The sequence below is a fragment of the Budorcas taxicolor genome, chromosome 10 (assembly GCF_023091745.1).
Source record: "Budorcas taxicolor isolate Tak-1 chromosome 10, Takin1.1, whole genome shotgun sequence".
Classification (NCBI taxonomy): domain Eukaryota; kingdom Metazoa; phylum Chordata; class Mammalia; order Artiodactyla; family Bovidae; genus Budorcas; species Budorcas taxicolor.
In genome coordinates this window covers 57,932,488-58,004,576 of record NC_068919.1, presented here as the reverse complement: position 1 = coordinate 58,004,576, position 72,089 = coordinate 57,932,488, and the positions used below count along the sequence as shown (strand labels likewise).

The 72,089-nt window shown below is 37.6% G+C and overlaps 1 protein-coding gene across 1 annotated transcript; it reads right to left on the bottom strand.

The window, feature by feature from the left end:
• Nucleotides 1–12,522: 12,522 nt before the first annotated feature.
• Nucleotides 12,523–65,847, bottom strand: SPPL2A (signal peptide peptidase like 2A). Its single transcript, XM_052646864.1, has 15 exons — nucleotides 65,681–65,847; nucleotides 46,297–46,416; nucleotides 45,807–45,989; nucleotides 44,794–44,883; nucleotides 44,159–44,292; nucleotides 39,815–39,966; nucleotides 35,777–35,873; nucleotides 35,241–35,342; nucleotides 33,274–33,355; nucleotides 32,664–32,738; nucleotides 28,916–28,972; nucleotides 28,119–28,221; nucleotides 24,099–24,173; nucleotides 22,512–22,672; nucleotides 12,523–12,799 (listed from the first exon to the last, which is right to left on the bottom strand). Exons 1-15 carry the CDS (start codon nucleotides 65,744–65,746, stop codon nucleotides 12,725–12,727), a joined length of 1,572 nt encoding a protein of 523 aa, XP_052502824.1. The 5' UTR covers nucleotides 65,747–65,847; the 3' UTR covers nucleotides 12,523–12,724.
• Nucleotides 65,848–72,089: the final 6,242 nt, after the last annotated feature.

The window sequence follows — 72,089 nt, the reverse complement described above, 5'->3', positions numbered from 1 at the left end:
TTCTGTGATAAATGAATTATCATGCCATGAAAAGACATAGAGGAAACATATTTTTTAAGAAAAAGAAGGAAGTCTGAAAGGCTACAAACTGTATGATTCCAATTCCGTGTCATTCTGGAAAAGGCAAAATTAGGGAAATGTTTAAAAGTTAGTGATTGCCAGAAGTTTGAAAGGAGAGAGGGAGGGATGTATAGATGGAGGACAGGGCATGTTGAAGCAATGAACTAGTCTGTATGATAGGGTAACGTGGATACATGTCATTATACATTTGTCAAAACCATAGAATATACAACACAGAGTGTATCCCAGTGTAAATAATGAGCTTTAATTAATAAGGTATCAATATTGGTTTATCAATTGTGACTAATGTACAACACTAATGCAAGATGTTAATAGTAGGGGAAACTCGGGAGAGGGGGAGGGTTTTGAAAGGGGTGTAAGAGAACTCTATACTTTCTCACTCAATTTTTCTATAAATGTAAAACTAAAGATAAAATGTATTAATTTAAAAAAAAATCATATCGGGAAAGTAGAATAGAAACACAAGTCAAGGACAGAAAAAGAACAACGTAAAATTTCCTATTTGGGAGACTTCACTGACAGTCTAGTGTTTAAGCTCCATACTTCCAATGCAAGAGGCATGGGTACAATTTCTGGTCGGGCAAATAAGATTCCACATGCTGCATGCAAGGCCAAAGAAAAATTTTTTTTTCTAATTTTGAAGAAGAGTTTACTTTTCTTAAGTGAATGGTGATGAGTATCAAATAATATTTAAAATCCAAGTGATAAAGTTTATATTTAAAAGTTTCTAAATTTTAAATATTTTGTTAATTACATTTATTGCAAATATCTTAAATTATGATAAAATATGTGAGTTACATAGTGCTTTTTTACACTGAAACATTTTATTGAGATATAATTGACATGTAATGTTTTATTAGTTTCAGGAGTACAACATAATGATTTAATATATGTATATGTTACAGAATGTTTACCACAATAAGTATAGTTAACCCATCCATCCCTAATAGCTTTTCAAATTTATTTTAAGTGATATGCAAACAAAAATATCTGAAGACCATTATTTCAAAGCTCTTTCATTGTTTTGGAAGGAAATAGAGACAGCCATTCTCTTTTAGACTTCCAGTTTCATAAGTACATTAAAAAAATTAAGAACCGAGAGAAAAGAAATAGATTATATAGCTCCCAAACTGTAAAGAGGAGAAATGGATTAAAACAAAAACAAAAGCTCAGTCAATCCAAATAATGTCAATGATTAGCCCACAATTTCTTCTTTGTTTTTATAATTTAAATTTGTTAACAAATATATACAATATTTGGTGTTCCATTTACATTTAGAAATTTTCAGAAGCACATTTTGTTGATTTAAACTCATCAACAGCTACTGTAGGGATGTGGCAACAGTAAAGCAACTATTTTAAACATTAGCAGATTCTTTGTGGCTTTTGGGTATTTAATAGTAAAGAGGGTTAATTTTAACCTAGAAAAATATATTTTTGGAATGCTGTAAGTTTATTGTAAGTTATATCTAAAGCGACCAATAAGTAGTACAGTTTATAAATGATGACTATCTCTGACACTAGCCAGGTTTTATGATTTCCTACAATTATTTTAAACATGTTTCACCTTGACATCAACACAAATAAGTATAGAGGTTTACATGCAGATAAGTAAAAGTAAGCTTCATAGTAAAACAATTGGAAAGCATCAGGAGTCCTTACTTCTGAACATTGAATAGTGAGCATTTGTTGGGTGGTTTCTCCCTCTCGGGTATTGCTCTATTCACTCAATGTGTATTAAATCCTCTGAACTCTATGAACTAGACACTATTATTTTCATCCTTATTGTACAGAGGAGGAAACTGAGGCACAAGGCAGAGTAAGGGTTTCAACCAAGGCAGTCTAATTCCAGAGTTTATGTCTTTAACCCTTATGCTACATTACCTCTTGTGGCAGTAAAACACAGCTGAGAAATCTGTCACTAATAATAGAGATCAGTTTATATATGATTCAGTCTTTCACAAAATCTCTTCCTCAAACTAATTAATGAGCTAATCAAGATTCTTTGTTTACTTCACTAGGTCCAAATATTTGGCTTACATAATTGTTTTCACATTAATCACACTCTGACTTCTCCCTGAATGGTTTTGCCACCAGCGTTAAGTCCCTGGGCAACTGAGAAAGGAACAGTGTGACTCAAAGTTGAAAAACATGGACAACATATGAATTAAAACAATTAACATTGATTAAAGTATTAAAACAATTAAAAAGAGAGCCAATACATGAAATGTTTACTTTATGTACAATTTCCCTGTCATGTAAATTAGACCCTCATAAATGTTTGGCGAATCCTTTGTTTGTATAAGCAGAGTGATTAAACCAGTTCCAAGAAATTTTGTTGTACTTTGAATTGAGGATTAATGGATTTTCTTTCTTAGACATTCTTTCAAAATAATTAACTTGTTTTGTAAGAGGAAAGCTTATAAAATGGCACCAAAAACACCGGGAATGTTTCAAATATTAATCTTTAACCCCAATAGCTTATTACAGTGCCTGGCATATCATAGGTATTTAATAAATAGTTCTTGAATAATTGAGATGGTGAAAATCAGGCTTCTTCAGTTAGAGCATATGCATATATGCTATGGACATGATGCCATTATCACATTGAAAAAAAATTATTTGATATCATTTTATATCTAGTTCATAACCAAATTTTCCCAGCTGACTCACAGATGTCTTATTTAGTTGGTTTATTGAATTGGGATCCAAATAAGTTGGATCCCAATTCAATAAATGTGAGATTTGGGTGTCACATTACAGAAGTTTCTTCTAATTTAGAGCAGCTCTTTGTTTCACAATTTTCTCCCCTGTACTATTGATTTATTACAAAAGCCAATTCAATCGTCCTTGAGAATGTTGCATATTCTGTTAAGTTTCCTCCCTCAAGCATCATTTAAGGCCTTCATCCTCCGTATTTCCCACTGTTAGAAGTTCATACTCTAGATTTGATGAGATTTCAGGTTATCTTTTTTTTCCAAGAACACTTCATGGTGCTTTGTGCTTCACACTGCACCACGTTGAAAGGCCTGTGATGCCTAGTCATCACATTTTTAGTAATGCTGCTGCTTACTGCTGCCATGCTGCACTCAGTTGTGTCCCACTCTTTGTGACCCCACGGACGGTAGCCCACCAGGCTCCTCTGTCCATGGGATTCTCCAGGTAAGAATACTGGAGTGGGTTACCATTTCCTTCTCCAGGGATTTTGGCAATCCAGGGATCAAACCTGCGTCTTCCGTATTGGCAGGCGAATTCTTTATCGTCAGGGAAGCCCTTTTAGTAATGCTAACATTTATCAGTGATGTCAGGTGCTGACACCTTAAGCCCTCCTCTCATCTAATGGTTTTATACATTGATAATTATTGCCTAAACCAATTATTTCATTTGGAATTAGAAAATTGTTATTTTCTAATCCTATCATTCATGAAGAGTCACACATCTCTACTTCATGTAGCTGGGCAATTTTTTTCCCCCTGGCTCTGGAAGAAGAACGAGGTTTGTTCTTTGGAGAGAGTAAAACAGATGTCTTTGACTTGGATGATACCCATTAAAATAAAGGATGTGTATCAGTAACACACTGAAAATGGTGTTTGAGTGAATGTTTGCAAGTAGAATGCTGGGACTCTCAACAGTTTCCCTACCACATGATTCCAGGAGACTGGAAGACACTTTTCTGAGCAATCTGATCAGCCCCAAGAGAAAACATTCAAATATACTGGGGTTGGGGTTTCCTGATAGCAGAGCCAGATCATCCTACAATGCAACTGTCATTTAATAAACCACTTATGTGCTCAGAGTGTCCAACTGTATTTTTAGTATCATACTATTAAACATGAGCAGAAAACTAATGATTATCTTCTCTTTGAAGAAAGATTCTAAGATATACCACACAAAAATGGAATTGGAAAAAATAAATGGTGGTTATATACAAGGGACAATTTCAAAAACAAACAAACAAAAACCCTATTAATATTTTCAGAGCATTAAGAGAATATACAGCATTAATGAAACAGCAGTAAGATATAATAAAAAATAAAATGTCAGAGAGCAAAAAGCAAATAATGATCTCTTGGAAATTTTAACACGATAGCAGAAATAAATTCAATAAAAGGATTAGATGTTAAGGAAATCTTCCAGATAACGAGGCAAAAAGACAAAAAGTAGAATATTTGAGAAGAAAAGTAAGACAGGAGGTAAAAAATCAATATAATTAGGGATTCCAGAAAGAAAAAAGCAGAGAAAATGAAGGGAATCAACTAATTTAAGAAAATATTCCCCAATTGAAAAACAGAGGTTACTAGGCTGAAGGGACCCATGGCAAGATCAGCATAATGGATGAAAATAAATCCATTCTAAGCATACTTTGGAACATATTTATACTAAAAAGCATCCACTTTAAATTTAAATTTAAATGGGCATCCTGTATTTTACCTGGGAAATCTACATTGACCTTATCATTACCAATATTGTCAATTCCTCATAATTTCCATTTCTATCAGTTTACCTGGACTACCACTGCCATCTGTTCAACTTTTTCTGCTATCCCAAACTCAACAATCATTCAACACTATAGGGACCTACGATTATTATAGGGACCTGCATTTATCCTAACACCTTTTCACTATCATTTACAACCACTACCACCACCCCACCACCCCCCATACTGTGCCTCAAATCCTCATGTTCTTTACCCAGTTAAAATTCATGGTTAATAAGTTATATTCACTCCTTCACACACATCCTAAATTCATTCCCTTGTTCCTCTTTTGCTTTCAGGAATTTTCTTGACTAAATCACAGCCCTGGTTCTATTCAATGTTACACCTTATCTTTAGTTACTGGGGACAAACCCTCCATAATCCTATTTAATGCAAACCTTTCTACTTGGACACTAGGTTCCATCACCTCTGGCCTACTTAAGTATATAAACTTAGTTAATTCTCCAATCTCTTTCCAACATCATCAAAATATCACCTTTTATTGAATCCCCATCAACATTCTCCCAAAGAAAAGGCAATGCCAAAGAATGCTCAAACTACCACACAATTGCACTCATCTCACATGCTAGCTAGTATAGTAATGCTTAAAATTCTCCAAGTCAGGCTTCAGCAATACGTGAACCATGAACTTCTAGATGTTCAAGCTGGTTTTAGAAAAGGCAGAGGAACCAGAGATCAAATTGCCAACATCATCGAAAAAGCAAGAGTTCCAGAAAAATTGTGAAGAAAGCTGAGTGCCGAAGAATTGATGCTTTTGACCTGTGGTGTTGGAGAAGAGTCTTGAAAGTCCCTTGGACTGCAAGGAGATCCAATCAGTCCATCCTAAAGGAGATCAGTCCTTCCATCAGTCGTTGGAAGGACTGATGTTGAAGGTGAAACTCCAATACTTTGGCCACCTGATGTGACGAGCTGACTCATCTGAAAAGACTCTGATGCTGGGAAAGATCGAAGGCAGGAGGAGAAGGTGATGATGGAGGATGAGATGGTTGGATGGCATCACCGACTCAATGGACACGGGTTTGGGTGAACTCCAGGAGTTGGTGATGGACAGGGAGGCCTGGAGTGCTGCGGTTCATGGGGTCGCAGAGTCGGTCACGACTGAACTAAACACCAACATTCAAAAATGCTGTTATTTCTCCCCTTGTCAATACCCGACTCCCATTCCAAACTTATTTCTTGACCCATTTCTCTCCTTCCTTTTACAATGGAACTCTGTAAAGGAATATATTTGTTCTTTCCACATTTATCTCTTTCCATTCCAGTGATACCTAAACTGACATTTGAAGGGTATGTAGGTGGTGGCTGAATGTGAAAGGTGGGCCTGTGCACAGAAGAGCTGCTTAGGAAAAGTGTAAGGGGCAGGAATGACGTAGAGGAAAATAATGGGAAATTAAGTTAGAAAGGAGGCTTCCAGATGGCTCAGAGGGTAAACAATCTGCCTACAATACAGAAGACACAGGAGAGACGGGTTTGATTCCTGGGTTGAAAAGATCCCCTGGAGGGAGAAATACTGAGAAATACTCCAGTATTCTTGCCTGGAAAATCCTGTGGACAGGAGTCTGGCAAGCTACAGTCTATGGGGTCACAAACAGTTGGACATGACTGGGCACATGGCATAGGGGAGTTAGGAACAGGGACCAGAAAACCACATTAAGGAAGCTAGACCGTTCTTAAACAAATTTGGTGTTATTAAAGGTTTTTTTTTTAACACTTGAATTTGCACGATCAGATTTTCATCTTAGAAAAATCACTGGCAAGTGATGTGGAAGGGGAACTGATAGTGACATTAACATCTGGAAGACCAACTAAAAGTCTATTACAGTAAAGGTGAATTAAATTGAGTCAAATTGAGTTGTTGGCAGTGGGGATGATGAGTACTAGAATTCTTTGAGAGATGTTTGGAAGAGTATGGAGAGGACTTGGCCCTTCTATTTGCCTGTTTTATTTCTCTGCACTGAAAGGGGCTGGAGTAGAGTTTACAGAGGAAATAATAAGTGAGGATTCAACTGAAGTTTCAAGTGAGGATTCATCTGTAAAAAAAAATTACTTGGTTTTCTAAAGCTAGCAGAATCTATTAGTAGGTAACTATTAATTAGAACCCAATTGATACCTTTCCCACTTAGCTAGAGAGGTGATCCTATGATCTAAATTGGAAAGTTGTTTTTAACATAATAACATGTCAAATAGTAATTTTCAGCCAGGGTAAGAACTATTTACCCCCAATCTCCTAAAGGAGCTGTTAAGAATTGCTGCCTTCCTCTCATTTACAGAGCTCTCTCCAGAATTCTGCTGAATCTGGCTATTGCTGCAAGTGCAAAGTGTCTACTCTAAGAGCTCATATGCAGGTTGTTGAAATTTCCAAATTTTTACCAAGAATACTTTGTTATCATCAGGGTTGCCTGGAATTGGACATTGTTTTCCATTGTTAATGCCCTTCAGTGATACATTATTTTTATTTTTGCTTTTTTTTTTTGGCCTTGCCACTCGGCTTACGGGATCTTCGTTCCCTGACCAGGGACTGAGCTGGGACCCACAGTGAAAGCACTCAGTTCCGTCCTAACTAGTGGAACACCAGGGAATTTCCACTTTTGCTTTAATTTTTTTGTGGGACTTTTGGTTAAGGGTGACAAGAAATATTGAAAACTTCTGACATCGATTCTAGGGTCTTCATGCAATTATAGAAATGGGAATGAGCTTAAAAAATTAAATTTTACTGCTATTTTCTAGCAAAGTAAAATGAATTTCAAGCTAATAAGCATAATTTGTAAGGAACATAAATTTGAAGATAAAAAACATGACAACTGGGGAACTTCCCTGGCTGTCCAGTGGTTAAGACTCTATGCTTCCACAGCAGGGGGGACACGTTCTATCCCGTCAGGGAACTAAGATCTGCATGCTGCATGGTGTGACCAAAAAATAAAAAAATAATAAAAAATAAATAAAAAACATGGCAATTGGTTAAATATTTCTCTCTTTAGTCCCACTATACATTATACTGTTTACAAAGCTTAGTGCCTAAAGAGTCGGACACGACTGAGAGACTTCACTTCAGTACCTGAAGAAAATGATATGAGTATTTTATTAACCATCTATTAGTATGAATACCTATTTAGAGAGGAGTAATTCAGTCTTTTTTATGATTTGTATTTTGAATCTTAATAGATGTATATTGTTGGGATCTGTGTGTGGGTTGGAAAAGAATTTCCAGTCATGAGGCAAAATGAGAGAAAAAACAAGTTTATGAGTGAAAGACCCTGTTAGAACAGCGGGCTGGCTCAAGGGAAAGCCAACCCCTTTCACAGGTCAGTAGTCAATTTTTATAGCCTCAAGACAGAAAATTCCTACTGGAAGGGAGACATTAGGTGATTGGCTAGGATGCTAGAGGGTGGGTATTTTACCTAGTATGGGGTTAGGGAACCGGCTGGTTTAGATACTAAGGCTCATGGCAACAGCTGCTATGGGGCTTGGTCACTTTCAGAGATTTTTCTTCTGTGATCCTGGCATGCTTCAGTCCATGGGGTCACAAAGAATTGGACGTGACTGAGCGACTGAACCGAACTGAACTGAACTGACCTTGGTATAGGGCTCCATATATCTATGACAGAAAATGTAAGTGGTACAAGAGTATACAGTGAAAAATAAGTCTCTCTCTCACTGCTGTGCTCAAGCCATCATAATCCCTCTCTTTCCAGTTTCTTATGCATCTTTTCCGTTTCAGGTATATGGACCTGTGGAATGAAACAAAATCCCTTCCCAGATGACGCTAGTGGTAAAGAAACCTGCCTGCCATGGGGGTGTAAAGAGACATGGGTTCTACCCTTAACTCAGGAAGATCCCCTGGAGGAGGGCATGGCAAACCACCCCAGTATTCTTGCCTGGAGAATCCCTCGGACAGTGGTGCTTTATGGTACAATCCATGGGGGTGGCAAAAAGTCAGACACGACTGAAGCGACTTTAATGCATAGAGGGGATAGGACTTCTTAACACGTGGTCAAGACATATATATCTGGGCCATCCACATGCGAGTTAAAAAAACAAAACAGTACAATGGCAGCAGGAATCTTAGTAACTTGTGAGAATCCTCACATCAGCAAAGCTGCAAATGCTAGGGATATTCATTACAAAGGGTTTGATAATTTCTTGGTTTTAAAAAAAGTCTATATATACATCAATTTAATAAATACTTATTAAGGGTCATTATGTATCAATATAAATTTCTCATAAATGATATTTGTGGAATCTAGGTTATGGATAATTTGTCAGAGTTAAAATAACTACACATTTTTGTGATTATTATTATCTTATGTGAACATGATCTAGTAGCTTTCAGTTCATTTTCAATTATTTTTCAAATGAAAACAAAATCAAATTTTATTTTAAAATAGAATTTATTGAATACATAGTGAATTCAATACATTAAAAAAACTTTCTCTTGTCAGTACTGGCACATAATGAAGAGATTCAAAGCACAGCCAAATTAACACTTCGAAATTTTTAAAATCATGTTCCATAAAAAAATAAAGCCTAGTAGTGTTATAAAAGTACTAATTTACACTAACATATCAAAGGGTTAAAAGAAAAGAATTCCACACTCAAAACTTCATTTAAGAAGTAAAAATTCAATCATGTATTTAAAATAGGTTCTCATGTGATAAAAAGACAACAGAAAGTATAAAAGGGGCAAAACCTACCTAATTTATACTGACCTGTCTCACTGGGAAATCCTATAGGCTGACCAGGTAAATTTTAGATATTGAAAAAAAAATCCATGTTCTGAAGGAAAAGCAGTTGTTTATGATACGTTTTATGCCTAATCAAAGAAATACATGATGACATTAAATATTCTACATTTTTTCTTTTAGTTGTCCATTAATTGCCAACAATGTAGGACTTTTCTAAAAAACCTAGTTTAAAATATTTTCCCCCATGAACATTTTCTTAGATACAAAAGCTGTCCTTAATTATGGAAACATTAAACAAGGAAATTTATAATCTTTACTGCTATATGGCCACTATAATACTCTTATGATCAAATCATAAGTACTACATAATTTCTCTCAAACTCTAAAATGTTCAGTGATTTGATTCAGATCTCCTGAATTTACAGAGTATCTTTCTTGCAGGAAGCAAAAAATGATTTTTGTTCAAGATTTTGATTTTATTTTCATTACCCTCCCTATCCCCTTTAGAGTTACCTCTGAGGTAAACAGAGCACTGAAAACATCAACAAATTTTTAAACTACAAAACTGGTTATCTGGCATCATTTTGAATAAATTCAGCATATTCCCTTGTTAATGGGAAAATACAAAGCCTTCAAACTAGTATAATCCACTAGATTGAAAAGCAGTTTCTATTTTTGAAGTCTCATTAACTGAGATTAGGTTGAAATTTTAGAGACAAATATTAAATAAATTAGTTCAAATATTAAAATAAATTTTGCTTATACCTAAGGCAGAAATTGGGCTTTCCAGGTGATGCTAGTGGTAAAGAACCTGCCTGCTGATGCAGGATACACAAGAAATGCAGGTTTGATCCCTGGGTCGGGAAGATCCCCTGGAGGAGGGCATTGCAACCCACTCCAGTATTCTTGCCTGGAGAATCCCATGGATATAGCCTGGTGGGCTAATGCCCATAGGGTCACAAAGAGTCGGACATGACTGAAGTGACTTAGCACATATGCACACAAGGCAGAAATTAAAAAAGCAAAAGAAACTGCAAAGCTCATTTGTATTTACTACAAATGTACCATTTCATCAAAATCTCTATGAACACGTAACTAAAATCAGTGAATGCCAACAGAAGGGCTAAAACTCTTCCTTCAAAAGAAAAATAAATTGCTGAGTCTACTAATAAGATATTGCTAATCTAAAAAAAATCTACAAGCTAGAAGAAAACAATGTAGCAGATTATCAAAGTCCTTTCCCACAAAACTCATATTTACCTTTGTTGAACTGAAGTAAAAATCATCTACTTTTACAGTTTGAGAAAGAAATGATACAGTCTTCTAAAGGCAAATTTTCATCTTTCCTATCCTCTGTTCATATTTTGATTCCCCAAATAAAATCTGCACTTCACTGTAATTTTTATAAATATTTTCATTCAGTTGCTTAAAAGGTTAAATAATATAAAGTTGATACTGAAGACAGAGAAACTCAAGGAATTTCACTTCTTGTTTTTTCTATTTAATCAGTAAGATTTTAATAGCAAACTAGAACAAGATTTTACCTTCTTACTAGTGGTTGGATAAAGTAGAATTTGTATCAAAGAACCAAAATTCCAGATTTCTAGGTATAAAATTTTCTGTAACATTCTTCATAAAATGTGGTTGAAGTTGTTGAATATCCTAAAGCTGGAATAACAGTGCAGATAACTTTACTTAAAAAAGCTGTATTTTGGCAAACTTTTTATTGATATTATAAATGCAAATATAGTTGGGAGCTTTCACCTGGCACTTAATCTGTTCTTCTCTCTATCCGAGTCTGCTAAATAAATTAGATTCTTTGGAAAAAATTCAAACTTGATATTATGCAGGCAAAATCAACATGAACTCTTACTTGTCAGATACTTATTTGTCATTTGCCATAAACCAAGTGACCCATAAGTCTATTAAGTAGAAAGAAGGGCTGTCAAGGGAGCTTCTATATCTGTAAAATACTCAGTAACTTAACAATCTGGGAAGATATCAATGAATCAAAAGCATCTAATTCCCTCAAATGCTAAATTTAGATCACACATCAAAGGTTTGATCTATTTTTGAAAGGTGTTAGCTTTATCTTTTAATCAGTTGAACTGGCCTTAGAATGAAAAATCGTAGATGTGTTCACATATCTTATACATTATTTACAGAGAAATACAAAATCTTGCTGTCTTTGCAATCACTTTTCGGAGATTTCTTAAGAGAAAAGAATAGAAAATAGACAATTTGACCTATGACTCACAGGATAACGTTCAAGTTCACATAAGAGACTGAACAAAGAATGAGAAAATTTTTTCAAGTTGGAAGGTACCAGAGTGATTACTTGGTCTAACATACTCATTTTGCAGATGAGAAAACTGAGATACAATTGCATTGAGCTAATAAAATTTACTCAAACTTTGTAATTAAATTGAGACTAACACCCGGTATCCTGTCTTCTGTCTCCAATTCTTTCCTCTGAAGCACAGTTTGTATATTAGTAAACCATGCTTCACCCAAATTTTAAAAAGCTAACAGTGGTCTCCTATGGGGAAACGAGTAGGAATTAGGGGAGGAAAGGTAGAGGAAGGGATTATTAGAGATGTTAATATTCAAACAATGAGTCATATGTATTAATATATAATTTGCTAAGAAAAATAGTTTTTATAAAATATTGTCTTAATCTGAACATTAGCAGATCCAAACTTCAGAGATCAGAAATACCATAGTGGAATTACAGGTTAGTTTAGAAATTTAAGCTACATCTTCAAGGAAACAGAAGACCACTGAAAAATGTGGATTTCAATTTTTGTTTCCTTTCAAATGACTAGTTTTATATGTCTCTCTATAAATGGAAAAATATTCTAATATAACACATATGCAATCTGAAGTAATTTAGGTTCTCAAGTTTAAAAAAGGATTGGGATTTTTTAAAACTCATGCTATAAAAATACACTTTTATCTATATTCCTAAATCATATATTTCTAACCTCTGCAGTGATAAAAGGTTCAAAATTCCACTGCTGAACTGCCTTCTTGAATGATCTTAAACAGTTAGTTCTATAGAGCATAAAGTCTGCATAATTCTTTACAGTAAAATCTGCTCAGAAACTCACTTTGACAAATACTTTTATCTATCATTAGAGTTGAAAGAAACAGACTTCAGTAAGACAGGTACAGGGGTAGGTGAAGAGTTGTTTTTTTTTTATAAAAATATACTATATATAATAGATCCTGAAAATTACACAGACCATATGCTTTTATTTAATGTGAAGGCACAACTTTAACATAGTTAAAAGCAATTGTATTTTAATCATTTATCATGTAATTGTCAGTACCAGCTCTTACAGATACATATTTGCAAGCATATCATTGAAGTTTCTTTCAGATTGTCAAATTCAAAAGTCAATTTAAAAAGCCAAACTCTATTTGTAGAAAATCAATCGACACATTATTGCATGTCCATGATATTATTGTTGGATGATCTGTTCACCAGCAGTCCCAGGGTTTTCTTCATTTGTTGCATAGTCCAGATGGTCCATCATCTAGGCATAAATAAAACATGTTAGGAAACGTAAATTTTCAACTTGCCCCCAGTCACTAACTTGGCAAAAGGATTAGGAGTTGTTTTTTTTTTTTAAAAGACACAGAGTGTTCCACTGAACCAAGCACTCCTTTTGGAGCAATGCACTGTTTCCACAGCCACATTCCTCAGGACATGCTCAGGGTGACAACTCCTTCAGGAAGCCTAATCATTGGACTCAGGGCCAATCTGATAGGTGCTTGGATCTTCCAAGTGCTTGGATCTGGATCTTCCACTACTTCCATCTCCCAATATGAATATCGTCCTGTTGTGGCAGTGGAGACTCCACCACAAGGAGTTTCCACTTAGGAAACTATTTCAAGCAGTGTCCACTCCTGGAGGTGGAAAACTAAAACTGGTTCCACAAATCACTATGCTGGATCAGGGACAGTGTAACCTGGTTGATGCCTTGAATATTGACCTTAGGATAATTTAAAAATAACATGTGAAATTTTTAAAACACTGTATGAAAAAAATTTCTACTAAGAATAAAGAAATTAAAAGTACTTAAAGGTCAAATGATATCTAAAAACAAAATCAATACATTTGCTATAGACTATTTTAGCAGAATTACCAGTTAAAACTTTTCTCAAATGATCACTTCAATTCTTCTCATATTCTCATTAAAATCTTATCATATTTGGGAATAAAGAAAGAAACTGCTTAAATATTTTCAGTGTTTTTACCCTGTTCTTCATATAAACCTACCTAAAAATAGAAAAAAAAAACCTTCATGTCTTTCTGAAGACTGTCAAAGATTTTTAGATTAGTGATTAAATTTAAATACTGGATTTACAAAAGGCAGAGAAACCAGACAGAGATCAAATTGCCAACATTTGCTGGATCATCGAAAAAGCAAGCAAGTTCCAGAAAAACATCCACTTCTGCTTTATTGACTACGCCAAGGCCTTTGATTGTGTGGATCATATTAAACTGTGGGAAATTCTTAAAGAGATGGAATACCAGACCACCTGACCTGCCTCTTGAGAAATCTGTATGCAGGTCAAGAAGCAACAGTTAGAACTGGACATGGAATAAAAGACTGGTTCCAAATTGGGAAAGGAGTATGTCAAGGCTGTATATCGTCACCCTGCTTACTTAACCTATAAGCAGAGTATCATGAGAAATGCCAGGCTGGATGAAACACAAGCTGGAATCAAGATTGCTGGGAGAAATATCAATAACCTCAGATATGCAGATGATACCACCCCTTATGGCAGAAAGCGAAGAAGAACTAAAGAGTCACTTGATGAAAGTGAAAGAGAAGAGTGAAAAAGTTGGCTTAAAACTCAACATTCAGAAAACTAAGATCATGACATCCAATCCCATCACTTCATAGCAAATAGATGGGGAAACAATGAAAACAGTGACAGATTTTATTTTCTTGGGCTCCAAAATCACTGCAGATGGTGACTGCAGTCATAAAATTAAAAGACACTTGCTCCTTGTAAGAAAAGCTATGACCAACCTAGACAGCATATTAAAAACCAGAGACATTACTTAGCCGACAAAGGTCTGTCTGGTCAAAGCTATGGTTTTTCCAGTAGTCATGAATGGATGTGAGAGTTGGACTATAAAGAAAGCTGAGCACTGAAGAACTGATGGTTTTGAACTGTGGTGGTGGAGAAGACGCTTGAGAGTCCCTTGGACTGCAAAGAGATCCAACCAGTCAATCCTAAGGGAAATCAGCCCTGAATAATCATCGAAAGGACTGATGCTGAAACTGAAACTCCAATACTCTGGCCACCTGATACAAAGAACTCACTCATTGGAAAAGACCCTGATGCTGGGAAAGATTGAAGGCGGGAGGAGAAGGGGACAACAATGGATGAGATGGCTGGATGGCATCACCGACTCAATGGACATGAGTTTGAGTAAGCTCTGGGAGTTGGTGATGGACAGGGAAGCCTGGTGTGCTGCAGTCTATGGGGTTGCAAAGAGCTGAACACGACTGAGCAACTGAACTGAACTGATGCACTTTTTCCCTTCTCCTTCATCACGAAGTAGAAGACAAGCAAGATAACTATTCCTAATTTTAAAAACCGAGTCTAAAATCTTTACTGTTTTTTGGAAGAGGAAGCAGAGAAAAGAATAATTCCAAATGGGGTCTCTGGAACTTGCCAGACAAAGAAGAATACAAACATGAGCTGAAGCATTCAGTTGACAACTGTCTCAAGTGATGGAGTCAGCTCATACAACCCAAACCTGCTTATATTCCATGAGTCATTTCAAGCCCCTAAACAATCAGTTTTGTGGTCCTCTATTTGCCAAAGATATCCCTAAAATTACAGTAGTTGCATATTCATAGCACTTCTGGAGTAAGGGATCAAATCCCAAACCAAGATAGGTAATAGAAAAGATGAAGTTGTTGAAGAGCTGATTTTAGTTACAATTTAAATGAGAGAGGGAAAGGAGAAGCATATAAGATATATTTAGGCCCCTTTTTTTCTAGCAATTTAGACACTCTGGGTGTAAGAGGCTGGAGCTGTGGGGACAGAGAACTGAAGAATAGATGGTGGTTGGGGAGGGAGGTGGGAGGGGGGTTCATGTTTGGGAACACATGTAAGAATTAAAGATTTTAAAATTAAAAAAAAAAAAAAAAAAAGAATGGATGGTGGGGAAACACTTTCTTTTCCAAGACCTGCTGATCCTGATAACTGTCACCTAATGAAATAACAGTCTATACATAAGTTATATGCTTCTTCTTTCCTAATCCTTTGATACCTCATTGGCACTGTAATCTAATTCCTAAATAAAGAGATATATTTAAAAAAAACTTGTAAAACCAACTTATTGAGAGGTAATATCTCTACTCTGCATTTATTTTTCATCACTGACTTTTCAATAAAAACAGTACAGAAACAGAGAAGTGCAAACTTGAAACAGGTTTTTAAAAACACAACAAAAATTAATATAGGTAATAAAATTAACTGGCAAAATTCATGTAAATTGTTTTGTCATAATAAATAATTATTTTTTCATAGCAAATAAGCAAGCTCAACTTAGAAAGATGTCTTCTGAAATTGGGTCAGCTAACCCAGCATTTACTGATAGCTCTGACCCAATCTCCTCAAACAGTCTAATAAAAGCGCTCATGTTGCCGCAGTAACTGGAGAGTGGCTGATATTACAGCAGAGCTGTTTTAAGTATCTCTGTATTTTGATTTGTCAGTTACAGCTTGTGACTTCTAAAAATAGTTAGAAGCACTAGTGACATTTAGCAGACACAAACCCACTGTTTACTGAATATTAACAAACTGAAAACTTACTTCCCACCCATTGGAGGTTGCTGCATAAATCTAACTCCACTGATTTCGGATTAGAAGCAAAAAAAAATTCTCCCCTAACAATTTTCTATTAATTGTTCTATGTGCCAGAATAATTATGCCATGGCTTCAAGTTTCGCTCTAGAGAAAAAACACCTTAACTTTCTCTACACTCACTAGAAAATAAATGAAACTGAATACTGTAGCTCTTGAAGCAATCCAGAAAAAAAAAGTTCATAAAAAATACAGGGTAAGTAGCTTTTAGCTATAGGAAAGAATATAAAATTAAGATACCCAAAGTAGTATTATATTAGTGAAGTCCTATAGAAAAACATTACTTCTCTTAATCAGATAAATTCAGGGAAGGGTTAAAAGACTTTAAGTAAAATACTAAAGTATTTCTATGAAGTCTCTAAGTTTCAGCAATGAAAGAGGTATAATCTGTCCTTTGAAAACAACATAAAAAGGTCATCAGGGCTACCCATGAATTAAAAATTTCCAGTGGAAGTCCTGCTTTCTGCTACTCTCACACTCAACTCTAATATCAGGGATTAGAATGTACCAAATGATAGCAGCATAAACAAATGTGCCATCACCTGAGATTCTGATTTTAATTTATATTACTTGCTTTACATTTGATTCTTTCAAACAGCAGCCAAAACTTTTGGCACTTGCAAAATGGTTATATATAAAGACTGTAGAGATATATGTGTCTCAGTTCAGTTCAATCGCTCAGTAGTGTCCGACTCTTTGTGACCCCATGAATTGCAGCACACCAGGCCTCCCTGTCCATCACCAACTCCCAGAGTTCACTCAAACTCATGTCCATCGAGTCGGTGATGCCATCCAGTCATCTCATCCTCTGTCGTCCCCTTCTCCTCCTGCCCCTAATCCCTCCCAGCATCAGAGTCTTTTCCAATGAGTCAACCCTTTGCATGAGGTGGCCAAAATACTGGAGTTTCAGCTTTAGCATCATTCCCTCCAAAGAAATCCCAGGGCTGACCTCCTTCAGAATGGACTGGTTGAATCTCCTTGCAGTCCAAGGGACCCTCAAGAGTCTTCTCCAACACCACAGTTCAAACGCATCAATTCTTCGGTGCTCAGCCTTCTTCACAGTCCAACTCTTACAACCATACATGACTACTGGAAAAACCATAGCCTTGACTAGATGGACCTTTGTTGGCAAAGTAATGTCTCTGCTTTTGAATATGCTATCTAGGTGGTTATAACTTTCCTTCCAAGGAGTAAGTGTCTTTTAATTTCATGGCTACAATCACCATCTGCAGTGATTTTGGAGCCCCCCAAAATAAAGTCTGACACTGTTTCCACAGTTTCCCCATCTATTTCCCATGAAGTGATGGGACCAGATGCCATGATCTTCATTTTCTGAATGTTGAGCTTTAAGCCAACTTTTTCACACTCCTCTTTCACTTTCATCAAGAGGCTTTTTAATTCCTCTTCACTTTCTGCCATAAGGGTACTGTCTAGTTTAGTATTTAAAAAGTGCCATACTTTTATAATACCTTATAACAATTCTGGTAATTTTTTGAAGGCTGCTAAAACACAATCCAGAAATTTATACACACACACAAGTGATTAAAAAGGTCAGTGGATTAAGGACTGAACAGTCTAACTGCTTTGCATGAATAATATCAATAAACACAGACTAAGAACTTACAGTGTATAAAACAGTGTTATGAGCACTGTGGGTTCCTAACACCTAGGAGCTAAATAGTGAGGGTGTGTGTGCTCAGTCATGTCTGACTCTTGTGACGCTATGGACTGTAGCCCACTAGGCTCCTCTGTCCATTGGATTTTCCAGGCAAGAATACTGGAATGGGTTGCCATTTCCTACTCCAGGAAATCTTCCCGACCCAGGGACTGAACTCACGTCTCATGTCGTCGTTAGCAGGCGGTTTCTTTACCACTAGTACTACCTGGGGAGGCATTCCTTCATAAGTATCTACACTACAAGGCAGATGTTAATAAGTATTTAACATCAAAGTCTAAAGAAAGTATGGGGAAAGGTGAACCTAATTTCAAATGGAGAACTCTTGGGTATCTGCTTAGAGATGGCAGATTTTGAGCTGGGAGTTATATAAGAGATATTCTGGAAACAGACAATGGAGGTAGGAGAGAAGAGTAAACTGTTAGCTCAAGAGATGAACCAGTAACTTCCTGAGAGTTGTCTTCAGGTCTGACCCTCGGGTCTCTCCTACACTAAGTTCAGACATAGCCTCCCTTTATTTTACCAGACTTGTTGAGGTTCCCAGTTCTACTTCCAAAGCCTCTGCCAGCCTTATCTGATTTCAACATCCACTTGCCTTTCAAAGCCTTGGGCTAATTTATCTCTTTAGATTAGATTCTCCTACCTGCCTGTAGATCCAAGTTTCACTTGATGAATGAGGAGTCTTCAGAGACTAACTTGCCAGAACTGATGCCAAAGTCTATAATAATACTGTCTCCCACAAATAACAACATTCAAGCTAAATTAACTTGGACCTTAAAAGTTAGACAAAAGGAATGAGAGATTTTCTTTTTCACATTAACAGAAGGCATTACATTCTATAACTTTTATAAATGCTCTGTGTGTGTGGTGTCTGACTCTTTGTGACTTTATAGACAGTGGCCCACCAGGTTCCTCTGTCCATGGAATTCTCCAGGCAAGAATACTGTAGTGGGCAGCCATTCCCTTCTTCACATGATCTTCCCGACTCGGGGATCGAACCCGGGTCCTCTGCATTGCAGGCAGATTCTTTACCACCTGAGCCATGAGGGAAGCCCTAGTTGTAGGGAAAAACAGACTGCCTCCTGGCAGCAGTTTATAATATTCTGCAACTAGCTCGCCTAAAAGTTCAGCAAATGTCCATTCTTAATATTTTAAAATTTAGTGCACTGTGGGAAAATGACCATTTTAACAAAATCTTTTCTCTGAGGCTTATGATAAGTTAAGAAAGCAGATTTAACAAAGATCCAAAGTTTTAATATTCAAAACAGGAAAATGGAAATCAGTTAATGAAGTGAAAGATGATCACCAAAGCAACAAGTTAAACCAAAACAAAAAAACTCAATTCATACAAATAATACTAGCAAATACATTTATAGTGCTAATGATGTGCCAGATACTGTGCTAAGCAGTTTGCATTTGTTACAACAACCCTGTGAGGTAGGCTGATTCCCATCCCATTGGAGGAAACTGAGGCACTGAGAAGTTAAGTAACTTGCCTAATGTCACATTACTAATAATTAACAAAACTTCAAACTTAGGTGGTCTGGGACCAGATTCCATGCTGTTACTATGTGGTATTTGTATTCTGAATGTCTTACCTAATGAAATTATGTGTGTGCGTGTGTGTGTGTGTGTGTTAGTCCACTCAGTCGTGTCCAACTCTTTGGGACCTCGTGGACTGTAGCCCACCAGGCTCCTCTGTCCATGGGATTCTCCAGGCAAGAATACTAGAGTGGGATGCTATTTCCTCCTCCAATGAAATTATGATACCACCCTACAAGTGAGAAGTGTATAACCGAAACTGTCCTAACTTTTCAGACTCTTTAAAATGGATTTTCCTACAATCAATTATCTTAGTTAGCTTCTACATCTTAGAGCAAAGGCCCTGGAGTCCACCCTTCTGGGGTGTTTACTATGGCTTTGGGTCTAGCTCCAATGATCTTAAACTTTATAGTGGCTGCTATGAAGAAGAATCATGATTTCAAAGTCACGATTTTTAAGAGTAAAATTCAGATGGTCCAGGGCAGAGCACTTATTCATAGGGAATATAAATGCATCCCTTGGTTGAAGTCCGTTCTTACCTAGCATCTCCTTTCTCCTCAGTAGACAGCATAGAAAGAGAAAGGAGGAAAGGTGCTTATAATAAAGCACCGTACCCTTAAAGCTGTACTAAAGGAGAAAGAAAAATTTACAAGTAAAAATGAAATACTGGTGATGAAAATAACAGCAAACATACTTAATTCCATAAGCAGCACCATGTGTTCTCACTAGCTGTCCCAAATTTCACTTCTAACTTAAAAAAGACTTAATGCCAACCCTAAACAAAGTTTCCCTGTGTTGCTCATCCTCCTTCTCCTGATTTACCTCATGATCAGTTAATAAGATAAGTGCTCCTAAAAGTAGAAATCTCTTGGTCACAGTTCCGTCCTGAGTCTTTTCTTCTCCCTCTACATTCTCACTCACTCACAGAGTTTGCTAGTAACACTCCCAAATTTCTGTCTCTAGTTAGGCCTATCTCCTGCACATCAGGAGATGTTTATTCAACCACTGATTTCTCTTTTCCTGGTAGTCCCCTAGGTATTTTGAAATTTCCAACACTGAATTCATCATCTTATCTCAAATCTGTTGCCCTTCTTAATCTCAGTGAATGGTATCACTATCCACCCACTCAGTTACACAAGCCAAAAACCTTGGATTCTACTTTCTTCTCTTCTCCCTAACTGAATCTATCACTAGGTCGCATTTATTGTGCTTCTAAATTTCTCTTGACTTTGTTCACTTCTCTCAGTCTCAGTACCATGCTAATTCTGACTACTACAGCTTTTCACTGTAATAGCTGCCTCAAGTTTTGCCTTCTTTCAATCCATTTTCTAGATTTCTTAAAACTCTTAAATGGTCTCCAAAGTTCTTAGGAGAGAGTCCAAGTTCTTTAATGTGGCTTATAAGTCCATACAGCCTCTTTCCCTTGCTTGCTTCTCCAGTTTTCATTTCCTGCACTCCCCTATTCTTATTCAATAGGAATGGCCACTCTGTCATGAGGTTCCTATATCTGTCAAAGCTCTTCCCTCTGAGCCTTTGAAGTCATGGTTCTTTCAACATGGAACACAAGGCTCAGTCTTAAAGTTTCAACATAAACGTAACATTCTTTTAAGAAGTCGTCCTTGCCCACATCACCTTTGACTGTCTCAAAACCATAAGCACTGGTGTCCCCCTTCTAGTCTTCAAGGCACCCTGCCATAACTAATTCATTCATCACACTTTATTGTTAGTGACTCTATCTGTATCCTCCAAGAGACTCTAACTTTCAAGAGGCCATGACAGTAGGCTTGTCTCTAACTTGTTCATCTTTTATCATCAGCACCTAAAATAGTATCTGGCTCATAGAACTGCTCAATAAACATTTGCTAAATGAAGGAACAGATAACTATTTTTAAAAAAAATGATGACAAAGAGCACCTCTTAGGATATGACTTTCAAAACCAGTATTAGAGTTTGTGCTGTAGGACGTACTTTTACTTTGAAAAAATTCTATAAAACATTCCATGTGAGTGTCATCTTCATGAAAGTTACAAGCTACCTTAGTAGATGAGTCAAGGACCTTGTGACCATAAACTAATTCTATGTGTATAAATACAAGTTGAGAAACTGGAATTGGGAGGTAGGAAGGGCAGGTATTCTATCCTAATCTCAAAGAGATTACAAGACTTACCCCAAAGAATTCTAGGCTGGTGCTTTTTTCAATTATGTTAATAGTAGTCTAACTTAATGTGCGAATCACCTCTTGTTCAATAAAGATGATACTAGAACCAACCACAAGATGGATATGAACTTTGAACTGTTTATCTACTAACGGAATTACAGCTATCTACCCAAAATACCTTTAGTTTTGTTCATGCGATCACTGAAACAAAAGCATGAGAGTGGATAGTGGAACACAGTTTGCTGTAATAGGGCAAAGCAGAGTTAACTGCCTCATGAAGGAATCAATGCCATGACCCTGACCTCAACAGGCTAGAGTTTCCCAACTCTCTTTAATTTCAATGCAAACAAACAAACTTTACAGGAATACCGATAACATTTAGGAAAAGAACAAAGGGCTTTAACTTCAATGAAGAAACAACTCAAACATGATAGATTCTGCTATGTGGATATTCTCTGTTGTAGGAATTTTACAGAAAAGGCAGTCTTGATCCATTTAAACCTGAAATGAGTGCCCACTTCCATTTGGTTAGGCTCATTTAGATGCTGGAGAGAGTATACTTTTTATCTGCAAAACCTGAGGACTCTTACTATAAATAGCTAGTGGTGTCAGCATCAAAATTTAGTACTTAAACATGGCTCTTATCTTCCATGAAGTCAATTTTAATGCGGCTTCTGAAAACTCATGCTGAAATGCTGTTTTGATTTTCCCTGATGCCCTCCCATGCTTCTTGGTACTTTTGTCTTGAGTCACCAGCATTTTGGCATCAGATGGCAGTGAGGATGAGAAGTGATGATGCAGCAGGTGACAAGTAAGGGGGCAGTGGTGGAAAGAAACTTCGGACACTCTGGTAAATTCAAGGCAACTTTTAGGCATGTAAAAGCTTTGAGAATAAATACATAAAGCTTTGATATATACAAGCAGTTCCCAACCAAAGTTAGGCAATGTTATAACTTGGTAACCAAGATATAAGCACATACCTGATAGCTGCTACCTTTCCAGAACTTTTTCATTTCCTTACGTCTCCAGGCAACAAGTGAGGCAGTAATAAGTGTGCAAGGTACTAAATAGAGGAGAGCTGGTTGCCCCTTTTTCATCAGCACCAGAACAACAAATGTAAGAATCATGCCAATGGCATAGGCTGCAAGACAAGTATCAGTCATTTTTATGCTATCAAAGGTGGATTTTAATTCCCTCACTGAAGTACTGGTTTTCAAATATTTCTCAGAATGTGTTTGCCCTATGACTTCTTTTCATAATTTCATTATTTTCCTAGAGAGTAGTCAGAAGAGACATTCTACAGAGCTTTTGAAAAATGTGGAAACTGTTTAGTATTCCCACTATAATTAATCATTAATAACATAATTAATCCTTAATCATTGATAAAGATAATGATTCAAGAAAGTCTCAGTTATCTGCCACTATTAAGGATGTTAAATTGTTCCACATTTTAGATAACTAAAATCTGTGCCTACAGGTACCAAAGGTCATTTTAAAAAATCTTTCTGATATTGATTATATACTTCCTGGTCATCGTCAACAATTGCATATCAAACTTCATTTTATCTTTTATTAATGACTCTGGGTCTCATTATGAACACTGGATCTCAGAAAACTGGAACTAGTAGGGCTTTTACGGACAATGCAGTCCGCCTTCTCGTTTTATAGATGATGCAATGGAGGACCAATGAAGTGAGTTGCCCAAAGTTACAACAGAGAAATAGTGAAGTAAAGTGAGGCAATGGAGAACTAGTGAAGTTAAGTGAGTTGTCCTAATTCACAGTCTTTTCTGTCTTTTCACTGAATGTTTCTTTATTCTTTCACACTGACTAGTGCTGCACGTTAACATGTTAATGCCTTTAGGGAGTATCATACTTAATGGCCTCAGACTGTTTTTATTATTTCTTTATAATTTACCCCCTTTCTTCATCTTTTCACTCATTTAGATGTTCTTTCTTGGTGTCAGAGTAACTACTTCTAGAAAAACCCTTTTCTAACTGCTGATGTACACTCTTAATTTATAAGATTTAATTCCATTGTGGAATTAAAAACCTTTTTAGAACAGTATCTAAACTGCTCTGATGCAGGCAATTTACCTAAGAATAAAGAATTTTGGTATATGGATTTTGAGATATATATTTGATATGTTCAGAAGTAGAAAAGTACTTTTTGACTTATTGCTGTTCTTGTCTGTTTTCAAGAAAAGAAGTAAGACAAGTAACAACTACCTCTGCTGTCCCAGGTATTATTGTGCCCATAAGTTTATTTATATTAATATGCAAATATTATACAGTACTTTTTAAAAACTTAGTATTATACTAGTATCAACTACCTATGTGCCATATGCTCTAGTAAGCTTTTTATGTGTAGAATCTTCTTTCATATACACTTTCCTTTTTGATCCTCAAAAACCTTGTGATATAGGTAGTAAACTGTAATTATCTCTTTTTGATGGAAAAAGCATCTTATTAATTAATAGTGAAGAATTAGAATCCAGGACTCCTTACTTTTGGAGCTTTTCCTACAGATGATACAACTCAATATAACAAAAGAAAACAAAAATTTACCAATTGTGGAGGAAACATAGTATATAGAAGAGCCAATCTCAACATCAAATCTTCTACAGTATGCAATCAACAGGCCTAAAAAAAATTTCACATTACATTCTTAAAATAACAATAGCAATACAAATTCAGTTGTTAACTATAGTAAAAGTACACGTTGCATTGTATTTAACATTCATTTTTGTGTCATTAGAACATTAAAGTACCTCAAATTCCAGACAAACTTTTATATGCTGATTTCTTAAACTTAATACCACATATTAAACATTTTCCTAAGCCATTCAGTTCAGTTCAGTCGCTCAGTCGTGTCCGACTCTTTGCGACCCCATGAATCGCAGCACGCCAGGCCTCCCCGTCCATCACCATCTCCCGGAGTTCACTCAGACTCATGTCCATCGAGTCCATGATGCATAATTTTTATTAGCTAGCACACTGTTTTCACCAGTTCTATGCTATGTGCTTTTAATAGCACATGGTGTGGGACTGGTAAAAAGAAGGGTAAGTTTAAAGATATTCAAGAACTTTAAGGTTACTTAATAGAAAGCATTCCCTACTTTATCAATTACATGAAAGGAGACTCACTGGCCTAAGAGAGCTGCTACACTGGACTTTGCCATCCAGTTCACATAGCAACAATATTTGTTTCTCTATCTAGCTTTACTATGTCAATGGCAGGGCTTTTACAGAAGAGCCAGTACTCTTTACCTAGGCACAGCCCATTAGAACACAAGGAGACAGTAAGAAAAGTGAGAAAGGACACACTACCAGCTGACTGAGAAACATTATTAATTACTTCTATACTATGCTGCTGCTGCTGCTAAGTCGCTTCAGTTGTGTCCAACTCTGTGAGACCCCAGAGACGGCAGCCCACCAGGCTCGCCCGTCCCTGAGATTCTCCAGGCAAGAACACTGGAGTGGGTTGCTATTTCCTTCTCCAATGCATGAAAGTGAAAAGTGAAAGTGAAGTCGCTCAGTCATGTTCAACTCTTAGCGACCCCAAGGACTGCAGACCACCAGGCTCTTCCATCCATGGGATTTTCCAGGCAAGAGTACTGGAGTGGGGTGCCACTGCCAGAATGCAAAAGTAGGAAGTCAAGAAACACTTGGAGTAACAGGCAAATTTGGCCTTGGAGTACAGAATGAAGCAGGACAAAGACTATTAATAGAGTTCTGCCAAAAGAACACACTGGTCATAGCAAACACCCTCTTCCAACAACACAAGAGAAGACTCTACACATGGACATCACTAGATGGTCAACACTGAAATCAGACTGATTATATTCTTTGCAGCCAAAGATGGAGAAGCTCTATACAGTCAGCAAAAACAAGAGTGGGAGCTGACTGTGGCTCAGATGATGAACTCCTCATTGCCAAATTCAGACTGAAATTGAAGAAAGTGGAGAAAACCACTAGACCATTCAGGTATGACCTAAATCAAATCCCTTATGACTATACAGTGGAAGTGAGAAATAGATTTAAGGCACTAGATATGATAGACAGAGTGCCTCATGAACTATGGACGGAGGTTCGTGACATTGTTCAGGAGACAGGGATCAAGACTATCCCCATGGAAAAGAAATGCAAATAAGCAAAATGGTTCTCTGAAGAGACCTTACAAATAGCTGTAAAAAGAAGGGATGCAAAAAGCAAAGGAGTAAAGAAAAGATATACCCATTTGAATGCAGAGTTCTAAAGAACAGCAAGGAGAGAGAAGAAAGCCTTCCTCAGCGATCAATGCAAAGAAATAGAAGAAAACAACAGAATGGGAAAGACTAGAGATCTCCTCAAGAAAATCAGAGCTACCAGGAGAACATTTCATGCAAAGAGGGGCACAATAAAGGACAGAAATGGTAGGGACCTAACAGAAGCAGAAGATATTAAGAAGAGGTGGCAAGAATACACAGAAGAACTGTACAAAAAAGATCTTCACGACCCAGATAATCACGATGGTGTGATCATTCACCTAGAGCCAGACATCCTGAAATGTGAAGTCAAGTGGGCCTTAGGAAGCATCACTACGAACAAAGCTAGTGGAGGTGATGGAATTCCAGTTGAGCTATTTCAAATTCTGAAAGACGATGCTGTGAAAGTGCTGCACTCAATATGCCAGCAAATTTGGAAAACTCAACAGTGGCCACAGGACTGGAAAAGGTCAGTTTTCATTCCAATCCCAAAGAAAGGCAATGCCAAACAATGCTCAAGCTACCGAACAATTGCACTCATCTCATACACTAGTAAAGTAATGCTCAAAATTCCCCAAACCAGGCTTCAGCAGTACATAAACCATGAACTTCCAGATGTTCAAGCCGGTTTTAGAAAAGGCAGGGGAACCAGAGATCAAATTGCCAACATCTGCTGGATCGTCGAAAACACAAGAGAGTTCCAGAAAAACATCTATTTCTGCTTTACTGACTATGCCAAAGCCTTTGACTGTGTGGATCACAATAAACTGTGGAAAATTCTGAAAGAGATGGGAATACCAGACCACCTGACCTGTCTCCTGAGAAACCAGTATGCAGGTCAGGAAGCAACAGTTAGAACTGGACATGGAACAACAGATTGGTTCCAAATAGGAAAAGGAATATGTCAAGGCTGTATATTGTCACCCTGCTTCTTTAACTTATATGCAGAGTACATTATGAGAAACGCTGGGCTGGATGAAGCACAAGCTGGAATCAAGATTGCCGGGAGAAATATCAATAACCTCAGATATGCAGATGACACCACCCTTATGGCAGAAAGTGAAGAAGAACTAAAGAGCCTCTTGATGAAAGTGAAATAGGAAAGTGAAAAAGTTGGCTTAAAGCTCAACATTCAGAAAACGAAGATCATGGCATCTAGTCCCATCACTTCATGGCAAATAGATGGGGAAACAGTGGACACAGTGGCTGACTTTATTTTTCTGGGCTCCAAAATCACTGCAGATGGTGACTGCAGCCATGAAATTAAAAGACACTTGCTCCTTGGAAGGAAGTTATGACCAACCTAGACAGCATATTAAAAAGTAGAGACATTACTTTGCCAACAAAGGTCTGTCTAGTCAAGGATATGGTTTTTCCAATGGTCATGTATGGATGTGAGAATTGGACTATTTAAGAAGGCTGAGCTCTGAAGAATTGATGCTTTTGAACTGTGGTGTTGGAGAAGACTCTTGAGAGTCCTTTGGACTCCAAGGAGATCCAACCAGTCCATTCTAAAGGAAATCAGTCCTGGGTGTTCGTTGGAGGGACTAATGCTGAAGCTGAAACTCCAATACTTTGGCCACCTGATGAGAAGGGTTGACTCATTTGAGGAGACCCTGATGCTCGGAAGGATTGAGGGCAGGAGGAGAAGGGGATGACAGAGAATGAGATGGTTGGATGGCATCACCGACTCGATGAACATAGGTTTGCGTGGACTCCAGGAATTGATGATGGACAAGGAGGCCTTGGCGTGCTGTGGTTCATGGGGCCGCAAAGAGTCGGACACGACTGAGTGATGAACTGAACTGAATACTGTGTTATTCCTGGGCTGGGATTAAGTTTATTCGATAGGCCAAACTGCAGTAACTGTCATAGCAGACATTCTAGTAGAAGGCAATCAAGTCCACCACACACTGTATTTTTTTTGGTATTATAGTGCCCTACACGACCTTGCTTAGTTCAAATAACTTAGTTTGAACAAATAACTATTGTTTTAAAACTTAAGTAACAGAAATTATAATATATTTAGCATTATTAAATTCAACTTTTAAAGGGGATTTATTATATACTTTCTTGGGGAAGAGGTCAAATTGATCCTAGTTACCTCTTCTAAGGCATTTTTTGAGCCATGGGAGATATACTTTGGTTGTTACTATTTGGGCTTTATCTTCTACCCATCAGAACACTTTTTCTCCATTCCTGTCACTGATCCTAGCTCTAGCATTAGCCAGAAATACTTAAAGATCAGGTAACTTTTAACATCTGATATATGATATTGCACATCTGACAATTTTAAATCATCAGTCTATTTTCACTCAAATTGTTACAAACAATTGCTTACCTGGTACAATGATGTCTCCAAAACCCAATATTGAAACTGGCATGAGACAGACACTCATTACTGAGAAATAGGCCAGTTTTGGTACCCTGATGACTACTGGTAACTGTAATTACAAAAAAAAAGAGAGAGAGAGACCACCAATAAACCTCTTAGGAATCTTTACCCACATCTTCAGAAAGGAAAGGATTGATGTTAGAATAACTTAATGTTTAAAATTAACATTTTAGAAATATGAGGGGAAAAAAGCTTGAAATCAGAGAACATAAATTAATCATATATATACTCTGAATGTATAGAAAGCTTGAAAGACATAGATATGTAGTTATGGAAAAACAAAACCCAACACACATGTAGGGTTAAGAGTATTAATCCAGTATCCCCATATCTAACGTTTTTTCTTTCCTTTTTACCAAAATTAGAGGACTCAGGCCTTGAAAGAGATTTTTTTTTTTTTTTTTTTAACAATCTGGATTTTTTCCCCCAAAGAAGAGTCTTGTCTGAGAGGGTATGATTTAAAGTCCAATGAACATATCTGAAATACAATCCTTACTTTCTCATGGGGAGCTGATGGTTGAGCAGTGGCTTCCACCAAGTTTCCATCATTCTAGGATGAAACCCAAGTCAATAGGTATTTAATAATTTAGAATAACTAACAAAAGGGCTATATTTTGTGAGAAACAAAGCTTTACAATACCTTAACATGCACTACATGACCAATGAATTACATAGGAAGGCAAAATTATTAACTGGACACACAAATACACTGGCAGCCATCTGTACTTAACTGCCACCCCTACCTTTTCATTATTTCCGAAAGGTCCAGCTGCAAGTTCAACCATGATACTCTCACCATTCTAAAAGTAAGAAAGGTAAAAGAAACTGTTCAATCACTTAAAGTGAACAACCTCCTAGTATTCACGACCTAGGGCTTCCCAGGTGGCACTAGTGGTAAAGAGCCTGACTGCCAATGCAGCCGACTCGAGAGACGTGGGTTTGATCCCTGGGTCAGGGAAGATCCCCTGGAGAAGGAAATGGCAACCCGCTCCAGTATTCTTGCCTGGGAAATCCCATGGACAGAGGCGCCTGGTGGGCCCCAGTCCTTGGGGTCGCAAAGAGTCGGACACACACACAAGTTCATGATCTACTGCCACTGATATGGCCTACCGTAAGCTGATGGAAAGTCATCTGAAGACTGATTTTTTCCTAAAATGGTCTCTGTAGATGGCAAAAATTGGAGTTACCTAAAACAAATTTCACCTAGCACACTATCCACTTTATTAGAGCTCAACAAATAATAGAAACTTACAGATAAACCACACAAAAATTATTCAACTGAAGGTTTGAGCACTGATTTATACTGACAACTAATATCTAGCATTTCTTCTATGGGCTATACATTTTAAGTGCTTTTACTTATATTATGCCATATACTATGTGTCAGTTTTAGCAATAACAATGAACAGAGACAGAATATTGACATTTTTTATATACCGATTTATAATAAATCAATGACTTTATTTAAATATACATTTAACCTTCTGTCTACTCACCACAATAACAATGAAGCCAAACTTGAAAAGATCAAGCCCTAAAGAACTTGAGAACATTTCTCTATCCTGACTCTTGTCCAGTTTCAGCTTTGCCTGCTCTTAATGCACCAATCAAAACATTAACCTTAGCAGAATTTTTTCCTTGTGCATGTCTAAGGTCTCTTTATGTGGGCTGTGTGAGAAATCATTAAAAAGTTCTTTCCTGGACAGTAAAGTCTACTGGGGAGAGGGGAAACATTTAGATGTTGCAAGCTAAGACTGCATGAGCACCCACCTTACACTTAAAATAATGCCCCAAACAGGTCATGGGAAGATAAATAAATGCTGAATTTTTAGGAGAATTTGATTGATTAGCTATACTATTTTCCATGTGGGTGGGGAGCATAGAATAAATTACTTGAGTTTATTTTTAAGAGGATTTCACTGATACCTGAGTTGAGTAGAAAAAAGAATAAATTCCTTGGCTACAGAAATCTTTTTCTCATGTTAAGCTTTGGGTTACAGAAGGGTTAAATCACAGGAGTTTATGAAAATAAACTAATATTAAATACAGTTGCTTACAGGAAACTCCCATGATGTGATTCAATTTCCAGATAAAGAGTTTATTTTGGTTCATTTTCAAATTGTTATTTAAAACATTTAATTGAAGACCATTACTGATATTCTCTCATACATTCAAAGATATCTACCCGGGAAACTACTATTTGCAAGACACTATACGAAGTATGGTGACAGATGAAGAAAAAAAAAAGACAGGCTCTTACTACCTGTACTCCTATGGCTACCTGCCCTGCCAACTCATTAAAAATCCACTAAAACCAGGGTCAAGAAGTTGTTTAGAATGCCTAAGATTTAATTCTCGAAATTTTCAGTGAAAACCACAAAAATCAGAAATCATGTATCTGGTTTTCATATTGATTTGCCTGACAAACCAGACTGAGAAGACAGTGTTAAGGTAAATCTACAAGAGTGAACTCCAAAGAGCACGTCAATCTTTTCCATTGGATCAGATGACTAGAAGTCACGTTTCCACTCAGTGGGATCAAAGATGGAAAAAAAGAAGAAGAAAAATTCTCTAACCACACAAGAAAGAAGACTCAAAGACATCTTTACTATTACCATATATACTTTTAAAATCGTGACATTTTTGTGTGTACAGAATGGACATAGTTTGCTGGCAGACAAGTTTGGCATTTATAAAGTGACACTACTGTTAAAACATAATGGAAAATTTACTTTTAGAAAAGAGTTTAGTTATAGCTTTTATGTTCACTGTGCAATGTAAGTGTTATATGGTATGAAAGTGTTAATCACTTAGTTGTGTCCAACTCCTTGCAACGCAATGAACTGTAACCCGTCAGGCTCCTCTTGCCCGTGGAATTCTCCAGGCAAGAATACTGGAGTGGGTTGCCATTTCCTTCTCCAGGGGATCTTTCCGATCCAGGAATCAAACCTTGGGCTCCTGCAACTGCAGGCAGATTCTTTACCGTGTGAGCCACCAGGGAAGCCTAAATGACTTCCCATATGACTACCCATTAACCTATGGGAATGGTTTTGTAAAGAGAGTGCTTTACTTTCGTTATGAGTTCTGTGATGGAGTGACTTATAGAAACATTTTTAAACCAAATAAATTGACACAAGCTAGAACAAGTTTGAACCGAACTTCAAAATATGCTTTAGTAAATTAACAGCTTTTGCTATAATTCCTAATACTAGTTCTATGCTTTTTTGGTTACCATTGACCATTAAGTCAATGAGCCAGATGGCTCACCATTAAAGCATGGAAAGGTACTAGTATTTGGGGACAGTTAACTACACTTGTTACCTAGTTGCAATTTTAGCTCCCCAGTGGGGCATATGTTTGTCTTATGCCATCATAGCCAGTACCAGAAATGCAGATATTTCACAGATAGCAGAGGTTAAAGAATAAAGAACTACTAGGGGAAAAACAGTCATTATAAAATACTAAATATATGAAAGCGACAAAGAATAAAAAAATGATATAAAGTTAGAAAGTGAGACTCAAAATGGGAAAAGTAGAAGAATTAAGCAATAATTAGTAATATATTCATGAGATAAGAATAGGGACAAGGTAGAAGAATTAAGCAATAATTAATAACACATTCATGAGATAAGAATAGGGACAGGTAGGAAAACTGGGCCAATAATGAAGGACTACCACACTTACCCAACACCTCTCCCTTATTCTAAGGACAGCACCATGATTTTATTGAGGAGCTAGTGGTATAGCTGGGAATAGATGGCCTAGGAGTTTCAAGTTGCTACAATTCTAACCTCATGGAAAAAGCCAGTCTGAGACAATGAAAAGGTGGACAGAAGCAGGAAGGAAGAGTATGTGCCCCTGGGTCTAGTTTCTCCTAACGACAGGCCCTCCCTGGCCTTTGCACATATTCTGAATAGATGGGACCTCTTTCATATAGAAAAGTTAGGTTGGATTTTTGCAGAAGCAACCGAAAGAATTCTGCTGATGGAAACAGAAGATAGAATGCTAGCAATACTCCCTCACTCAAATGATTAGGAAACTGAGGGCTAAGTGACTAGCAGCTCAGGGTTATAAAGTTACAGATCTACACTTTAGGTCTCTAGACTTCCAGCGTTGGGCTCTTTCTTAGTCTCACGCTAGGGTTACAGAAATGAAAGAAGCAATGACATCTTTTCATTCTTTTTTGCTGTCTGTATTATCTACAGCAAATATTTATTGTTTTCTAATAGGAAGAAAAGTTACTTTAAAATGTGTAGGAAGAAAATTTATAGACATTCTCATGTTTACATCCATCAGGAGGCTTCTTTTTTTTTTAGCAAAATGGTGTAAAGCCTTAAAAATATCCTCTATTAAAAGGCCAATTTCAATGACAATTCTCTTAAGAGAATTAGAACCCAATCAATGGTAAACATCTGGAAAATCAATACTCTAAGAGCATATTTAAGATTCTAATCATTTAGTATGTCTCCTATGCATTTAAAAATATCATACCTTTGTGATGAATGGTGTTATGAAAACAAAAAATACATCATAGAGGAGGAGAAGGCCTAGAAGTATCACACATGACTGTTGAAGAAAGAAACAAATTTAAAGGTCAAACTTCTCAAATTTAAATTAAGAGATATTATTTTACAAATACAAATAAACATGTAACATACATTTAAACATTATTTTTAAGGGATTTAATGTTTATTACTATTTGTAGTTTTATTCTATAAATCACATTAAAATTTTATCTGCTTCAACCCACTCTTTTAAAAAAGAATCACTGAAGCAAAGAAATGTTCTTCCTTATTTTAGTCTTGTACAGATTATATGAATTTGGCATACTATGTGAATGATTAAAAATATTTTATGTAGAAAATCAGTGGTTTCTTGGGTTGGGGATTAGGACTAATTGATAAAGGGCATGATAGAGCTTTTGATGAGGTAAGAAATATTTTATAATCGATTGGGATAGTGGTTACAAAGTTACATATTTGTAAAGTTTTGATAATCTGTACACTTAAAATAGGTGCATTTAATTAAATGTAAATTATACCTTAATAAAGTTGTTTTAAAAAGAAAACAATACTTTAGCTAGCAAAGTAGTCTACTTTACCTTGAAGTTGGGTAACTTCAGTGTTTTAATTAAATTCAGACAGAAAGCAATCCCCAAGATATCCTGTAAAATCCAAGCCCACCTAAAATCAAAAGAAATTCCTCTATTGTTTTACTCAGTTATTTTTAAGCGGAGTGTTTCAAAAGAAAAATATCATTAAAGCAATACTGTTCAATTGCTATGATTTGACTATGAAGTAGCTGTTATAACAACAGAAAAACCTCTTACAGTCTCCATATTTTATTGTTCTAGTAGAATAGTCAAGGCTGTATATTGTCACCCTGCTTTTTTAACTTATATGCAGAGTACATCATGAGAAACGCTGGGCTGGAGGAAGCACAAGCTGGAATCCTCCAGCACAAGCGGGAATCAAGACTGCCGGGAAAAATATCAATAATCTCAGATATGCAGATGACACCACCCTTATAGCAGAAAGTGAAGAAGAAATAAAGAGCCTCTTGATGAAAGTGAAAGAGGAGAGTGAAAAAGTTGGCTTAAAGCTCAACATTCAGAAAACTAAGATCATGGCATCCGGTCCCATCACTTCCTGGCAGATAGATGGGGAAACAGTGGACACAGTGGCTGACTTTATTTTTCTGGTCTCCAAAATCACTGCAGATGGTGACTGCAGCAATGAAATTAAAAGATGCTTGCTCCTTGGAAGGAAAGTTATGACCAGCCTAGACAGCATATTAAAAAGCAGAGACATTACTTTGCCGACTAGTCAAAGCTATTATTTTTCTCAGTAGTCAAGTATGGATGTGAGAGTTGGACCATAAAGAAAGCTGAGGGCTGAAGAATTGATGTTTTTGAACTGTGGTGTTGGAGAAGACTCTTGAGAGTCCCTTGGATTGCAAGGTTGGACTGCAAGTCCAACCAGTCCATCCTAAAGGAGATCAGTTCTGGGTATTCATTGGAAGGACTGATGTTGAAGCTGAAACTCCAATACTTTGGCCACCTGATTGTGAAGAGCTGATTCATTGGAAAAGACCCTGATGCTGGGAAAGATTGAGGGCAGGAGGAGAAGGGGACAACAGAGGATGAGATGGTTGGACGGCATCATCGACTCGGTGGACATGGGTTTGGGTAGACTCTGGGAGTTGGTGATGGACAGGGAGGCCTGGTGTGCTGCTGTTCATGGGGTCGCAAAGAGTCGGACACAACTGAGCGACTGAACTGAGAATAATGAATACTACTGCACTAAGAAAAAGTTGAAAGCCTGCTTCAGAAGAAAGTATATCAGACAAAAGTGCATATTTATCCTTAATGTTTGAATTTTACATGTCTCTTTTTAGAAAGATAGCTCATAACAAAGAATACGATGTTAATATACTTCCAGATAGCTAAAGCATAAAGGAAAGGAGAGCTATACATCAAACTCTACCAGAAACTGACAACTAGCATGAATAATTATCAACTGATTATCATACTTGGAGCTGCCTACAATTGTATGAACTCTCCTCCCAAATTTTGGGCCATTAAATCCTTTGGGGTTTTAATAATTTTATTAATAAACTGTTAAAATTATTTTCTGGTTTTCTCCCTGCAAATAGAAACCTATATATTTTATTATATTTCTTTCTTTCTCACATGAAAGGTAGTATATGCTAGATATTCTTGCATATTTGGCTTTCTTCAGTTAAAAATAAATCCTGGAAATCACTGCATATCAATTCACAGAAATCTTCATTTTTGACAGCTGCATTGCACTTCACTGTGTGGCTATACCATAAACAAGTATATTTTTGGAGCCTATTTCAGTTTAGATGTTTAAAGCCTAGTTTATATTTCCTTCTCTAAACAACCTCAAATCCATTAGCACAAGATTTCTTTATTTAAATATTTAGTATGTTTCAAGACTAGGATGTTCTGGGGGAAAAAAATCCATAACGAACAATTATCAAGGCTAGATATGAAACAACCTATCCTTAGTCTAACCTGAAAGGAAATATAATGAGTATTCATACCTATCTTCATTTCGAAATACAGCCCAAACAACAGCTACTGCTATGCACAGTCCAGAGAGAAAAATAAGTCTCACTTCAATGCTCTTGCCACGACAGGTAATCCTAAAAGACAGTTTGAAATACATTAATTTATCCTAAAAATGAAATACAACGTTCACTTAATGTAACAAATGAATGTTTGCCACAGTGAGAAGAAAGTTTTTGAAACCTCAAGTTTAAAGCCTTGACTTTAACTACTATGAATGATACATAATAAAATATTCACCAGTTCAACAGAACTGTGTTGATGAAAATGCTCTATATCTGTGCTGTCCAATACCACAGCCATTAGCCACATATGGTTATTTAGCACTTGAAATGTGGCTAATGGGACTGGGCAAGTGAATTTTTAATTTTATTTAATTTTAATTATTTTTAATTAAAATAGCAACATGTATACTGGACTTCACAGGTTTATAAAAAAGGTCCTATTTTTCCTCGTATTGTTTTAAATTACAAAAACCAGTATTATGGGCTTCCTCACAAGAGATACATACGTGCATTGTCCACATTGTATCTTACGAACTAGTGCAGCAAGACAGTTGTACAGACTCATCGCTGATGCTATGCAGAAAATTGCTATCATAACATACACTAGAAAAAAAGATACCAAATTATATGAGAATAGAGGAAACATGATAAGGAAACATGGTAAGAAAACTTTTATACAATTAATATTCTTTAGCTTTCTTATTGGATCATAATACTTTCAATTCAGTGACCATATCATAATCTGAATTGGTTACTAAACTGAACACACTTAGATCTTGAGCTTTAAGGGTGGTATTTCATGTGTTGTTTCAGTTCCACTACATACTACTAGGATTTCTTTATGGGCTGAGGCTGGCTCTGCAATTTTTTTTCTTTTTTTAAAAAATTTTACTATTACAGTTGATTTACAACACTGTATTAGTTTCAGGTGTACAGCTTCAGATTCTTTTCCATTATAGGCTATTACAAGATACTAAATATAGTTCCCTGTGCTATATAATACTCATTGTTTACAATAGATAGTGGGATATATGTTAATCCTATACTGCTACTTTATCCCTTCCCTTTCCCCTTTAATTGTAAATTTCTTTTATATGTCTGTCTTTCTAATTTGTAAATAAACTGATCTGTATTATTTTTGAGATACCACATACATGATATCATATTATATTTGTCTTTCTGTCTGAGTTAACTTAGCATAATAATCTTTAGGTTCACCCACGTTACTGCAAATAGCGTTATTTCATTGTTCTTTAACGACTGAGTAATATTCCATATTATATATATCTCATACCTTCTTTACCCATTCAGCTATTGATGAGCATTTAGGTTACTTCCATAAATTGGGTATTGTAAATAACACCACAATGAACATAGAAGTAGAAAGAAAGTATTAGCTGCTCAGTTGTGTCTGACTCTTTGTGACCCCGTGGACTGTAGCCCAGTAGCCTACTCTGTCCATGGAATTCTCCAGGCAAGAATACGGGAGTGGGTTGCCAATTCCTACTCCAGGGAATTTTCCCAACTCAGGGATTGAACCTGGGTCTCCTGCAACACAGGCAGATTCTTTACTGTCTGAGCTGCCAGGGAAGCTCCTAATGAACATAAGGATGCATATATATGTTCTATTTAGTTTTTTGTTTTCTGAGAATAAATACACAGAAGTGGAATTGCTAGATCATATGTTAGCTCCATTTTTAGTTTTTAAGGAACCTCCATACTGTTTTCCATAGTGGCCACACCAATTTATATTCCCATCAACAGTGACAGGAGGGTTCCCTTTTCTCCACACCCTCTCAAAAATATTATTTGTAGACTTTTTGAAGTTGGCCATTCTGACAGGTGTGAGATGAAATCTCATGTAGTTTTGATCTGCATTTCTCTAATAATCAGTGATGCTGAGCATCTTCTCATGTGCCTATAGGCCATTTGTATGTCATCTTTGGAGAAATGTCTATTTAGGTCTTCTGCCCTTTTTCTGATTGGGTTGTTTGTTTTTTTGATATTGAATTATATGAGCCGTTTGTGTATTTTAGATATTAACCCCTGCTGGTTGCATCTTTTGCAAATATTTTCTCCCAGTTCCTACGCTGTCTTTCAGTTTTGTTTATGGTTTCCTTTGCTATGTAAAAGCTTTAAGTTTTATTAGGTCCCATTTGTTTACTTTTGCTTTTATTTCTTTTGCCTTCAGAGACTGACCTAAAACAACATTGCTAGGATTTATGTTAGTAGCTATGCATTTTATCATTCAATGATTCAAAGTCACGTTTGTTAAAGATGTCTATGAAGTGAGTTGTAGACATTTGTATTTAAATGGAAGAATTAATAAACTGCTTAAAATACTTTTTATTTATTTTTTTAGTGGAAATGTTTTACTTTAAAAAAATTAATTTATTTTAATTGAAGGACAATTATTTTACAATATTGTGGTGGTTTTTGCCATACATCAACATGAATCGGCCATAGGTATACATGTGTCCCTAAAATATGTTTAAAAAGCTTAAAGATGAGAACTTCCACCTACTTTAGACATTAATCATGATGTCTATATTTTCCTATGGGAAATTCATCTCTAATAACTTTACATGTGGTAAAACCAAATCCACTTAAACAGACCTCACTGTCTGGATATGATATTAAGGTATTAAAATACACAAATGTTTTTCTCTATTAGCTATACTGGGTTGAAAATTACTTAAAATTAAAAACATTTGATCTTGCTGTTGTTAAAAACAGGAAGAAATTATCATGCTCTGAAAGTATTACTTTGTGAGATTTCTCGAAATTTTACAATGGAAATACACATTTTAACTGAATTTTGAAAATTCCACTAGATTTCAGAAAACTATAACTTTGTTTTATATGTGAGAAAAGACAGCAAACTAGAGACAGTAAATAAGGGGCAGTAAATTAACCACTTTCTAATTGGTGATCTTGGACAAATTATTTTTTCATTGGCTTATTATTTGTTATTATTGCATATATATGACAATCTAAGTAGTAAGATTGACAATCAAAGATTGCCAAGTTGAGTTTGTTTAGTCATCCACCAAAGGTCTCCAAACCAAGATTTTAAACTCTAGTGGAAGTCATGCTGTGGAAGCCATACCAGAGTTTTAGTGTCCTACTATACCTAAGAAAATGATTTGGCATGAGAGAGAATTTGGCAAATATAACTATCTTTAGTTATTTTCTTGAACATGACTTAACATAAGACGGTATGGAGAATCTTAGCAATTTAATACATTGAACATATTAAGAAATGGCATCAATTTTAGCCATAAGGAACCATTTTAAAGTGTATTAAATTTCACAATATCACACAAAATTGTCAGAGTCATAATTAGACCCCATGCTATGGGATAACCATAAGGTTTAATGATCTTCTTCCTCCTACACTGAAAATTACAGTTACAAACAGGGTCAATTTTTAAATAGTGATGAGTTTAAAGAAATCCTTTACCAAAAACTAAAACATGCTTTTAGGGTAAAGTAGAGAAATCTCTTTGTTCTATCAAAGACCACTAAACATATCAACTGAGGGTCAGACACACAATTGAAGGCTGAGAATTTAAAACAGAAAAATCAGCTGTGCAATGACGACATAATATAAATACCACACTGGTATCCACTCTCCTAACAACATATTGAAATGAGTGATATTCCAAGAATAATTTTTCTAATTGGAAATATATATAAGTATAGTTTTAAAACTGCTACCATAGGAGAGGAGAAATTGAAAACTAAGGTGAAACTAACCTGAGGCCTCAGTTTTCTACTCCAGAAACTTATACTATTATTCTCTAAATAAACATTTTGTAGCCGGTGGTGGTTTTCACAAAGGGTTTTTGCTAATTCTCATTAGGCACACTCTCTTTTTCCCTGTGCTCCCTTCTCTTTCTGGTACGTGTTGGCCACAAACGGCAAATTTCCATCTTATCAGAACACTAAGTAGAGTGTTCAGGGGATGGGCAAGCCATGACCCTTTCCTTCCTAAAGGAAAAGTATCATTTACTCTCTAGACTACAAGCAAGCACCTGTGTATTTTTAGATGTAGTATGATCTTAAATGTTCACACAAGTAAAACAAAATTTAAGCAATACTATATTTTGATTTGCAAACTGAAAAAAAGGACCAATCACACTTTAGGAGTAAGTAGAAGCAATAAATTCATAATTTGAATAATCTTCTATTAGATTTCATGTAACTGTATATAGCTACCAAGAAATCCTTAGTCTGCTGCTTAGATACCAGTCTATTATGCTTTATCTGCAGAGAGGAAAACTTAGGGACCATAGCAATTCTTTCAGGTTGTCCATGAAGAAGTGTTCTTATTTTGAGTCACAGTATATTTTAAATCAGAATTTTTTTTTAACCTCAGAGGAACAGGGACCTAACATTTTTGACAGTTTAAAAAGTTAATATCACTTTTTAATTATTCACTTAAGTTTTCCAGTTGAATGCCTTAAAGGAAAAGATAAATATGGCAAAGAAAATGAAAAGATTGTATGCTAAACAGTAGCAAATATACAATGATTTCTTACCCAACCATTTGTAGAAGAAATAAAGTAAGACCATCATAATACAGCAGATGACCACAAATATTATAACTGTTAGAGGGCTAAAAGTAAAGTATTCTTCCTTCTTTTTCCTCATTTCTCTATCTTCAGTGTTTGTCATTGCCTTCATGTTTTCCCTGCATAAACACACACAGAAACTTCAGCAATCTCTGCCAAGTACAGTCATTTTTAAAATCTATCTGTAATACTAACTTAAAGTTCTTTCTGATTACAAAGTTAATATACTTAAAAAGTTATACACCATGAAGAAATACTTAAATCTAGAAGTAAAAACTCTCTATAATTCAGAGTCGGTGTTATTAACTTATGAAACTATTTTTTTCTGGAGACAAAACTGTTGAAACAGAAGATATTTATTACATAAAAAATTAATGTTTTTGGTGATGTTTATATTATCTAATTTGGAAACTACACTGATGTAATGTTTAAAATAAAAACCAATTCTTTTTATACACTTAATATTACCAACTTGCAGATAGTAAACTACTTTTAAAATTAGCTTCTCTTCAATGTAAAACACTAACTTATTCTATCACTCAGCTCAGTATTTACTGTAAGTCTGGTGCTCGTCAACATATTATGAAGGATTCAAAAGAAGTCCAAGACATCGCTTTGTCCTACCTTGATTAAAGGTAGCAAAATATAGTTTCTAATTCTCCCAGTACCCCTTCTGGGGTCACACAACTAGTGAAAGGCAGACACAGGAGCTGAAGAGGAAAGGGTCACAAGCTTCTTTCATTGAACAGTCAGTTTCTGTTCCGTCACCTTGTCTCTTCCCAGTTATACAGAAGCCACTAACGTACTTTTCTGGCACCAGTCCCTTCAACTCTGGTTTACTAAAATGGTATTCCCGATTGCTTCTTGGCCTTTTGGCTAAGATCAAGTGTAAAATGGTGTTCCGTTTCTTTTTCATATATCCTGATCCTTTTCACCAGGTCTGGGCTAAATATAAACTTTAGGTTAAAAAAAAAAGATTTATTTCTATCAACCGGTACATTTGCTAAACTGCTTATTTATCAACATGCCACTTTCTTATCAGAAAACTGCGTATCAGGATGGTTACTATTCCACGCATCTGTGACTCTAGGGAGGCTGCCTGGGAAAGGAGCAGGGAGAAGGTTTGAGGAGGAACACACAGTACTTCCCTGAAACTGTAGAGCCAGATGACAGGGTATTGACAGAGTTTCAACAAAAGTGGTACTTGAGTGGGAAAACATGCCCACCTTTGGATAAATTCATTGCAAACATTTATTTAAGGACATTTCTATCACAGAACCCATATAAGGCATAATTACCAAAAGGTTATATATTCATATTCAATTTATACCAGGTAATTTATTGAAGGAAAATATATTTTAGGTTTATATCATGTTAAAATAATACAACTCATCTTTTTTTAAAAAACTGTATTCAAATCAGGTTGAGAGCCACAGGCAATAGGAAGCTAAGCTTTCTTTCCTGTCATCTTGAGTTTATGATGAGGACCAGTTATATGCATGCATGCTCAGTTGCTCAGCTGTGTCTGACTTCTTTGAGACCCCATGGGCTGTCGTCTGCCAGGCTCCTCTATCCCTGGGATTTTCCAGGTAAGAATACTGGAGTAGGCTGCCATTTTCTTCTTCACCAGTTATATGAGGGCTCATTATAACAGGAGTTTAACTCTCTACTGAAAAGTGTTTATATGGAATCTAAGCATTTTTCCTTTTTTGCATACAGTACATCTTTCATTTGGCAGGTTAATTCTGGGTTATGAGGTCCTGTTCTGGTAAACTTTTCCTTTCCTAAGCCATATTCTCTTTTCCCCTCTCTTTCAGTCTAACTCTCTTTACTTGCTAAATAATTGCTCCTGTGTTCTTTTTTAAAATGAAGGTATAGAAGACATATAACATTAATTTCAGGTGTACTACACAATGATTTGATAATTGTATATACTGCAAAATGATTACCACAATAAGTTTAGGTCACACCCATCAGCACATAGTTAAAAAGATTTGTTTTTCTTGTGATAAGAACTTTTAAGAGCTACTTTATTTGCAACGTTCAAATATCCAGGAGAGAGTCATTCGCTACGGCCACTGTGCTGTGCGTCACCAGGACTTAGTTATCTTATGACTGGAAGTCCGTACCTTTTGAGCACCTTCACCCATTCTTCCTACCCTCCACCTCCCCACCTCTGGTAACCACCAATCTGTTCTCTGCATCTATGAATTCATTTTTTAAAAGATTCCACACATAAATGAGATGTTCCGGTATTTATCTTTGTCTGACTTATTTCACTTAGCATAAGTAATATCCTCAAAATCCAGCCATGCTGTTGTAAACGGTCCTTATGTCAATAATTCTACTTTTTATGAAACTTATTCCATTTTACCATTGATAAATACTCTTGCTCTATACTGTCACTCCCACCCACAACATACACACTTCGTTTTCTCTATCTTTATCCTACTTTTGGGGCTTCCCTTGTAGCTCAGTTGGTAAAGAATCTGCCTACCATACAGGAGACCTGGGTTCAATTCCTTGGTCGGGAAGATCCCCTGGAGAAGGAAATGGCAACCCACTCCAGTATTCTTGCCTGAAGAATCCCATGGACAGAGGAGCCTGGCAGGCTATAGTCCATGGGGTCGCAAGAGTCGGACATGACTTAGCGACTAAACCACCACCACCACATCTTACTTTTAGAACTGGTCACTTCAATTTCAAAATCCTTAACTCTGCAGGTAAAAGATATCTCTTCTCCCAACCTAGTTACTGAAGGCAAAACATTGTTTATTTTTGTCCATCATCATGTTTTATGATTAAGTCAACTTGTATGTACTGCTCTCCCACCTTCAATTTTCTTGAGGAGGAGCCTGTCCTGACAGGTACATTAAGTTGCCTTGCTAACTCAAAGTCCATGGACCAGTTTGTTAAAAAATGCAGAATCTCAGCATTCACCCCAAGCCTATGAAATCTGAACTTTTAAAAATTCTAATGGACACGGGTTTGGGTGGACTCCGGGAGTTGGTGATAGACAGGGAGGACTGGTGTGCTACAGTTCATGGGATCACAAAGAGCTGGACATGACTGAGCGACTGAACTAAACTGAATGAGATCCCAAAACAGTTTGTGTTCACGTTACATCTTGAGCAGCACTACTCTAGAAAAGAAACAATTTACATAATAATGTAAGTACAGTGAGAATCTATATTAAATGGAAAAACATTTTCAATGAATCAGTAGCTTTTCAGAAATTATAACATTTTACCATACGATCTAGAAAATGATTTTGGAGATCTTCCATACTAGGCTTTATAAAGATTAATAGTGAAAAATATAATGGTTACTTATGTGAAGACATGTGACTAACACATGCTGAAATGTGTTTTCCAAATATGTAAAATATTTTAAGCTCAATACTCTAGGAATCTATGCTTGTTAGATTTCTCCTACTGTAAGTCAATCAAATTTTAGTATTTTGAGAAATTATAAATAAGCTTATTAGCTTTGCTGCTGCTGCTGCTGCTAAGTCGCTTCAGTCGTGTCCAACTCTGTATGACCCCATAACGGCAGCCCACCAGGCTCCCCCGTCTCTGGGATTCTCCAGGCAAGAACACCGAGGTGGGTTGCCATTAGCTGGCATCAAATAAGCCCTTTTTAGTGGAATCTATAGATCAATTCACAAGGTGAACATATTGTCCTTTATGTACAAAATAATGTGCTCTGAGCACAATTTTTTGCTCAGAGTTATGAAAATGAATCGATTCTTCTAAACTACACTGCCTGCTTTAATCTACAGCAAAAGGTACATAACTGTAAGAACACTGGGTTTAGGTTTTTATTAAATAGACAAATCCAAATTTCATGTACCTTTGAAATTTCTATATTTAAATTAAAATATGGACATGCTTAATTAATATCCAATTCCTAAAGCACTGAATAGAATGGTGAGGTCACACTGTAATGATTCAACTCAGGAGGAGCTGAAAAACTTCCCACCCTGTTTATTTTCTTCCAATCTAAGCGAATAGGTACATTAGGATGCCAACTATCGCCACCTTTTCTGGGTGAGGTAATAAAACATTTTCATTTAAGAGCCTTTGGTGAAATTTCAATGTTTCCTTGCCAGCAGAAGAACAAGAGGAACCTACAACTCCCTGGTCAGTGAAAAGTTGAAGATCTCTGTGAGGACAAACCTACAATCTAACGTTGTTAGTACTGTATTCTGCGAACAAGTAGAACTTTAAGCGTTGTTACATGAGAAAATGATTAAAGACAATAATTTTTTAGCCATTTATCTTAAAAACAATGAAGTTTAATTAAGCTTACAATTCAATTAGCCCGCTCCAGTATCCTCCTAATGCCACAGTGAATACAGCAATTACAAAAATAACCACCATAGTATAGTCAAAGTTAGGCCACGATGGAGAATACATTTTCACAATAATGTTATCTCCGAGAGTCTGAAATGCAAAATAACAGTTAATACACTGGAATTCATTTTCTTTTTACTATAGAGTATGGCAGCAATATTCCAATTTCATTCTGGTATATAAGACAGGATATATAAGACAGTCAAGAATAACAGAATTATATTGAAAACATAGTCTCGTCAAAATTATGAGGCGTTGCTTTATTAAAAGCAAAAGTGTGGTGTTTCATACATTGACATTTTGTTCAAGGATTTAAGATTAAGATAAATGATATAATACAAAGATTTTAAAAAGTCAAAACAAAGAAATGTTTCAAACATTAAGACTCTGAATGTTTCAAAATGTTTCTCAAACATCAAGACTCTGAAACACCTTGTGCTAAATGGGGAGGGGCTGAATAAGATTTGAGTACGACTAGCAAGTTTCATCTTACTAGCAAATGGAACATATATAATAATTTAAATATCAGTGGTTTAAAGTACAAAATTGTACTATTTATAAACTTTATCTAACAGATCATTATTAATTTACCTGCTTCATATCTTTAAAGTCTTTGTGGTTTATAAAAGCAATCAATATTTTCACATCAAGAAATTCAGATTTGTTCCCTGAGGGAGGAAACTAAAAGAAAAAAAAACATTATGAAAACTTACGAACTACTAGTGTATTTACAGAATAAAGTACAAATTATTCATTAACTACAATATCTTTTTTAAGTTATAAAACAATGTTTCATGTGTTCTTTCTTAATATTATAATATTAAAAAGGATTCAAACTGGAATCTTTTTAGCATAAGTTTAAATTGATATTTTATACACACACACGTACCTAACATATCTTGTCTATTTTAGGAGTGGAAAAGAAACAAAATTTTCCAATTAAACACCTATTATAACCAGAATGTTTAGGAATACTACCATCAGATTATTCAAAACTCAGCCCCTATAGTATAGGGAACCCAACTTAATGTTATGTGGCAGCTTGAATGAGAGGGGAATTTGGGAGAGAATGGATACATGTATATGTATGGCTGAGACCCCAATCAGTCAATCCTAAAGGAATCAGTCCTGAATATTCATTGGAAGGACTGATGCTGAAGCTGAAACTCCAATACTTTGGCCACCTGATGCGAAGAACCGACTCTGGAAAAGACCCTGATGCTGGGAAAGATTGAGGGCAGGAGGAGAAGGGGACGACAGAGGATGATATGGTTGGATGGCATCACCGACTCGATGGACATGGGTTTGAGTAGGCTCTGGGAGTTGGTGATGGATAGGGAAGCCTGGCGAACTGCCATCCATGGGGTCACAAAGAGTCTGATACAACTGAGAGACTGAACTGAACTGAGACCCTTCACTGTTCAGAATCTACCACAACATTGTTTGTTAATCGGCTACATCCCAATAAAAAAAAAAAGTTTAAAACAAAACCCCAAAAAACCCCAAAACACTCAGCCCCAAACCACATACAAAGAATATAATTCACTTCCTGTAATATTTGATATCAAGAACTCAAAAGAAGTTATTATAGTTTAATAACTTACTAGGACACTGTTATTGGCAACCAACAAAGCTTCAGCACCTCCTGTTTGTGCAATTTTGGCTTTTTCAAGAAAACGGCAGGTTCCCCACTGTACCACAACTGCTTTGTTCTTTATTCCCTCAGGAGGAATATCAGAAATGTTGCAGAGTGGTGTGGTAGTCAGATTCATTAAACTAGTGGAAGTCTGGAAAGAAGAAATGTCTTTAATAATATATATATAATATTTTACCCTAAAGGCATTCAAAGAGAGTATCAACACTGGTTTAACAAAAAGTTCTTTTAAATTAGAAACATTTGATGACAATCAGGCTTTGAGGTAGGTATTTTTTAATTTTCTAACTTGTTTTTCTCATAAAGAGAAAAATACTAAAGCAAAAGCAATGAATATTAATCATACTGTTATAATTAGGTTACACACTGAAACATTATAACCACTCATTCTCACCATTCAATATTTTGTTATAAATAAATAGGAACTGTGATTTACTTACTGCATTTTCTAGGGTACTTGGAAGAGATGTCCAGTGAGGGTTATATAGCATGCAGTAGTCCTTAGACGGTGAAGGCGTGCCATTTCCAGAAGCGTGGAGGATTGCTTCTTGAGCAGCTGTCTAGGACACAAACAGTAATTTTCACAGTGGCAATGATTCAGCTTGCCAAGAACTAAGGATTTTAATAAAGCTATTTATATACAGGTTTGAACACATTTCCTTAAGGGGTAAGGTCCTCCAATGAACTTCTTTGAGGAAATAGTAAAACTGTACATGGTTGCTCAGAAAACGTTCTTGAAGGAAGTCACTTTTTTAATGGCCCATGTTATAAGGGCCAAATCCCAGGGAGGAATCTTGTTATGATGTTATATAACTTCGATACTCCCTTCACACCCTGAAACTTTACTTCCCAATCTCTTATGAGTTATTATCTCATTATTCATATTCTATAAAAGACAATGCACCTGAAATCCCTTAACCTATTTTACCTTCCATATTCTATGAGTTACTAGGGAAAAAACTTTTTTTCCTTTTATTTTTGGCTGTGCTAGGTCTTTGTCACTGGGCAGGCTCTTCTGTAGTTGTGGCAAGCTGCAGCTACTCTCTAGTTGCAGTGTGCAGGCTTCTCATTCAGTGGCTCCTCTTGTGACAGAGCACGGGCTTGAGGGACGCAGGCTTTAGTAGTTGCCACACGTGGGCTCAGTAGTTGCGGCACAGAGGCTTAGTTACTCTGTGGCATGTGGGATCTTCCACATGTCTCCTGCATTGCAGGGTAAACTTCTAAGTGCTATCTTTGGAAATGAACCAGAGAAACTAGAAATCTCAAGTTTTCAAGACCCTGCAAAAAATCTATTCAAAAAGACCAATCTAGAGTTTAAAGTGCAAAAAGAAGGTCTAGAAGAATGTTCTTTCCTTATGCCTCATTTCCCACTACCAAGGAAGAAGAGAGACAAGAGGTAATAAGCGACTAAAAAGAAAACCCATAGTACACGGGGGCAGGGGGTGGGAGTGGAGCCTATGATGTGAAGAAACAGCCCAAGATAACTAGAATGCTACTCCGCATCACAATTCCCTTTAAACTTGGATCAATCCAGATCCTTCCTCTCTCCTTTGAGAAAGTCTTACACTACAACCAAAGCGAGAAAAAAGACTGTCTGGCAGTTAAAGACGGTGTGCTACCAAGCCTCTGCCGCTAAAGCACGCACCAACATTCAACCATTTTTGATCTATTAATTTTGTAAATTTGTAATTTTGGTAATTACATAGAAGTCAATCTAAATATATAAGAAGTACAGAAATGCTCTAATCCATGTTCTCCTACCTAAAATCTCTTGTGAACATTTGGGATTTGAGGGCTTTCTGGCATACTTGGGACTTCATTAGCTTATGGATCTAAGAAAGTGTAGGGAATTCTTCAAACATGCCATCAGATTACATAAAATGTTACATAATGAAATTATTTCTGGAAAAAAGAAATGCAGTTTTCGTTCAGCTACATACTTGGTGTCTATGAATGGATCCTGACAGCAGAGGTGGACAGAGCTGTTAAATTATTACTGAATCTATTGTTTGGGATTGTTTGACGTTCAAGTTATGCCCAATTTGGTCAGTTTGCAAATATAGCCTCTTCCACCTTGCTCTTTGTATCCTTTCAACAAGACCCCATTAGTCTTTGAGGACTTCCTTGTTTCTAGGCTGAATTTATCCTTTACCTGTCACAGATCAGAACCAGTAATTCTCCTAAGCTCCTTTTGGAAAGGACTGTATTTAAAACAGGATTTGGTTTTAACCAAAAGCAAATGAAAAAGGAAAAATAAAAGAAGCTAAAGGCAAAGGAGAAAAGGAAAGATACACCCATCTGAATGCAGAGTTCCAAAGAATACCAAGGAGAGATAAGAAAGCCTTCCTCAGTGAACAATGTGAAGAAATAGAGGAAAACAACTGAATGGCAAAGACTAGAGATCGCTTCAAGAAAATCAGAGATACCAAGGGAACATTTCATGCAAGTTCAGTTCAGTTCAGCTGCTCAGTCGTTTCTGACTCTTTGCTTCCCTGTCCATCACCAACTCCTGGAGCTTACTCAAACTCATGTCCATCGAGTCGGTGATGCCATCCAACCATCTTATTCTCTGTCATCCCCTTCTCCTGCTTCAATCTTTCCCAGCATCACGGTCAATAAAGGACAGAAACGGTATAGACCTAACAGAAACAGAAGATATTAAGAGGAGGTGGCAAGAATACACAGAAGAACTGTACAAAAAGACCTTCATGACCCAGATAACCACGATGGTGTGACCACCTACCTAGAGCCAGATATCCTGGAATGTGAAGTCAAGAGGGCCTTAGAAAGCATCACTATGATCAAAGCTAGTGGAGGTGATGGAATTCCAGTTGAGCTATTTCAAATCCTGAAAGATGATGCTGTGAAAGTGCTGCACTCAATATGCCAGCAAATTTGGAAAAACTCAGCAGTGGCCACAGGACTGGAAAAGGTCAGTTTTCATTCCAATCCCAAAGAAAGGCAATCCCAAAGAATGTTCAAAATACCTGCATAATTGCACTCATCTCACAAGATATCAAAGTAATGCTTAAAATTCTCCAAGGCAGGCTTCAACAGTACATGAACTGAGAACTTCCAGATGTTCAAGCTAGATTTAGAAAAGGCAGAGGAATGAGAGATCAAATTGCCAACATCTGTTGTATCATCAAAAAAGCAAGAGAATTCCAAAAAAATATCTACTTCTGCTTTATTGACTACATCAAAGCCTATGACTGTGTGGATCACAACAAACTGTGGAAAATTCTTAAAGAGATGTGAATGCCAGACCACCTGACCTGCCTCCTGAGAAATTTGTATGAAGGTCAAGAAGCAACAGAACCAGACATGGAACAATGGACTGGTTCCAAATAAGGAAAGGAGTATGTCAAGGCTGTATACTGTCACCCTGCTCATTTAATTTATACGCAGAGTATATCATATGAAATGCCAGGCTGGATGAAGCACAAGCAGGAATCAAGATTGCAGGGAGAAACATCAATAACTTGAGATATGCAGATGACACCACCCTAATGGCAGAAAGCAAAGAGGAACTGAAGAGACTCTTGATGAAAGTGAAAGAGGAGAGTGAAAAAGTTGGCTTAAAACTCAACACTCAAAAACTAAGATCATGGCATCCGGTCCCATCATTTCATGGCAAATAGATGGGGAAACAATGGAAACCGTGACAGACTATTTTCTTGGGCTCCAAAATCAGCAATGAAATTAAAAGACGCTTGCTCCTTGGAAGAAAAGTTGTGACCAACCTAGACAGCTTATTAAAAAGCAGAGACATTACTTTGCCGACTAGTCAAAGCTATATTTTTCTCAGTAGTCATGTATGGATGTAAGAGTTGGACCATAAAGAAAGCTGAGGGCTGAAGAATTGATGTTTTTGAACTGTGGTGTTGGAGAAGACTCTTGAGAGTCCCTTGGACTGCAAGGAGATCCAACCAGTCAATCCTAAAGGAAATCAGTCCTGAATATTCACTGGAAGGACTGATGCTGACACTGAAACTCCAATACTTTGGCCCCCTGATGTGAAGAACTGACTCAATGGAAAAGACCCTGATGCTGGGAAAGACTGAAAGCAGAAGGGGACGACAGAGGATAAAATGGTTGGATGGCATCACCAACTCAATGGCCGTGAGTCTGAGCAAGCTCCAAGAGTTGGTGATGGACAGGGAAGCCTGGTGTGCTGCAGTCCATGGGGTGGCAATGAGTTGGACATGACTAAGGGAATGAATTGACTGACTTGGTTTTAACTGCGTCTAAGGCTGCTGAAGTGGTATAACCTTTACAACAGACAACTGTCAATATCAATCAAACTTTTTTTATTGGAGTATAGTTCCTTTACAATGTTGTTTAGTTTCTGCATTACAACAAAGTGAATCAGCTACATGTGCATATATATTCCCTCTCTCTCGAGCCTTCCTCCCACCCCCCAATCAAATGTTTTTAATATATATAATTCTCTGATTCATATCCTACAGTTGTATTATTATTACACAATGCAGAAGACTGTAGAAAGATAAATATACAGGGATATTCACTGCAATATTATCTGTTATAGCAAAAACAAAAGAACAACATCTTCTACAGATAAGGATCCATTACATTATGGTATATATTGTACACAGCTTCAAAAAGAAAGAACTTGACCTACTTGTAGAAATACATATCCATAGTGAGAAAGGCAAATTTCAGAAAGATTTTACAATGTTTCCTATTTTCATAAAAATAAAGGTCCCTACACGTGCCTGTACATTTACGTTAACTTAAAGAATGACACAGAGAGAAACACACCAGCCTGTTTAAAAGACAAAAGAAGAGGAAAACAAAAGCAAAGATGAAGATGTAAAAAGACTGGAAAGAGAAAATTAAAAAAGGAAAACACAATCAAAGAAAACAAAAAGGTATGAAATCCCTCTCTTGCCATCCTGCCCACAGTCACCCCTTAAGGGCTTTTATGTCTTTCCAGATACTATCTATGAATATTTAAGATAGATAGAAAGAGAGACAGATCTCAAATATATACATTGTTTGTTTTACACATATGGGATCATACTATATATACTACTGTGTAGCTTTTCTAAAATTTATCTTACTGAAGTATAATTGATTGACAACACTGAGTTAATTTCTACTGTAAAGTGATTCAGTTCTACATATACATTTTTTTATGATTTATTAGAGGATATTGTATGTAGTTCCCTGTGCTATAGAAGAAGACTTTGTTGTCTATTCTATACATAGTAGTTTGCATCTGCTAATTACAAACTCCCAATCCTTTCCTCCTCAACACCCCTTCTGCTAAACAAGTCTATTCTCTATGTCTGAGTCTGTTTCTGTGTCATAGATAAATTCATTTTTGTCATATTTTAGATTCCACATTTAAGTGGTATCATATCGTATCTGTCTTTGACTTACTTAATATACTCTCTAGGTCCACCCATGTTGATACAAATGGCATTGTTTCACTCTATCATGGCTGAGTAGTATTCTGTTGTTTAAATGTACATCTTCTTTCATTCATCTGTGAATGAACATTTAGGCTGCTTCCATGTCTTGGCTACTTACTGTAAATAGTGCTACTATGAATATTGGGTTGTATGTATCTTTTTGAATCATAGTTTTCTCTGGATATATGCCCAGGAGTGGGACTGCAGGATCATATAGCAACTCTATTTTCAGTTTTTTTGAGGAACCTCCATGCTGTTTTCCATTGTGGTTGCACCAATTTACATTCCTAACTACAGCATAGGAGGGTTCCCCTTTCTCCACACCCCTTCCAGTATTTGTTATTTGTAGACTTTTTAATGATGGTCATTCTGACTGGGGTAAAGAGGTACCTCACTGTAGTTTTGACTGGCAGTTCTCTAATAATTAGCAACGTTGAGCGTCTTTTCATGTGATTGTATGTTAGCCCACATGTATTCTTTGGAGAAATGTTTATTTAGCTCTTCTGGCCATTTTTCAATTGGGTTGTTTGTTTTAATGTTTCTGAGCCGCATGAGCTATTTGTATATTTTGGAAATTAAACCTCTGCAGGTCACTTCAGTTGCAAATACTTTTTCCCAGTCCATAGGTTCATTTTTTCATTTTGTTTATGGTTTCCTTTGCTGTACAAAAGTTTGTATTTTTGCTTTCATTTCTATTGCCCTGGAAGACTGACCAAAGAAAACATTGGTATAGTTTATGTCAGAGAATGTTTTGTCTTATGTGCTCTTCATAGGAGTATTAAAGTGTCATGTCTTATATTCAATTCTTTAAGCCATAAAATTTAAATTTCATATGTCAGAGTTTCCATATTGATACATATACACTATTTCCTTTTACAAAAAATATGGTATTGTATGTATGTATGTAAAAATATGTATGATATTCAGCATTACTTTTATAATTACAAAAGCTAAGGGATTTTTTAAAAAGCTTAAAAGTATAAGAAAATACAAAGATGTCCAACTATGAGTAACATTTATTGCTACAGAGGGACTACAATCTTCCTATGATGGTAGAAAACTACTACTGACATAAGCAAAACTCACTGATATGGGAATTACTAAGGCAAACACAAATTTTAGTGGAAGATTAGTATAAGACAGGAAAGGATACCCAGACATAATTGTAGAATAGTTAGTACTGGTTATGGAACATGCAGTAAATTTCTTAAACAAGCTAATATACCCAAATAATTTAAACATTTCCACTACATTTTAACAGCTCAGTAAAAATTTTGAAAATTCAGTTTCTCAGCAATAGAGTCCATGTGTTTTTGGAAGTATAGGTCTGGGATAGAATGGCAGTTCACCATTTACTGGCTATACTACAAGTCATTAAACCTGTTCTGGGTGTTATCATTAGGTTTTTTGGGGTGGGGGGTGGTGGTGGTGCATGGCTTGAGGGATCTTAGTTCCCCAACCAGGGACTGAACATGGGCCCTGGCAGTGAAAGCACCAAGTCCTGACCACTGGACGGCCAGGGAATTCCCTCTTCAGCTTTGATATGACAAAAATGTCCATATCTCACAGAGCTGTCACAATAATTAAGTTAGATCGTGCAACTGCTAACACATATTAAGCTCATAATAAATGGTAACTGTTATTATTAATAATATATCTAGCACCTTGCCATGTACTTGTACCACGCAGGAGAAATACAAGATGATTAGCAGTTACTTAGGGCTTGGTAGAAGGTGAGAATGGGATAGCTACAGAATATGAAGTTTCTTTCTTCCTTTTTTAAAAATGGACTTTATTTTTCAGATCACCTTTAGGGTCACAGCAAAACTGAGCAGAAGTATGGTATTCCTACATCTTTCCTTACCACACAAACTCATAGCCTCCCTCCAACCTGTTATTAACATTTGTTACCATCTATGAATCTACACTGAAAATCTGTTACCACCCAAAGTCCAAGGTTTACATTTACAGTCTCCCCTGGTGTTTTATGTCCTATTGGTTTTGATAAATATATAATGACATGTATCCAGCCTTACAGTATCACATGGGAAAAGAAATAGCTCCACTGCCCTAAAAATGCTCTGTCCTTTACCTTTCTGGTTTCTTTTTGAGGTGATGTCAATGTTTTAATATTGACTGTAGTAATGGTTTTTCATAATAAAGCTATGGTTTTTCTAAGTAGTCATGTATGGATGTGAGAGTTGAACTATAAAAAGCTTTGCACTGAAGAATTAATGCTTTTGAACTGTGGTGTTGGAGAAGACTCTTGAGAGCCCCTGGGACTGCAAGGAAATCCAACCAGTCCATCCTAAAGGAAATCAATCCTGAATATTCATTGGAAGGACTGATGCTGAAGCTGAAACTCCAATACTTTGGCCACCTGATGCGAAGAACTGACTCATTGGAAAAGACCCTGATGCTGGGAAAGACTGAAGGTGGGAGGAGAAGGAGACGACAGAGGATGAGACGGTTGGATGGCATCACCAACATGATGGACATGCGTTTGAGTAAGCTCCGGGAGTTGGTGATGGACAGGGAAGCCTGGTGTGCTGCCATGGAGTCGCAGAGTTGGACACGACTGGGCAACTGAACTGAACTGAACTGGTGTTTTATATTCTATGAAGTAAAGTGAAGTGAAGTGAAGTCGCTCAGTCACGTCCGACTCTTTGTGACCCCGTGGACTGTAGCCCACCAGGTTCCTCCATCCATGGGATTCTCCAGGCAAGAATACTGGAGTGGGTTGCCATTTCCTTCTCCAGGGGAATCGTCCCGACCCAGGGATCGAACTCAGGTCTCCCGCATTGCAGGCAGATGCTTTAACCTCTGAGCCACCAGGGAAGCCCTTATATTCTATAAGTTTTGACAAATGTATAATGACATGCATCCACCATTACAGTATCATATGGAAAAAAAAATAGTTTCACTATCTTAAAAATCCTCTGTGCTGTACCTCTTTGGTTTCTTTCTGAGGTGATGTCAATGCTTTAACATTGACTGTAGTAATGGTTGCACCTATCTGTAAATATATTAAAAGCCACTGAATTGTTCACCTTAAGTGGGTGAATTTTATGGTATATAAATTATCTCTCATAAAGCTGTCCCCTCCCCCAAAGAAACACTAAATAAGCAATTATAGTCTTGTTGGGAGGATTAAAAACAAACCTGAAACAGATAATCACAAACAGAATATGATTAAAGACAGAGTCTCTAGTAAAAGCTTTAGTAGTTCTTGGGCTGTTGGAAGGGCTTCACTGGTGGCTCAAATGGTAAAGAATCCACCTGTAATGCAGGAGACTTAGGTTCAGTTCCTGGGGCAGGAAGATCTCCTGGAGAAGGGAATGGTTACCCACTCTAGTATTCTTGCCTGGAGAATTTCCATGAGAGGAACCTGGTGGGCTGTAGCCCACGGTGTTGCAGAGTCGGACACAACGGAGCAACTAACACTTTCACTTTTCACTTCAGGGTGCTGGAAATGCAAAATCTTGGACCCTATTCCAGATCTACTCAATCAGAAACACTGAGAAGTTTATTTTTAATAAGCCCTTATGGAAATGTTGACCCTTGTTAAAGTTTGAGTACCACAGCTGTATGGAGAAGGAAATGGCAACCCACTCCACTATTCTCGCCTGGACAGAGGAGCCTGGTGGGTTACACAGTCCAGACGGTTGCAAAAAGAGTCAAAGATATGACTTAGTGACTAAACAACAATCACAAAACCAAAGCTATGTGGATGGTGCTTCTCAAGACTTAATGTACAAATTATTTAATTATCATATTAAAATGCAGATTCTGATTCAGTGGGTCTGGGTGGAATCTGAGATTCTGCATTTCTAACAAGCACCCAAGTGATCCTGCTGCTGCTCTATGGACTCAACCTTGAGCAGCAAAAGCAATAAGGGAATAAGAGCGCAGTCATCCCTCAGTAACTGAGGGAGATTGGTTCCAGGACAGATAACGAAATCCAGGTATGTTCATATCCCACAGATTTGCTTCCCACACAAATTCAGCCAACTGTAGATCACAAGTATAGTATACGTATTGAAAAAAATCCAAGTATAAGCAGATGCACACATTTCAAAACCACGTAGTTCAAGGGCCAACTGGCAGAAACCACATCACTGTGCGCCAAATACGTTGGGAAGCATAGAGGCCTGAAACGCAGTGTCCCTTCAAACATTACAAATATCAAATCAGGCGAGATCTGTGGTCCACTCATGCTAGTACTAGGTCACCTGAGAAAGACCCTATGGTGGAAGGATACCTTCCTTTACATCTTGCCAGTTAGAGACATGCTTCAAAACATCTGAATTTTCCTTTGTAATCAACTGTGGGCTGGTCTTCTGTAACTTTATGCAACTCTTTAAAAAATGTTTACATTTTCAACCAGTAATGAAAATATCCTCTTAGTAAAAAGTTTAGAGTCAAGAGCTTGAAGGGATTTAGGGTAACAAAATCTAGTCCCTTTATTTCATAGCTCAAACAGGTCCAAAATGATCAAAATCAAGTGGTCTTGGGGGCCAAATTAGAACAGAGCTCTCTAAAACCCAGACCAGCCATCTTTCAACTCTGCTGTCCTTCAAGTTCCTTTATGCAGCTAGATCCCCCTTCAGTATTAATACTGGCCACATATATCTCTGCATTAGCTGTTAACTCCCTTTCTGCCATGATACTGGAAATGGGTCTCCTACCACTACTCAAATTTCTCTAATACCCAAGTAGTTTCTCCCACACCCTAAATATCCCAAACTCAAACTTATCTTTTCCTTGCTGCTGTTGTTCAGTTGCCCGGTCATGCATGACTCTTTGTGACCCCACGGACTGCAGTACGTCAGGTCTCCCTGTCCCTTGCCATCTCCCAAAGCTTGCCCAAGTTTATGTCCACTGCATCAATAATACTATACAGCCATCTCATCCTCTGATACCCTCTTCTCTTTCTGCCCTCAATCTTTCCCAGCGTTAGAGTCTTTTCCAATGAGTCAGTTCTTCGCATCAAGTAGCCAAAGTATTGAAGCTTCAGCCTCAGCATCAGTCCTTCCAATGACTATTCAGGGTTGATCCCTTAGGATTGACTGGTTTCATCTCCTTGCTGTCCAGGGAACTTTCAGGAGTCTTCTCCAGCATCATAGTTTCAAGGTATCAATTCTTTGGTGCTCTGCTTTTTTTACAGTCCAGCTCTCCTTACACTCTTCCAAGTAACCCCACTTCTAGGACTCTAGAGTTTCATGGAATTCCTTTCCCTATGACAAGTGCTCCTAACCCCAAACCTTCCGTTTTAATGACAGTTCCTACAACCTTTAGTAGTGGAGTCAAGTGTTCTTCATGGCCATTGAATCATCAATCCCACATCCATGTCTTTATATTCCACATTTTGCTTGAGCTCATGTGCAAGGGAAGCAAGTTTATTAGACCACAGTTTGAACCAGTAAAGTAGTACTTCCTGTTTTTCTGATTCAAATTTATCTCACATAAAACTTCATGGGATGTCTATTGTTCATGAACATTGCCAAATTTACTTTATCCAGATCACTTGACTTCAATCATATTCCATATCACCTTCTTTTCAAAACAATGTTTAACTCTTTATTTTTAGTTGGTTGCACTGGGTCTTTGTTGGTGCTTGTGGGTTTTCTCCAGTGAGTGGGGGCTCCTCTTCATTGCAGTGCTCGGGCTTCTCACTGCAGTGGCTTCACCTGTTGTGGAGCATAGGCTCTAGGGGGCGCGGGCTCAGTAGTTACGGCTTGCAGGGTTTACAGCACTGGCTCAGTAGTTGTGGTGCCCAGGCTCAGCTGCTCCATGGCATGTGGGATCTTTCTGGACCAGGGATTGAACCCATGTCTCCTGCATTGGCAGGTGGATTCTTAACCACCAGACCACCAGGGAAGACCAAGTCTACCTTAATGTTATAGTTGCCTATTTTGACCATTTTTCTCCTAAATAACTTTTGGTATGACCAGTATCAAATGATTACCGAAAGTCTAAAAAAATAACCCAACTGTAATGGAGTACACTATACTCACATCTTGCAGGTACACTATCTCCCCATTTTCCCAGACCAATCAGACCTTAAACAAAAGGACATATGAAAAGAGCTGTACTTCATCTGTGTATTTACACTGAGTTGGTCTTGCACTGACCTTCATGTCCCTGTCTCTTGAGGCTACATCCATGCTTTATACTCCAATCTCTTGGTAGTCCTAAGCACAGGCATTTGTATTCCTGGCCTCTGTTCACAGGTCTCCTGATGCTGACTCACCAGCCCAATATTAATCTAGGAAACAGGCCCTTCTATTCCTGTCCAAGCTAACAGCACAGTTCAAGGATTCTTCTTTGAGTGCATTTCACAGATTTGGTTTGCCTTCTATCTTTCTCCTTCAAAAGGTATCTAAGCAGCATTGGACCTACTTTCCAAATTTAAGTCTTTATACGTTCCTTTCAAAATAACAATTCTCTAGCTAAAAATTTATCTAACATACACACCACCATGAATCCATGCCATCTTTTTGGTTTGCCAATTGGTCCATTTTCACTTGATCAAGATCAAGCTCTGAAAAATACAGTCTTAACTTTTACTCTTGTATATATTTAATTCCCTTAAAAAGCCTACGAACAAAGCTAGTGGAGGTAATGGAATTCCAGCTGAGCTATTTCAAATCCTAAAAGATGATACTGTTAAAAGTGCTGCACTCAACATGCCAGCAAATTTGGAAAAATCAGCAGTGGCCACAGGACTGGAAAAGGTCAGTTTTCATTTCAATCCCAAAGAAGGGCAAGTCACAGAATATTCAAACTACTGCAAAAAGTGCACTCATTTCACATGCTAGCAAGGTAATGCTCAAAATCCCTCAAGGCAGGCTTCAACGGTAAGTGAACCGAGAACTTCCAGTTGTACAAGTTGGATTTAGAAAAGGCAGAGGAACCAGAGATCAAATTTCCAACATCCACTGGATCATAGAAAAAGCAAGGGAATTCCGGAAAAACATCTGCTTCAATGACTGTGATAAAGCCTTTCACTCTGTGGATCACAAAAAACTGGAAAATCCTTCAAGAGATGGGAATACCAAACCGCTTTATCTGCCTCCTGAGAAACCTGTATGCAGGTTGAGAAGCAAAAGTTTAGGACCAGGTACAGAACAACAGACTGGTTCTAAATTGGGAAACGAGTATGTCAAGGCTGTACTCCTTGTCTTGGCCTGTTCCTAAGACCTGCTGGATCAGAATTTGATTTTAATAGAACATTAAATTCAGGAAGCACTGATCTATAATAAAGGACAAGAAATTGCTGCCCAGATTAGAGCATAATGTCTAGGCGAAAAGAATCATGCTTGACTAATCTGATTGTCACCCTGCTTATTTAACTTATATGTAAAATACATCATGTGAAATGCCAGGCTGGATGAAGCACAAGTTGGAATCATTGCTGGGAGAAATATCATCAGATACGCAGATGATACCACTCCAATGGTAGAAAGCAAAGAGGAACTAAAGAGCCTCTTGATGAGAGTTAAAGAGCAGAGTGAAAAAGCTGGCCTAAAACTCAACATTCAGAAAATGAAGATCACGGCATCCAGTCCCATCACTTCACAGCAAGTAGATGGGGAAAAATTGGAAACAATGACAGCTTTTATTTTCTTGGGCTCCAAAATCAATGGGGATCAATGGGGACAGAGACTGCAGCCAAGAAATTAAAGACACTTGTTCTTTGGAAGAAAAGCTATGACAAACAAAGACAGCATATTAAAAAGTAAAGATGTCACTTTGCAAAGTTCCGTATAGTCAAAGCTATGGTTTTTCCAGTAGTCATGTACAGATGTTGAGAGTTGGATCATAAGGAAGGCTAAGTGCTAAAGAACTGATGCTTTTGAACTGTGGTGCTAGAGAAGATTCTTGAGAGTCTCTTGGACAGTAAGGAGATCTAAACAGTCAATCTAAAGGAAATAAACCCTGAATATTCATTGGAAGGACTGATGCTGAAGCTGAAGCTCCAATACTTTGGCTAGCTGATGCGAAGAGCAGACTCTTTAGAAAAGATCCTTTCGCTGGGAAAGATTAAAGGAAAGAGGAGAAGGGGACAACAAAGAACGAGATGGGTTGATGGCATCACTAACTCAGTAGACATGAATTTGAGCATACTCTGGAAGATAATGAAGGACGGGGAAGCCTGGCATGCTATAGTTCATGGGGTCACAAAGTGTTGGACACGATTTAGGGACTGAACAATAACAACAAAAAGCCTTAACAGATTAGTTAAGCATGATTCTTTTTGCCTAGAGATTATGCTGTAATCTGGGCAGCAATTTCTTATCCTTTATTACAGATCAGTGCTTCCTGAATTTAATGTTCTATTAAAATCAAATTCTGATCCAGCGGGTCTTAGGAGGAGGCCATGATTATTCATTTCTAACAAGCTTCCAAGTGATGCTCTGATGTTGTCTACAGAGTATGTGGTTACAGATCTCATCATGTACAGCAGTGAAACTCACCAGGTCTCCAGATGTTACTGAGATCCTCCCAGGAATTTTCTTAAGAGGTCAAAGTCTCACTATAACGGCAGTACGCTGGTAGAGTCAATGCTCAGGTTTTGGCCAGCAGTTCCACCATTGCATCCACAAGTTCACTCAGAAATCTTATGCATGTGTATCACTGGGTCTCAACTCCCACACCCACCTCTACAGTCTGTCAATTAAACCTGTTTCACATTATTTGTACTGCTATCCATTAGACATACTTAATCCTCTGGTTTGAAAGAACAATGTGTCAATGTGACTAACTCTCACATTAACTCCCCATGCAACCTTTCTTCATAAAATCTACAAATTAAATTATTTCTCTAATTTTAGATACTGCATAGGAGCACTGGAGGTTTGGAGCAACTTTTGCTAACAAACAGAATTTATTTAAAATGAGAACTAGCAATTAAAAAAAAAGCTTTATTTCTAAACCAAAAGATTAAAAATTAAAACGTAATCACTGAATGTTAAATGCTCAGGAGTAATAGTCATCCACACATTACCCTTATATCAGAGCAATGTAGAAGGTATCATTTTCTTTACAAACTTCTTTCTCTTTACACAGATTATGAGTTTCAGGTCAATAGCAATACAGTAAGAGTTGAAATGACCTCTATAGGAAAGGAAGAATTGAGGTTATGTGCCTAAATGATAGATGTTCCAAAGTCAGATCTAAGTAATTTTCTAACTCACTATTATGCCTCTTTCCTCCCTAATAAATTCTATCATCACGACAATCTTACATTCTTTCTACTACTTCCAGGATTCAAGGTTTATGCAAATGATGCACTGAAATTGAGTAGACCAAGATCCTCAGAGATGATGTGAAATCTTAATTACTTAATCAGCAGCTCAATGGAAGCTTGGGCACCCAACAGAGATTTACAGAGAATCAGAAGTCTGTGTGCCACCATGGGGAAAGCAGATTCCCAGAATCATTCCTCAGACTTGGAGAATCTGGGGACACGTAACAGGCTAAGATGTTATTAGGGGGCAGGGAAGTAACAAGGTAACCATTTCATCCATTCAATACTCTGCAGTCTATGAGGTGCTATGGGAGACAGCAGAGGATCAGTCAGGTAAAATTTCTCCTTCATGGGGCTTATATCCTATTTGTTACCTAGATCCAGACTTCTCCTTGGTTTTCCTTAAGTAATCTTACTACTTAACTATTATAGAATTTGTGATTTATACTAGAATTCATAAACTCAAATGCCTAAAAGGCCAGCCATAAATCAAATTGATTTAAGTCCACAGGACATGGTAATGTTTGGCAATTTCTGGCCTAAAGGTAATCACTTTTTTTTTTTACTTAGTATTTTGGGGTAAGTGTCCATACCTGAAGGCTTTATGGTCTATATTTCTATAAACAGATTCAACTGCAGGTAAATTTTTAATAAAATTTAAATGTAATCATAAAAAATGATTACACACATAATAAACATGACTCCTCCTATCTTTAGACCTTTTTTATGAAAATAAATTCACAAATTTATCCAATCAGTCCTGTGATCTATTTTTGATAAATAAACAAAACAAAAAACAACTTAGTGGAAAAATATAAAAAGATGACTAGAAAACCCGGGTTCTAGTCCTTTTTGGTGACTTTCTATATGGTCTAGGACAAACTGTAATCTTCCAGAAACTCCTCTCAGGATTATTTTGAGATGGAGATGTATATGTAGGTGCTATATTCTGGAAATGCAGGGACTGTGAGCTTCCTGGTGTCTTTTCTCATAAGGGCACCAACTCCATCACAAGAAACCCACTCTCTGACCTCATCTAAACCTAATTATCTCCCAAAGGCCCCATCTCCAAATACTATCAACAATGGGTGTTGGTGCTTCAACATATGAATTTTGGGAGGACACAATTCAGTTCACTACAGCAGCTAAGCATGTCTCTGACAGGTTGGGTAGGAGAACACAACTACTTTCCTCAGGAAGCTGACAGAGAAGGGATTAAAGAAGATTCTTTGAGTTGGTATAGTATATCAAAGAAAGGAAGATTACAGCAAGAGAGTTTTCTGCTGGAGATCCTGATGATCACTTCAGGAAGGAGACAGATGGGCCCCGGCTGAATAGTTTCTCCCCTGTGGACAGAAACTCCATAAAATTATGATGACTGAGGAGGCTGGGACCTACCTAGATAAGAGTTAAAGATCCCATATTCCACTTTCTCAAAGTCAAGGAGACTTCTGTGACTACACATGTACAGAAAGGCTCTTTGGAGGTCAAAAAGGGAGGGGCCACTACCCCATTTTAAGTGATGTCAACTACCCATAGGCCTCTTTGCTAGAATCCAGCTTGGCTAAGAGATGCACATGGACACATGGAAGGACCCTGAGATACACCAGATACAGACTCAGAACCAGGAAAAGCAAGATAATTAGCCAAAGGAAACCCAGAAGAAATGCCCCATAAAAGTATCTCAAACCCACCACAAGGGCATGACTCTCTGAGCCCACCCGTATGTCCACGTACCCTTTTCCTCCTAGTAAACACTTCACTTGTTTTACCACTTTCCATTTCTATGTGGAAATTCATTTGTACACAGCTGATAGGCCAGGGTCTTGCCACTGGCTCTGGTGGCTTAGTGGTGGGACTCTCTGCTGGCCAACCTCCATCTCTGGCCAGGAATGGAGAGCCTGCCTCAAGTCACTGCAGGCTGAGACCACCCAAGATCAACACGACACTTCAAATTATTTGAAGCAATGAAAACATGAGTAGAACTTTTATAAAACACTATGAGAAAGACTCGGGATTCTTCAGAGAACTTTGAAACAATTTTAGAAAACAGATCCAGGCTACATTTCACTCATTCTCTTTGAAATAGAACTTTGAGACAGTCGGGGTTAGTGGTGGAAGTTGGACTGAGGAAAGACAAATGAAATATGGAATTATGGCCAAGACAAGAGAGAAGCAACTACCTGCCAGGCACTCTTTTCATGTCTAGACTCAAATGTTTAACGGGTTTAGAAGTCATTAAAATAGCCAGACGTGCTGTAGCTTGAGCAAGACACACAGTAAGGTCATTCAGATGTTAAAGGGCCTTTCCAATACTAAACCATCTGCCTCTTCTACAAAGATATGACACTTTCTGGAGATTAAGTGCTGCTTCTAGAAGAGGATGATGACCCTGTTCTAACATGACCAGGAGAAAAGAGGCCCCACTGGGCCAGCTTAAAAGCCCAGAAAGAAGAAATGAAATGATTAAGCTGGCATCATTCATTCAAATGAACTCAAGAAAGGCCACCAGAGATGTAAAAGTAGGGAAGAGTAGTAAACAAAGGCGTCAGGGAGAAAATGGTTAAAATAACAGCAGCAACAGTAAAAGTTAAAGTAGAGAAGAAAAGGAACTAGGTATCCAGCAAACAGAAGAGAGAGCTCCCTGCTGAGAAAAAGGATGTGATATTTATTTGAGTTCCTCAGAAAAGGAAAGGAACAAGAGATCATTTCAGGAAATTAAAGGAAGAAAGAGTGAAGAAGTAAACAAATCCACTGAGAAATCAATAAGAAACAGAAAATCAATACTACTAGTTGGCACTAAAACAGATCTTTTCAACTTAAAAACATATTGTCAAGTTTATTACAGTTACCAGCACAGCTCCTTGCATATACCAGGTGTACACTATTTGTGGAGTGAAAGAATGTTATGAAGTCCCCATAACAACCCTGCAACCAGGGAGTACTGAACTCAAAGGTTAATATACTGAAATATGACAAAATACATACATGTAATATAAAAAGAATAACATCTAGAATATGGGAGAGACAAACTAGCTACAATTTAGAACTGAGACAAACTTTTAGACTTGTGAAGCACTTGAAATTAAATGAAGTTTGTTTACATTTTTCCTGTGAGAGGCATTCGAGCTTTTAATAAGAATTTCAATGTGAATTTACTAAGAATTTTAGGGAGGGGGGTTCAGGATGGGGGCAACACCTGTATACCTGTGGCTGATTCATGTTGATGTATGGCAAAAACCATCACAATATTGTAATTATTCTACTAAAATAAATTAATTAAAAAAGAATTTCAGTGTGAGTTTATGAGCAACTGATGTACTTATTAAGTTATTAATTTGCATTCAGAAAGGATAGGTGGAAATTTATACACATGTATATATCCTTACAATTAGCTTAAGAAGCTCAAATAAAAATGAGTGCAAAACCACTAAAAAATTTCATACCTAGGTTATAGTTTTATAAGTGTATATACACACTATTTGAATTAACTTTTGGAAACGTCTAATTACAAAGTAAACAACATCTCAAAGATTCAGACCGACACTACTACTTTGTTATTCTCTTTATATTCTACTCCCCACATGCCATCCCTAACAATTTTTAGATACATTCCCTCATTCATGTTCCTAATACCGTCTAGCAGTTATGAAAACACCAAGGACACTTCGGGCTCTAAATCTGGTTTTTCAATAAATGTTAAAGACACTTTCACACTGAATACAATCACTAGTAGTAATTCTTTAAACTGGAGAGTAAGCAAAATACACTATTTCAGAAAAGTTACACATTCTAGTGGAAAGAACTAGACAGGCATACACCACAGAAATTCTATAAAAAGCTCATAAAAGCTTCCAACTTGAAACTCCCTGCGGGAAATCTATTAGAAACAAAAACTGAAACAGACAACACCGGTGCCCTGCCCAACCACTTATTGGAGCTCCAACTACTTGGTGTTTAATTTTAAGACACTATTACGTTTCTCTAATTATGAAAACAAACTTGAGGACACATATTTGTTATTGTTACTTAACTGGCTCTCCTTGCCTTTAAATTAGGCAGAGAACTGAAAACCACTAAAAGAATTACTCCGGTGTGTTCCTTAAAAAATTATTTTGAATCATTATATTACCAAAAAACCCCAGAATGAAATCAAATGAACCCTAAGAAGAAGCAGAAACACTGGAGGTGGGGGCGGGAGAATCTGTTTAAGAGCAACTAAACTAAAGCCCGGAGAAGGCAATGGCAGCCCACTCCAGTACTCTTGCCTGGAAAATCCCATGGACAGAAGAGCCTGGTGGGCTGCAGTCCATGGGGTCGCAAAGAGTCAGACACGACTGAGCGACTTCACTTTTACTTTTCACTTTCATGCACTGGAGAAGGAAATGGCAACCCACTCCAGTGTTCTTGTCTGGAGAATCCCAGGGACGGGGGAGCCTGGTGGGCTGCCATCCATGGGGTCGCACAGAGTCGGACACGACTGAAGTGACTTAGCAGCAACAGCAGCAAACTAAAGCGCAGTTTTTGAACCACTAAACTTACTCAGGGATCAAGTATACTGTTTTTCCTTCTTTCAGAGTTAGGGCTTGAGGCGGGGCGGGGTGTGTGTGTGTGTGAAGGTTAAACAGCTGTAAGAAAGGCTGGACAATAAAATCAGAGGTCAATTAAAAATAGCCTGGAACGGTGAAAACCTACAGAGAAGCATCAAGGTCAAAATAGTATTAGGGGTTGGGCAGATAGCTTTCTCTGGGATAAGTACTGGGAGATCTCAAACGACGCGAATGGGGGCTAGAAGCAGAGGGAGTAGCGAGTAAGTCAGGGGCTGCTGCTAAGTCGCGTCAGTCGTGTCCAACTCTGTGCGACCCCATGGACGGCAGCCCACCAGGCTCCCCCGTCCCTGGGATTCTCCAGGCAAGAACACTGGAGTGGGATACCATTAAGTCAGGGGAAGAAAGAAAAAAACCCCGGCAGGCCGCGTAGGAGACGGAGAAGGGAGGCCGACCCGGAGCAGGACGGGGTAGGGGGAGGTTTGGAGGAGGAGGAGGAAGAGGAGGGCTAGGGCGAGGGGGAGGGGGAAAGGAAGGGGCCCGGCCCCGCCCCGGGGAGGCCCGAGAACCCTCCCGCCCCCCTTACCAGAGGGAGCAGGAAACCCCAGAGCAGGGCGGCCGCGGCAGGGGGCAGCGGCGACTGCCGACCCATCGAACTGACGGGTAGGCGCCGGGCGGCGCGTCGAGGCTCAGCGGGGCAGACTCCGGATCCCGTCGCGGCGGGCTGGACAGGGTCGGACCGCGGACCTTGAGTGGGGCGCCGTGGCTGCTGGAGCCGCCGCTGCAGCGCCGACTTCCTCTTCCGGCCCCGCCCGGAGGACGCGGAAACCCCCACGGGGCATGTGGAGTCCGGGGCGGCGCGCGCCTCCCGCCAGGCTCTCGGAGCTTCCCGACGCTGGCGGGCACAGGCGGCGTGGCTGGGCGTGTCTCTATCCAGCTGCCTGACCTGAACTGTCCCCAAGACCGGGGAGGCGAAGGGACTTTTTCAAGGCCTTCTTCCTTGAAGCCGCGGAGCGTCTGTTCTCTTCCCCAGTAACTATCCAGGTGTTCGAGCCAGAATCCTACATGCTGTGAGTCTTAATTCATCTGCTCCAGCAGTCCTAGGAACTCTCATGCTATGTCCCAAATCGGGTCAGTTCAGTTCAGTTCAGGCGCTCAGTCGTGTCCGACTCTTTGCGACCCTGTGAATCACAGCACGCCAGGCCTCCCTGTCCATCACCAACTCCCGAGTTCACTCAAACTCATGTCCCTCGAGTCGGTGATGCCATCCAGCCATCTCATCCTCTGCGTCCCCTTCTCCTCCTGCTCCCAATCCCTCCCAGCATCAGGGTCTTTTCCAATGAGTCAACTCTTTGCATGAGGTGGCCAAAGTATTGGAGTTTCAACTTTAGCATCAGTCCTTCCAATGAACACCTAGGACTGATCTCCTTTAGGATGGATTGGTTGGACCTCCTTGAAGTCCAAGGGACTCACAAGTCTTCTCCAGCACCACAGTTCAAAAGCATCAATTCTTCGGCGCTCAGCTTTCTTCACAGTCCAACTCTCACTTCCATACGTGACCACTGGAAAAAGCATAGCCTTGACTAGACGGACCTTTGTTGGCAAAGTAATATCTCTGCCTTTCAACATGCTATCTAGGTTGGTCATAACTTTCCTTCCAAGGAGTGTCTTTTAATTTCATGGCTGCAATCAAATCAGGTCACCTTCTCCCAAATCACTGTGATCTAGGCCACTGATGTTTCTCTCCTCCAAACTGGTTTCAGTTTCTACTCCCCACAGACCATTATCCACCCAGCTGTCCTGGAGAGATCTTTTTGAAAATGTAAATCAGATCATGTCACTCCTAACCACACTTGGAACAAAATAAAAACTCTACTCTGGGCAACGTTTATGTAACATCGTCCCTGCCTTCTTCTGTGACCCCATCTTCATGATTTTTCCCATGCTTGGTTTAAGCTGCGTGGGCCCCCTTTATTTCTTCTGGTCCTTGTACTGGTAGTTCTCCCAGCTGGAATGCTCTTCTCTATGAATACGCAGCACTCTGGCATTCACTTAGCAGCTTAAATGTCATTTTCTCAGAGGGAACTTCTTGACATAATCTAAAGCAACCACCCAGTCACTGTCATATCACATGATTTATTTAAATTCTCTGCATAGCACTTTTCACTCTTGCATTCTCTTTATTTACCTCTTCATTTATTTATGATTGATTCCCATTTGATAGAAAGGAGTATCTTTGATTTGTTCACTCCTCTATCCATTACAACATTTGGCATAAAGTTGGTCCTCAGATGTTTGTTGGATGAATATTCAATACCAAATACTGTATACAATGCTGTCCCTGCCATCCCACAGCTCAGGGTTTAGGGAATGACAGAGATGTGTGAGCAAATAGTTCAAAGTGACTAGTGACTCTTTTGTTTGCACAAGATGCTATGGGAGTATCAAAGGAACACTTAAAGGGGTGCCAGGAAAAATTTCAACTTAAGCTGAGTCTAGAAGACTGAGTTAATTTTAGCCAGGCAATGGGTAGGGGAAGGGGGAGACTTCCAGGAAGAGTGAACCATTAGTGTCAAAGCCAAAGGTGACATTGGAGGAACTGCAAAACTCAGGCTTGGCTGAAGTTATGGGTGATGATAGATGAAGTGAGAGAAGAAGGCAGAGGCCAAATCACAAATAGATGGGAGAATCCTGCTTGGAATTTTAGGCTTCAGCTAGTTGGTAGTGAAAAGTGCAGTGATGGACAATTTCTGTTTAAAAGCTCACTGTGGTGGTAGACAGAGTGGCAGATGGATTGAAACAGGGCAATAGTAGAAGCCAGGAGAACTGTTAGACAACAGAGAAGCCTGGCAGGCTACAGTGTATGGGGTCACAAGAGTCGGACGCGACTTAGCAAATAAACCAACACCACCACCACCGCCAGTAACCTAATCCAGGCAGGGGTAGTGAGGGCCTGAACTGAGACAGAGTGGCAGAAGAAATGGAAAGGAGAGGGAGGTGGTGGATCCAAAGACTTGAGGCAGGATTTGGTGTAACTGAGGGGACATGGGCGATGAGGAGAGGGATGGTTCTCAGGACCCTGCCCTGGGTCTTTTATTGAGATGATCATCACAGGAGAAGGAAGAGACTGAGGATGGGAGAGGAGGAAGAAATAATTTTAAACTTGAGTTTGAAATGTTTGTAGGACATTCTATTGCAAATATCTGTAGGTTAATGGCTAAGTCTGAGACTTAGTGGCACAATGAGGCCAGAACTCAGGTCTCCTGTCTGTCAATCTGAGTCTCTTCACATTTTCTAGCTGCCTAGGGCAAGTCAGATTTCCCTTTTGCAAAATGACTGTGATTAGATGACTTCATCTCTAAATATTCCCTTCTGCCCATAATGGCTCTTTGCCTGTGAATCTCCAGGGTGGCTCTTGAGTCTATCTGAAAATCTCTGGTTTTCCTGCCTGGAAACTCCTGTCCTGGAGTTATGCCATTTTTCTTTCCTCTCAGTTGGGGAAAATTTTGTACCTGCATTCAAAGAACCTGTGGTATAGGCTAGTGCTTGTGCAGTCTCTCTTTACCTGCTTTAGTTTTTTTTCAGCTGAAAGATGGACAGTAAAACCTGTTCTGACTGTCTCATATGAGTATTGTAAAAATTACAGGATTTGCAATTTGAGTGTAATTACTCCATTTTTTTTAAAACAAAAAAGTAGGGAGAGGAGGAGAAAAAAATAGAAGGCTGTGCTATTGTAGTGTTAGCACTGTTTGTCATAATTCTTCTGCCAGAATTTTTTCTCATTGGTCAAAGCCCCTGTGCATGATGAAGGAAAATAGAAGGGTTAATGGAAATTTAAAAACAGTTTAATAACTTTACTATTGGAATGACTGTTAAAGGATTTGGAGTATACCTCTGTTACACAGTTAACTACCTTGGAAGTGTCAGGTAGGATTAAAGTTATGTTGGATAACTTTTAGTCAATATTTTTCTTCTCTAGATTAACTATGTATAAAAACTCATTATGGGAAACAAATATCATTAATTAAAGATTGTTTTAATTTCTAAATATATTGAATTAATGAAATTTATTTCCCAATGATAAAAGACAGAATGCTATTGGTCGTCAGAATCTCTCTGTGTTCTAGGAAATGGACAGGAACCATAGGCCCCATTTTACAAATGTGCTAGGTGAAGCAAAGGAGGAGAAGCTAACTCTGTCTCCTACCCTAGTTCACTAGAGATCATTCATACAGCCTGTAATTTCCTGGTACTTTCTTACTCAGAGGACATTGATGAAATTTTGGTCATGAGCCCCAAAGACTTCCTTGGGCAATCTAGATCACTGCTATAGTATAGAGCAATGATTCTCAGGGCTTCCCTGTGGCTCAGATGGTAAAGAATCTCCCTGCAATGTAGGAGACCCGGGTTGGATCCCTGGGTCAGGAAGATCCCCTGGAGAAGGAAATGGCAAGTCACTCCAGTATTCTTGCCTGGAGATTTCCATGGGGCCGCAAACAGTCTGACACAACTGAGCGAGAAACACACACACAGTGATTCTCAATCTTGATTATTTTTATCAGAATCACACAGGAGAGCTTTAAAGGATACTGATGTCTGAGTCCATGACTCCCCTTACCCCATGCAGATCTTATATTTAATTGATCTGGATGTAGCCTGTGTATCATAATTTTTAAAACTCCTCAGGTGGTTCTAATATGAATATAAGGTTGAGAAGTTTTGGCTTATTCGATGATTTTAAAACATGGCCTCTTGAACACTTGAGGCAGTATCAACTTGAACACAGTATCAACACTACCTGGGAACTGTGAGAAATGCGAATTCATCCAGACCTGCAGAATCAGAAACTCAGAGAAGGGCCTAGCAATCTGTATTTTAATAAGCACCCTAAGCGATTCTGATGTATGTTGAAGTTTGAGAACTATTGGTTATAGAGCAACACCCCTTAGAGCTGCCTGCAAATTAGAATCAGATGTAAAATAAAAAGCAAACCCTGTTCTCCAATACTAATTAAACTGAAAGAAATAAATAGACACATCCACGATTATTGTTAAAGATTTCAACTCTTCTCTCTCAATAATTGAAAGAAAGAGTAGGCAGAAAATCAGTAAATACAGAAGACTTGGTCAACAATATCAACCAAGTTGACCTAATTGGCATTTATAGAACACTCCACCCAACATATGCATAATACATATGATTTTCAAGTCTACATGGGACCATTTGGTCATAAAACAAATCTCAATAAAGTTCCAAATAATCCAAGTGTGTTCTTTGCCTACACAGAATTAGATTAGAAATTAATAACAGAAAGATACTGTGAAGATTTTCAAATAATCAGAAGATAACCACACTTTTCTAAATTATCGATGAGCCAAAAGAGAAATCACAAGGAATTAAAAAAATATTTTGAACTAAAGGAAAATGTAAACATGACATGCCAAAAGTTGGGGGCGCTTAAAAGAAATTTGTAGCACTTATAATAGAATGGTATAAACATTTAAAATCAATAACCTAAACTTCTATTTTAATAAACTAGAAAAGAAGAGCAAATTAAATCAAAGGTGAGCAGAAGAGAAGAAATTAAAATATCTCAGCAGAAATCAACAAAATAGTATAAACAAAGAAACAGACAAACAAAAAATGGGATAATTAGTGAAGCCAAAAGACTGGCTTTTTGAGAAAACTGATGAGTTGAAAAAACTAAAATATGGCAGATCCAAATTATCAGGAATGATAAAAGGAATATTACTAATGATCCTAAAGACATTAAAAGGATAACATGTAAATATTATTAACAACTTTATACCAGTAAGTTTGACCACCTAAGTGAAATGGGGACACTTTGAAAAACAAACTACTCAAAAAGAAATAGATCTTTTTAAAAATTTGAATTTGTCATCAAAAGCCCTCCCACAGAGAAAACTTCAGGCTCATGTGGCTTCAAGAGTGAACTTTACCAAACATTTGAGGAAGAAATAATATCAATTCTGTGCAAACACTTTAAAAAACTTGAAGAGAGGGTAATACTTCCCAATTCATATTTTGAATCCAGCATACCCTAATACCCAAACACAAGCACACACATCAATGAGAGGGAATAGAGTCCATAATTAGACCTACACATATATGGCCAATTGATTTTTTACAAAGGTGCTAAGGCACTTCTGTGGGAGTAAGGATAATCTTTTCAACAAACAACTGGTATTAGAAAAATTTAGTATCCATTACTCCTAAAACAAAACTCCCCCCAAAATGAAGCTTAGTTTTTAACTCATGACATGTTCTAAATTTAACTTAAAATACATCATAGACCTAAATGTAAAAGACTAAAACCAAAAAATTTCCAAGAGAAAATCTTTTTCTCTGGTACCTTTTGTTAGGCAAAGATTTTTAAAATAAAACAAAAACCTAGAAACTATAAAAGATAAAAAATTGATAAATTAGACTTTGTCAGAATGAAAATTTTCTTCTCTTTGAGAGATAATGTTAAGAGAAGTTAAGGCTAGCCACAGACTATGGGGAAATATTTGTAAAACATATCCAACAAAGGACATATCCAGGATATATAAGAAGCTCTCATATCTCAATAATTAGAACTCAAAAAGCCCAACTGAAAAATGAAGAAAATATTTGAACAGTTTGCCAAAGAGAGAAAAATATGCTTGTATAAGCAAATAAGAACATGAAAAGATGCTCAACATCATTAGCTATTAGAGAAATACATATTTTAAAAAGTAAATACCTACTAGAATGGCAAAAATTTTTAAATTGACCATACAAGGTATTGGCAATGATATGGAGAAAACAGAACTCTCATACACTGCTGATGGGAATGTAATATGATACAGTGACTTTGGAAAACTGACAGTTTCTTACAAAGTTAAACATATACCTACTGTACGATTCAGCCATTTCATTCCTAGATGTTTACACAAGAAAGCATTCAGTTCAGTTCAGTTGCTTAGTCGTGTCCGACTCTTTGTGACCCCATG

Bases quoted from the DNA above. Each gene is read 5' to 3' on its own strand.
- SPPL2A (XM_052646864.1), bottom strand. From the start codon at position 65,746: ATGGGTCGGCAGTCGCCGCTGCCCCCTGCCGCGGCCGCCCTGCTCTGG. The intron at 35,343-35,776 runs GTATGTATCTCT...ACTGTCTTTTAG, and splicing joins ATACAATGTGGACAATGCAC to GATTACCTGTCGTGGCAAGA. The intron at 28,973-32,663 runs GTATGATATTTT...TCTTACTTTTAG, and splicing joins TAACACCATTCATCACAAAG to AATGGTGAGAGTATCATGGT.